We start from the raw sequence: 72,089 nt of genomic DNA on the forward strand, positions 1-72,089 counted from the left end.
TTGATCGATGTCAACGTGTGGGTAATATGTCTAAGAGGGATGAGATGCCTCTTAATGTGCTTCTCGAGGTTGAGGTCTTCGATGTTTGGGGAATTGACTTTATGGGCCCATTTATCTCATCCTGTAACAATCAGTATATCTTGTTGGCGGTTGATTATGTGTCGAAATGGGTTGAAGTTAAGGCGTTGCCAACGAACGATGCGACAGTGGTGCTTAATTTTCTTCATAAGCAGATATTCACAAGATTTGGAACTCCAAGACTCATAATCAGTGATGAGGGGTCGCATTTCTATAACCGCAAGTTAACTACTATGATGCAAAGGTATAATGTGAATCATCGCATTGCTACGACTTATCATCCTCAAACCAATGGTCAATCTGAGGTATCTAACAGGGAGATCAAGCATATTTTAGAGAAAGTTGTGTGTCCATCGAGGAAGGATTGGTCTTTGAAGCTTGATGAAGCTGTTTGGGCGTATCGAACAGCATACAAGACTCTGCTAGGGATGTCACCGTATCAGTTGGTTTATGGTAAGGGGTGTCATTTGCCGATGGAGCTGGAGCATCAAGCGTATTGGGCTTTGAAGAAATTGAATCTGGATTTGGATGCAGCTGGAAAGAAGAGGATGCTTCAATTGAATGAGCTCGATGAATTTCAACTTCAAGCTTATGAGAACAACAAAATGTATAAGGAGAAAGTCAAGAGGTGGCACGACCAGGGTCTAGTGCTCAAATCATTTGTGTCGAGGCAACAAGTTTTTTTTTTCAACTCTCATCTCCGTCTTTTTCCTGGAAAGTCGAAGTCAAGATGGTCAGGACCGTTTATTGTCAAAACTGTGTTTCCACATGGAGCGGTGAAAATTTTTGATAATGATCCGGGCCAAGCATTCAAGGTAAATGGTCAGAGGTTAAAGCATTACTATGGTGACACGGCAAACCGCGAGGTGGTTAGTGCCATTTTATTGTTCGTTTGAGCTCAAAGTTCTACGTCAAGCTAACGACGTAAAGCAAGCGCTTCTTGGGAGGCAACCCAAGTTTTTTGTACATTAGTAAGTAGAGGAAGCAAGAAGAAAAGAGAAAATCACAAAAAAATCAAAAAATAGAAAAAATTCAGGACTGACTTCGCGCTGTCCTAGCGCGCGCCCGCGCTATCCTAGTGTGCGCCCGTGCTGAAAACACAAAAACACGGCGCGACCGCGCCGGTTTGGCAGAAGTAGCGCGTGCCCGCGCTGTCCTAGCGCGCGACCGCGCCGAGGTCCCGACTCAGAAAAAAATAAAAGGCAGTTTTAAGGGGGGAAATCGGGATTTTTGCTACAAAATTAATTCCCAACCGAATTTTACTCCCCCACATCCCAAATTTCCCTCTCCAAATCAAACCCATTACTCCCATTACATAATCAAATCCTACTTCTATTCCATATATAATTCTCTTTTCACCACATATATATACATACACCTCATACACAAACTTCTTTACCACTTCACAAATTCTCAACACAAATTCTCTCTCAAACACAACTCTTATTTTCTCTACTCAATTACAATGGCACCCAAGAGACAAAGAACACAAGTAAGCAGCACCATCGATTCTTCAAGTGTGGGTGGTGTAAGGCCGAGGTTCTCTACTCCCGAGGCTGAAGCAGAGTATACGAGGCTTCTCTCGAAATCGATCATCAAGGAGCGAGGTTTTCTGCCATCAGGGAAGGATGGTAAGCCATTGGAGATGATTTTGGAGATGGGTTGGGTTCCCTTTTACGAGGCACCCGCTGTTGTGCCCATGAGTGTTGTTCGCGAGTTATATGCGAACGCGAAGGCTGAGAAGAATGGCTTCACGGTGGTTCGAGGGAGGACTGTGGAGTACAATACAGAGGCTATCAGGATGGTGATTGAGCAGCCCGCGAGGAAGGCCGGGCAAGACATGTGGAACGATAAGACTCCAGAGGACTTTGATTTGGATCTTATTGTTGCTACGCTGTGCCAGCCCGACACTCACTGGAAGATTAAGAGGGGTATGACCGAGTATTCTACATTCTCGGCTTCCAGCATGAACAAGTTTGCCCGTGCATGGAACGCGTTTATTTATGCTAACATTATGCCATCTTCGCATGTGCATGAGATTACTGTGGAGCGTACACGGCTATTATGGGGCATTCTTTCAGGCAATTATATGGATTTGGGGATGGTGATTTATCAGGGTATCTTGAAGTTCTTGAGGGGGAGTACCACGGGGTCTATCCCGTATGCGTCCGTTGTGACGAATCTGTGCGTGGTAGTTGGTGTTCATAGGCCCGCACATGAGCAGTTGTAGATCCTAAGTGCTCCTATTGATAGAACTACTTTGGCTATGATGGAAGAATAGGATGGAGGCAAGCCCGATCTGAAGGGGCTTGTTTATACTTTTGACCACCTATCTGGTGGGAGGCCAGCTGCTGGGGCCACTCAGGCGAGCTGGACTGCATGGAGATCTCAACAAGGAGATGAGGCAGGGCCATCACAGCAGGCACATGAGGAGGAGAAATGAGTTGATATGGGAGATGGCATGAGCATGACGCAGTACAGGTATCTAGCTAGGAGGATGGATGCGATGCATGACATCCACAACAGGTTTGCACGTGATCTCACCCAGGCATTGGGGACAGCTTTTCGAGCCACCGGTATTGACATCCAGTGGCCAGTTTTTTGTGAGGATTCCGTGTATCCACCTCCGGACACACCTGACACTCCATCCGTTGAGGGTGAGGAGCCTGATTCTGATTAGTTATGCCTGAATTCCTTACTATTACCTTCACCGATGGCAGTGAATATTTTAAGTTTGGGGGTAGTAGTTGAAGGAATATAGTTTGTGTGAGTCGCATATAGTTTGCATATTTATGATAGTTTAGTTCATATAGTGCATATTTTGCCATGTAGTTTTTTTTAATATTTTGTTGGTAGTTTTTATGTTAGTTTGTTCATATAGTTCATGCATTTGCATTATAACATGATCCATTAGATGATTTTTCCGATTAATTTGTGATATTGATGCTAGTATAGTGATGTCATATTTAGTAATGTTAAGTCTTATCGAATTAATTTTCATGCTAGAGACACTTGTATTTCACTAAGTCTTATAGGTTGCTTAAGTGCTGGATCATGATCATGGTTTGTTTGTTTGTCGAGGTTTAATCGCTTATTTATATTTAAAATTTAGGATATTCTCTTAATAATAAAATAACATGGATTTTTAGAAATTGGAGAAAAATTGGATTTCATTGCTAGTTGTTGTGGCTAGGTATCAAATGGCTAGTAGCCGGGTCATATTTGTATGAGTAGTCTAGAGTTGAACGAGATGGAGCGAAACACACTCGTTCAGAAAGAGAAAAGAAAAAAAAAGAAAAGAAAAGAAAAGAAAAAAAAAGAATAAATATTATGTATAATTGATCACGAGTGGGCTCTTTAGTACTCGAGTTATTAAGTTCTTAGGGGACTTTGTGCCTAGTGACCTAAGGCTTTTATAGTCTGGGATCCGCTAACCTAACGCTCGCTACAAAAGTACTATTGTATAAGTTTTTTGTGGACCTCACTCATTGCATGATCAAATAAATATATGTGTGTTGTTTTGTTTGAATAAAAGCATGAATCCATATAAAACTCCAATATAAGAATTGAAGTGTAATAAGTTATTTTGAGTCTAGCTTTTTATTTTATTTATAATCTTGCGATTTTCTTGTTGAGTAGTGAGTTATGATTATTGATCTAGTTGTGATAGTATATCTGTAAGCATTTGCACACACGCACGTCTTTAGTTTGTAAATTGATTTGTATGATTTGATTGATCTTTATGCGAGTAACTGTATTTGTTGAGATGTTGCTTGTTGATTGGTTTAGTTATTCTATTGGGATCGTTGTATTCATGCATTTTTATTTCTTGTTCTTTGAGTCTGTTTATGCTTGAGGACAAGCATCGATTCAAGTTTGGGGGTATGTTGAGTGGCATTTATGATACTTTATAATGCTCTATTAAGCTTTGAATTGATGCATTTGTACTCAAGTTGTTAAGTGTTTTAATGTGTTTTCAAGTGTTTTTGTATTTCAGGCATTATCTAGGTAATCAGGTAAATTAGCATTGTTTTGGTGCTAATTTGGTGTCAAGGTGGTGTTGGAATAAAAGCTCGTGGAAATCCAACTAGAAGCAGCAAAGAAAATCAAAAATCTGAAGTTTTTTCCAGGGGTACGGCGCGCCGCGCTGGTCAAGTGCGCGGCCGTGCCAGGATGTCAAAAAGGTAGCGCGCCCGTGCTGTAATAGCGTGCGCCCGCGCCGGTACGAATTTAAAGAATCCTGATTCTATTATAATTACAATTTGAGGACTTCTGCATTGCATAGGGTTGCTATATATATTCAAATAAAGGACGTTTTCAAGGGAGAGATGTACCAGAGCGCAATGAGAGCCATAAGAAGACCGTTTTAGTACGGATTCAATGAAGATGAAGAAGATCTTGTTTTTACTTGTGAATCTTTGTTCTAAGTTGTAACTTGGATGCTAGTTTTCTTATTTGTGAACATTACTCTTGTTTCATACTTGGTTTTATTTATTCGTTATAAAGACCACGTTTGTTATACCATGCTTTCATCGGAACCCACGTTGATGATAAGTCCGATTATGGGCTAATCGTTATCGTGGGGTTCTAATGAATTTATTTATGGATTTCCTTAGTTAATTTGTTTCGATGCCTTAGTGTATGGTGATTGTATGATAACCTAGTATTGGTTGTGCGTATTCGTCTTATGAGCGTCGCGAACTCCTATACTTGCGTGTAATTTAGCGCGTGTTTAGCGACTAACAACCTTCTGAATTCCAGATGAGGCAGTCCTCTCACTAGTCCTTTTTTACAAAAGAGTTCCGTGAGTTGATGTTCAAGGATGAGAGCTTATAATGCAATATCTAAACTTTTGTCAGATTAAGCTTTATAGTAGAAACCAATGACTTCACCTTTCCTAAGATTCTAGTCTAGCCACGAGCATATCCTTTCCTTACTCTAAGAAAAGCAAGCTTTTCAACCTTCCTGCTTCAGATGAGACATTAATCCTTCATTGAATTGACATTTTGTCCTTTGATGTAGAACTGTCTGATTAGAGGATTTGTATCTTTATTCTCCAGCAAGAAAGATGCTTCAATTATTATTAATGACTCTAATGATTAGTTGTTATTAGTGATACCAATTGTTGAGTCCGTGATGACATTCTTTTTTCTGTATAGCTTTGTCCCCTAATGAAAACCTTTATCGTCATCTCCAAAGATTATTGACGGAATAGGTTTTGTCAATCACATTTGATTGTAAGGCTCTTTCTTTGATTGTATGCCTTGAGTATCAAACTCCAAGAATGCATATGAGTCAATTAACCTGTTATGTCCTGCACTCACAAATGGATTAACAGTTCTTGGTACCCAACTTATTAGTTTGGACCCAGATGGATTAGAGATTTTAATATAAACATAGATAACAATAGCTGCAACCTCGTCATGCTAATTCTTATATTTGACTCACCACTTTCTCCACTATAATACCCTTGACAGATTTGTCTCTAGGCTAGGGAAAAATGGTTCCAACCTTACTTAAGGAGGACCAGTAGTCTATTGAAATCCTAAAAATGCTTTTCTATAATTAATGCAAGTACTAAGAGATGCATTCATGGCATAAAAATAAGCAAGCATTGAAATATGAGTGCATGGCATTCATTCAGAAACATTACACACGAGAATTAAGCAAGACAGTCATGATATGGAACAAACAGAATTAACAAGTAAATCACTAATTCTATCTAGTCCAATCCTGTTGATGTATTTCACCTAGCTATCTTAATCCAATTATAACTAACACATCTTTACAAACAATTCAGATTAAATGAATAAATAACATTGTAATAGGATACAAAGAGTAAGCATAAATAAGAGTCTTAAGTGTTGGAAAACATATATCTCACTAAAGCAATTATCATATTCAACAAATATTCAAACACATATTTAAGATCATCTAAAGTAACATGCACAAGTTAAACATCAATCCTAGCTTCCGGAAAAATATTCTAGTGAACTAGTTCAGCATTATCTATGTGTGAAGCTATCATGCTTGTGTGAGTGTTAAACATTTAAACATTAAGATCTTAACATGCATTGAATATTGAAAACAAAATATTGTAGTGGTTCAAGAAATTGAAACCTGAGATATGTGAGTTGGACCATCTTTAGAGATTGCTATGAAAGGAAGATATTCATGATCTTCCTTCTCGTCATCTGATCCATCCCAACTATTTCCCATGCACTATAAGTTTTGACTGGATGCTTCCCTAAGAAAACATTTCACCTTTGTCTCAGCTCTTCAACTGAATCCATACTCATCCTTGTTTGTCAAGATTCTTGTTCTGTTATAGCAAAACCCCTGATAGTTACTTGATACATATATCTTGTCACAACTGTAACTATCAAATCTTGTTTCTGTCCCCATCTCAGTCTTGTAACTACCTTTTGATATGAATCCTGAAGAATCTCTGTTTCAGAATAGATAGGTATGATCCTTCGATATAGCATAAGTACTCATTGTGAATCTGATGTGAGTAAACTTCCATGACAAGTAAAACACTGCCATGTTGTTCAGTCCCTCAAGTATCCTTAAAGTGTAAGTCACTTTCATCTGTTTGAACTTCCTTTGATTCAACAATCAGTAACTCTTAAATTATGTCCTGAGGTCCAACTTAAATTCATGTAACTGAGATGTTTGTATATCCCCACTATTCTCTCTGACCTCTACAATTCCTTTCTCAATGATCTCATTGATTCCCGAATAAATATAGCATTGGTACAAACCACTGTGTGACTGTATAATATGGAATTTGTCTTTAAAATCTTCAAGAAAATTTGTACCCATAGAAATTTCATTCTTTTCCCGCATCTGAAAATCCAGTGGCATCCTATGGAGTAAGCTTTTGAGAAATTTCCATAACTTTCTTCTGTAGGTCTTGAAATAAGCTTCATTGGAATAAGAAAACCATTATTTTCAATTTCCGTGTTCGGGAATTTTCCATCTGAATAGTACATGGTCTTCGTTTTCTTCAGAAGAGTAAAATCATCTTTAACACTCGGAGAAATCATGAGTCTACCAATCATTTGAGAACCTTTGGTTTGTAATATTTTAAACTTTACAAATTTTGAACTTCTTGAGAGTTAGAAATATTTCGGGAATAAGTCCAAATTATTTAAAATTCAAAAATCTCAAGTGTTGATAATTTTTGAAAATTAAAAAAATCTGCAAATATGAGAACTTGACTGTTTGGGCTGACACACCGGATCTAATCTGTATATCGATCAACAAGCTCTGATACCAATTGTTAGGTCCCGAAGTATCGTAGAAGGGGGTTGAATACGATACTCACTAAATTAAAAAACTTCTTTCGAATCTTTTGCGGATATATAATTTAGTACTCGGTTAGTGGTTTTGTGTTCTTGAGGTGAATAGTGTTTGGAACATTAAAACGAGGAACATAAGATATTCGGGGAAATATAAATTTATATATAAATCCGTGAGGGGTGTTGCTAACACTCCGGTAAATAAATTAACCAGTCACAATCTAAGAACAACAAAGTTCCTAGCTACTACAAATATCAACAAATTAAATCCTATACAATGATCTAGCTTTTATTTGTCTAAGGATTTAATTACCGGGTAACGTTTATAATGCTCCTAAAAATATACCAGAGTTAAATAGGGCATTATTACGTTACTCTGGTGAGAAGATTAACGGATATGAATTTTCTTGAGCTTCTCTGAATTTTTTTTGCTGCTGTTTTATCACCTCTCATTTTTGTTGGAGAAGAATATAAAAATTCAGAACATTCACTTTGATCTGTTGTTATAGTGTAGGCTTTATACTCAAAATGAATTACGTGGTCATTTGTTTACCACATAAATCAAGTGAATAAAATTAATGAATTTTGTTGCTGAGAGTTACTTGTGACCTTGGAAGCTTAGGGGATTATGCCTTAGTCATTTTCAGCATAACAAGTTACTTGTTACCTCATTTACCAAGGAGAGGAGTTTTCCCTTAGAAAATTTTTCTTACAAGAGTTACTTGCTACCATAACCTCCCTGTAGGAGTTACTTGCGACCTCCTTTACCAAGGAGAGGAGTTTTTCCTTAGAAAAATTTTCTTACTTGAGTTACTTGCTACCATAACCTCCCTGTAGGAGTTACTTGCGACCTCCTTTACCAAGGAGAGGAGTTTTGCCTTAGAAAAATCTCATTTCAAGAGTTACTTGCTACCATAACCTCCCTGTAGGAGTTACTTGCGACCTCCTTTACCAAGGAGAGGAGTTTTACCTTAGAAAAATCTCCTTGCAACAGTTACTTACGACCAAGGTAGCTAGGAGGAGTTACTTGCGACCCTTCTCCCTAGTAGAGTGTTTTTGCCATAGAAAAATTCATGATTTTCAATTTACTTGCAACCAAGGGGTGCATACATGCACTTAGAATTTTCTTTCTTCTCATGTTTCTTCCCTGAGACTCGTACCAAGTCAAGATCAGTTCCTGTACTGAAATATTGAACTGTATTTCCAAGATATTGCTTCTGACATCCAATACACTGATCAGGGTGACTCCTACTACAAGGTAGTGATCACTTTGACTTAGTTTCCGTAGATCGCTTTAACCCTTAAATTGTCCCATCTTCAAGTCTTCTCTCCGAGTCTTCGTATAAACCATATAATCTTCATCTTCAGATACGAATTCTCACTTAACAATCTTCCTAATGATAATACTCAGATTCCTTTCACAAATCACTGACGGCTAGTGAAACTGGTCTGATTCACAGACGACTAGCTTTGATTCAGGTCTTCATATTATATCCTTGATTTCATTATTAAGCTTACAACAACTTCATCGCTTCAGACACTGACTGTCAATAAAAAAATATACTTTCACTGAAATCCTTCTGATACTTATTCAACTCCTTCATTGCTACTAAAATCTTGAATGCTTCATTTACCGTTCTTCACCGATGCTTGAACATATAAATGAACTCCTTTCAGTGAGTATAACTTCAAGACTACATCTGACTTCTTTAACCTCTGACTATACCATGTCTTCAATTCTTCAGATTCCTATGCTTCATACACTGTGTATCTTCAATCAATGTCAATACACTGAAATCTTCTTGTGACACTTATACACTGAATCTTCAACATTTCCGAAATCCTGAAAGTCTTTAACCTTTATTCTTCATTGAGGCATGAACATATTAATGAACTTCTTTCAGTGACCTGTAAACATACTTCAAACTTTCTTCTAATCTTTTGATTCTTTGTATTTGCCTTATCTTCATTTCTTCTGATTTCTTGTGTAGACGTAGTATTATTTACCTGTCGTGTTCTAGTGTTTTTCTCATATTGAGTTATCACGTAACTGTTCATATAGCTACGCAGTCTCACCAACAAGGATTATTATTTGACAGTGAAGAAACCATTTGAGAAATCTTTTTTCATTTGTTATTGAAGTTGTTCCAAAGATATTTAAGAATTACCAGAAGAACCAACAGTTGTTCCTTGATCAATGAGTTGGACAAAGCAACACAAGAAGCCTGTACAGTAGCTCGTGGATGAGTTCTGAAGCCTGAAGAAGAATTTCCAGGAAATAGTGTCTTACCCTGCCCTCTTCCTCTTGAAGGGGGATAACCTATGAGTTTATAATAGGTCTCATTAGTGTGTCCATCCTTGTGGCAATAAACGCATCTCAAAAATTATTTCTTAATAGAGTCACCACCAGAGGCTGAGACATTAGAGTAAGTACCAGAAAAAACACTAGGTTTAATACTCGGACCAACCGTCTTGACATTTATAAGGAAAGAATTAGATAGAATATATCATTGTCTATGTTTCTCTTCCTTCTTAATGAGGGAAAATGCCTGAGCAATTGTAGGCAAAGGATTCATCATCAATATTTGGCCCCTGGCAGGAGAAAAACTATCATTTAAACCCATCAAAAATTGCAGCAATCTTTTTCTTTGCCCCCTGTCTTCTAAGAGCTTATGAGCATCATATTTGCAGTTACATTTACAAGTAATGGCAGGCTCAAGGGCAGAATATTCATCCCGCAGATTCTTCATCTTGTGATAATAAAACTCAACGGACTTATCACCTTGCTCAAGAGCATGTAAGTCTCGTAAGATGTGATATACCATGTGTCCATCAATGCTAGAAAACTGATCAAGAAGCTCCTTCCAGACCTCTTGTGCAGTATTAACGAAATCCATGCCGTTACTGATTTCTTCACACACGGTATTTAAAATCCAGCTTATAACCATATCGTTAACTCTCTCCCATTGAGCCCTTAGTGGTGAGTTATCCTCTGGTTTAGGATATGTACCATTTATCATTCATAGCTTAGTCTTTGCAGATAAAACTATAGTTAAAGACCTCTTTCATGGACCATAGTTTTCTGTTCCTGTAAGTTTCTTAGAGATTAAAACTAATCCTGGATGATCTATATTCTATAAGTATAGCGGATGCACATTAGATTGAACAACACTGATGTTATCATTTTCACCAGATTTTGGTGCCAAAACATCTTCATTATCATCAGATACTCCACCAGAATTCTCTCCAGTAAGTGCTTCATTATTGCGAACAACATTAGCATAACTAGTTTTCCTAATATTTTCAATACTAATTCAACGAGAACTTGAAGCAAAAGAAAAACTTTTAAGTTGAACTTAACACCGTAGATCAACCACACAATTAACACCAGAACAAAGAGAAACAATCAAACTATCAAGAGCTGAAGGTGAAATCACAAAATTCACAATAATTTACAACAATTCACAACGATTTTAGTGAAGAAAACAAAAAAAAAACCGTGATTACGAACTTTCAACTCCTAATCGATGGGAACGAACAAGAGATATTACTTGATTCGTGTTAAAATCACAATGACGAAGCAAGAAGATCACGAAAAAATGAAACTGGAAAAATAAATCATCAATTCATCTTCAATACATCGATGCGGAAACGAACAATCTTCATAGACCTAAGCTCTGATAACATATAGATTTGTGTAGAATAAATCAATTAAGAGATATGTATACAAACATGTATGTAATGTAAAGAAGACTCAGAAATATCATTGTTTATTTTCTTAGAGGCTTCAGTGAGTACAGAGAGAGCATATCTATAGGATGATGTTAAAGTTAGATCAGGAAATAACAGAATCATCAGTTACAAGTGTAAGATAATGTTTGGCTAAAAGCTATTTGGAGTTTATAACGCAGATATGACGTTGTTGACACGTTGGCTACTCTTGTTGTCTCTGTGATACTCGTAACAGTGGGTCAAACTGACGTGCACCGACAATATAATAAAATTCATCACGTAATATACAAAATTTTGGAACAAATCACGTAACAAAATTTTATGGAGCACTAGTATTATATAGCACTCCCTAGGTCCATGTTACATGTCCTTTCGATTTTTTGAGCTCGAAAAAAGTATTTCGGTATAATATATTTTTGATTATCTTGTTTTATATAAAAATATAAGCCTTATATTTTTATACAAAATTAAAAATATATTATATTAATTTCTTTTTTTCAAGTTCATCAGAATATGTGAAAAAAAGTTAAAAGATAATGTAAAGTAGGATGGAGGGAGTAATGTATAGTATGTGCAGATGTGAAAGTTGAATTACTTTAGCAAATATCGTTGTTAGTAGGGATGAGCAAAAAATTGAATTAAAATTGTAATCGAACTCTATATCATTGTAATTTATATTAAATTTAACTTTTTCTGCCAATTTAAATTTTAATTCATATCGAGTTCAATATTATTCTAATTTGTTATTTCGGGCTAAATTAAATTTAAGTAAACTAAGTATAATTATTAAAATTTAGTTGATTTATAATGTGAATTTGGCTAAGATAAAATAATAATAATAATAATATCAATCCTCATAAAAAAGTTATACTAATGTAATTGATAAACAAAATAATATATTTTATTTATCCAGGATAAAAAATACATTAAAAAATTGATTCGGACTAACACAAAAATCTAAAATAAAAATAGAATTCGACCAACAAAAACACAATCATATATACTAATTATTAAAATGAAATTAACTTATTGATCCAGACTTTTAAAAAAAATAAAATTAAACTAAAAATAATTAGTTTGATTTGGTCGGTGTATTGGGCATCGGGTTAAAATAAAATAATATAAACCACTAATTCGAGATATTATACTAAAGTTATCCTAATGTAAACTACTAATGTAAACTACTGACAGAGTCTACATATTATACTAAAGTTATCCTATTTTTTATTATAAATTTATAATTAATATATATTTACAAAAAAATTAAAAATTAGAATATGACGGAATAAATAATATTTTTAAATATTAATGTGAACGTGTGTATGCACATGATTTAAGTTAGTTACCCTATAAATCAAAATCAAATATTCGGAGTGTAAAATCAAAAATTGAGGACTTGGCAGTTTCATTTTCAGAACCGAACATAGGTTTGCTGGTTGCGCAGGGAGTGAGTATTTCAAAATATACTTCTTGAATAACGTAAAAAGTAGGTTGTCTCACATTCTGTTCATTTTGTTTGTGTCCATCTGCTTTAAACAAATGCCCCAGCATATATTGCATTTTTTTTATCCTCTAACCATTCCTGGAATTGGACAACAGAATATGCGAGTTTTATTAAACATTCGAATAAATTAAATTGAATAAGAATTCGATTGTTGAGCCTTTTTTCTTCAACAAATTGTCTTGCTGTGCAACAAAATAATTTTGTAATCTTAACTATTAAAATGTCCGCGAAATTATCAAAAATCCTATTTAAGTTTGTTTGTGATTTTGTTATTTTTTTAATTTTCATTTTGCAAAAGTATGATTTGCAATTAAAAGCAAATATATATACAATTTTTTTTACGTTTTCCGAAAAAATGATTGATTTTCTTTTTGTTGCATTTAAAATTGTATTGGGTTGTATAAAAGTTGTATATGGTTTCATCGAGTTGCAAAATCATATTTACAAAAATATTTAAAAAATCGTATTTTTGCAAATTAAAACTTTAAAAGAATAGCAATTTTTTTTAAAAACGGTATTTTTGAAAAATCTCTAAAATTCTAGTCAGGTGTATCCAAGTACTATATTTTTGTGAAATTTTATAGTGTTTTTTTATGAAAGTATGTTTTATATACATTTTAAATACGTGTAAAATATAAAATGCACAACATAATTTGGATGGAGGGAGTATGTTAATTAAAATGAGGAAAATGTTACGTCTGGAGCCCTTTATAATTTTCAAGGTGTAGAAGGATCAAATAATCCTCTCATTGATTTTTTTTATCTTTCAAGGTTTATTGACATGCATCCAAGAAGAGAGTCTTGTCTTTTCACCTTTTTTGTTATAAAAGTAAAAAATAAAAAATCTAGAAATAAGATTTTCTTTTTTTTTGATCGGAAATAAGATTTTCTTAAAATTAAATGAAATATATGAGTTGAGAGAATTATTCTAAAAAACGAAAATGGGCATTGTTCGTTATAGTAATCTTTCAATAATTAATCGGATAATCAGTGACTAATCAAATTGATTAATCTGATGTGTTTAATAAAATATTAAAATAATTAAATTTATTAAACTTAATTTATTAATTTAAGAAAAAAAATATAATAATGAATCGAATTATAAAATCGATCGATAAAGAATATTAAAATGATTAACCAAATAATTTGTGGGTAAAATCGGTTATTTTTAAAAAAGTGGTCCATGGCCGCGCACTAACAGAGCTGTCCTTCAGTTGGCCCAAGTTTTTGGATTAAAATTGAATGAACATCCTCATGCTTAAAAAAATCAAATGATATGCAGAAACCTGTCCCTGTAGGCTGTAGCCTTATAGGCTTGGCATGAGTTTCTGTTAATAGTAGTGCAATCAAAGGCCTAGAGCACGGCTTTTTTGGGTGTTTTGAATAAATAATCCATCCCACTATTGAAAACAGAAACTGATATCTCAGTTGATCGACTACATATTACCATTATTATTAGGGTCGGGTCTTGTCTTCAGCATTATCCTCCACTTTAGATTATCAATCATTTCGCAGATCTTGATGATGGTGGGACTGGGATCTACCCAAGAGTGCTCCAATACTTTGGATTCTCGCTACGTTTTTTTAAAACCAGATTTTGCATTAAATCATCCAAATATCTTATAAAATATTTAAAATTCATTTACGGACTAAGTTATAGCTAATTAGTGCATAACATTGATTTATAAATCATTTTTACAGACTAAGTTATAGCCATTTAGAACATTCACTCATTTTTTTTGGTGAAATGATACCATGCAAAATTTGATGACCGAAATGATATACAATATTCATTTGAATGATCACTGTAATATATAATACATGTACTCCCTCTCCTCTGTCCAATTCATTTTTATACACTTTTCTTTTTTAGATATCTCATTCAATTTTATACATTTCAAACTTACCAAAAATAATAAAAATTTAATAATATAAAAATCAACTACACCCACTACTTTCTCCCACTACCCTCACTTTATTCATTAAATATTGAATGATCCCACCACTTTACTTTATCATGTTTTTTGTCCTCCGTGTCTAAAACCATTTGTATACAAATAATTGGAACGGAGGGAGTAATAATTAAGAAGTATACACGCCTTACCGAAAGTGCAGAAAAATAATTAATTTTGTAATAATTATTGTATATCATCAGCACATACAGTATTGCGTTCTCGGGCAGCAACCGACTAACTATACATACTATTTTGCTGAGAGAATTCATAAAAGCATATTCACATTATATTCAGATTCGTTTCACATCATGTTCTTGATTTTGTTTCTATCTTCTTTTCCCATTTGCATGGTGCCCTAGAGAGTACTGCAAGCAGTGTTTGTGTGTGAGATGCCCTGATACATGAAACACATTAGCATAGTTTTCCAAGTCAAAATCTTGTAGTTTTTGTTTTTTATCAGGTATACATGTGATGTTGTTGACCCCAGGATCTGGAAATGAAACATGTGACTGTACTAACTTGTCTCCCGGTCGTGGACTAGATAACAAGTAATCTGAAATCTGAGTAACCAATTATCTCCATTCAGGTCACTTCTGATAAGAAATAATTGAGTAGAAAGGGACCTAATTTTCTGGACAAACAAGAGAACGTAGATAAATTGACATCATCTTGTATCAAGTCGACGGAACGGATTAGTGACTCTTGACGGATTCGCTCTGCCAAATGTATAGGGTATAAAACGAAATTTGCCCCACAAGGCGAATATACGCACTCCGTTAGGAAAAAAACTTGACAGAATTTATAAATTCAAAGAATTTACAAGTTCCTTCGTACCTAAGTCGTCACAAACGTGAAAATCGTTGAATTACTGCACCAAGACTCGATATATAAGTCACATACAAATGAGATGTATTCCAGGTTTATTTACCAATCTGCTGTTACATATCATAGTATCTCAGATGATCCACTTGCGAGCTTTTTGTTTTATTCTTCTCGCTCTGTCCTACTTTTCATGTTATAGACTCTTTCCTCAACCGTAAACATGGTTGCGAGTAAAAGAAACTCTGGAAATTTTGTACATGTGATTATGTGATCCACAGCTGACATGTGATTTTGTACATGTGATTATGTGATATTTCATCCTTCTATATACGTTCTTATATACACTGCTGCCAATGCTATGCTATCTTTTATTTTCAAATGCAGTAAGACAGCTTCATCCTGAACTATTTACAGGAAACCGGGGTGTTACTTTATCAGAACAAACACCAAAAATAATCAATTACCATGGGTCAGAGTTATGAAGAAAGTTTCTGGCATATGGAGGTTTACTCCAGCCGTCCTCCATTAAAATGAGGTTAAGGCGTATCACCAACATATCCACGGCAGATTTTTCCAGGGAACTTGTGGAAACCGATGACTTTGCTTCCATGGAATATTTCTGCCATAGGTCCACTAAATAAGCTTGCCTAATAGTGATCATAAAAGTCATGTATTAGTTTATGAAGCAAAACTAATTTACCTCTGTATCCTGATATAGCTTAAGGTAATGCAAAGATTCTTCATAGAAACCGGAATGGTAAAGGAGAACGCTGTAATCCCTTAACTCCTTAGGATCAGTATTTAGGAGGATAAGACGCTCACATGCTGACAGAGAAAGAAATTTTATTAAGAAGATAGAGAGCAACAACTAATTCAAGGGTTGGGCAGACACCAAGAAACTGATAACAAGGAAAACATGGTCCAACAATATCTAGAAATAAATACCAAATGGTATGTTGTGTTATTGTTTTTTGTTTATGATCTTGTTTCCAATTTTTTTTCTAATTTACTCTAATCTCCATTATATCTTTGTTAATATCGTGCTGTTCTTTTGCTGCCAAAGAGGAAGAAAATCAAAACAGGAAAAGGCATTGTCAAGAAATGGCCTGTTATGTAACCTTTACTGCAATATTTCTGTTAATAAAAAATTATGTGCTTGCTAACACCGAGATACATGACAAAGAACGGTGCTAATGAAAGAAATGCCTGCTTGATAAACTGCCAAACAGTACTTTCAATAACAATTAACAGTGATATTAACAACAAATATAGCCTGTTTTCACTTCATGACTTCAAGTGTACAGTTACACTTATTACTAATATGTAAACATAAAATCTAGATTGCAAAAAGTACAAGTGTGAACAATAGACGCACAATTTAATAATCGAACACCAAAGAAGCTGTGGAAGGTTCAGACTCTTCATTAATATATGATTCTTTGTGCTGGTGGTGACAATAAAAGGAACCAATTTTAAAAATCTTCCAAGCACATAAAAGTTGAAGCAGTCTTTTCACTAACAAAAAAGAGTCAAGTTTTGGCATAGAGATGAGCATTTAAATTTATATATACTTATATTACCATATACTGTAAAATCGAATAAGAGTGCAACTCGTTTACATAAGGCTAGTCTAGTGTTAGATAATAGATAGCATATACATCTATATATAGTCAAAGACTATAAAGAAATCAAACAACGTGTTTCGATTCTACATTAATTTTCTAGAGCAAACAAGAAATGGATCATTTGCAGAAAAATTATCTGAAACGAATATATTTAATCCTCCATTTCATGTTTACCGTTGAAAATAAAGTTAGAAATAATATGTATACTGTTTGGACTTTAACTTTTGAATAAGGAATACTTGTTTTTTGCTGATGCATACATCCATACTAAACCAGGAAATTAGTACTCATATTTAGTAGTTTAGAAATATATAACCTCATGTTTAGTGTATATCTTTGTAAAAATTTTGTTTCACTTTTAGTACAGAAATAATCAAGTAGCCTGAAAAATATTATGTGTATTATGTATTTATAAGTTCACATATATAATACATATACAGTCTAGTCTGAAGAGTTTTCGCAAAAATATACATTTAAATAACTGATCAAGGGGCCTGATGTATTAATGCCTTGTGGCAGAGGCCGTTGATGGTAAAATCAGCACTACAATCGACCAAACATATTCAATTATTTAACACATTGGAGTTACTAAACATATTTTACCACATCGAATGTAGCATATGGCTAGAAGCAAAAACAAAGACTGAAAAAATGATACAAGAAACATAAAGATGCTGAAGCTTTTGTTGCAAGACAACAAACACAGATATATTTTACATACCAGATAAAGCACGCCGCATGTCACCAAACCGTACACTGGTCCAAACTCCACGTTCTAACCTGTGTTGTGCAGCCTTGACAGATGCAAGCTCGGAGGCACTACAAGCGACATAATACAAAATTTAGATGGCTAAAGACAAAAAAAATTAGAGAGGAAATTGAAATTCGGTAAGCATCTCAAATAAAAAGGATGAAATTAAACCTTTCATTGACATTCCTTGACCTACGAGAGCAGTTTGCAGCCTCTGCTGCCCTCAAGAATAAACTCTTGTTTTGATCAAGCTGGAATGGCCAAAAAGCATCCTTCAATTCTTTCAGGATCTGCTCACAGTTTGTAGATGAGTCTAAACATATCATTTACAGAGCACAAAAGATGACAAAAAATATCTAGCTAAAAAGTAAATACAAATATAATTAAGGTGGGCAATATGCAAATCAAATAGCTGATATGTTATTGTTAAGTTCTGAAGAACTCTATTTGTCCCCCCCCCCCCCCAAGTTTCTTCCAAAACTATAAAGACAAATGAATATCAGTGAGGCCCTTAAGCGGTAAGTTAGGAAAAGACTATCATAGTCTGTTCAGCTTCCTACATATACATCTATTTGAATGTGTTTCGATGGCTTTTTCCCAAGTCAATATAAAGCGCCTACCTGCTAAGGAAGCATTTGAGAAAGACAATATGCTTCATATACTCTCTGCAGCTAATTACAAAATATCATACTCCCCCACCCCTCCCCATGCGTTTATGTCATACAAAAGATTAATAAAATTTAAAATAACTACAAAGAGATGATATATTACTTGCACGACCTCTATGAAATTCTAGTGCTATTGTTTAAAAATATCTTCGCGCTTAGTGTACATATCTATGTACAATATCTTAATATATAAGTCTATTAAAAACCCAAATTTAAGACTTCAGCTAACTAGAAGTTGGTTTCTTCAATATATAACCTACAATATAATTCTTTTCTTTTAGTAATATTCATGTACGGAATCACTTGGCTATGTACTAGATTTGTCCTTCTCCAATCTTTTAATGTATCTCCTATGAAATTTCCTGCTTCATTAATCTCTGTTGCAACTTTAAACAAAATATTATACTAAGTTGTTCCACAAAACAGTTATTTTCAAGCATGAAACTCAGAAAGAGTCCAGAAAACGTTTCTGTTTACAATGGCTCAGTTAGGGTTCTCAATCTATACAAATAATATAGAGTCCATAAAGAGCAATGGTGATCACCACAATATGTTTTGGCCTCCACAGAATCACAATGACAAAGCTGATTTCTCAATGAATACTAATCATCAGAATATGTCCAACTGTAGGTGCTAAGTCAGAAGTGGCTAGTGGGTTGCAACTTGCAAGTACTAAAAATAACAGCAAGAATATACAAATAGATAACCTAGGTACTCAATATAAAGTTATACTTTTCAACAAAAATCTGCAACTCCTCATCTTTCAACTACTACAGGATGTCAGGATTTAAGAAAGAGGTTAAACAAGCTAGAAATATTAAAAAAAAACTACGATTCATGATCCCAGTGCAGATTCGCATCTTTGTTGTTCTGTTTATCAAGTGTAAGATGAAAGCATTAGGACCTAGTATATGTAATAGAACAAATATAGATACTATTCGGAAAGTGCCAATACATGTAAACTGGGGGGGGGGGGGGGGAAGGAAGATACCTTCACCAATAAGGATTCTGTTGTCATTATATGTGCTTGATCAGACTCTTTACCATTCTGCTTAATAAAGCCTTTAGGAGAGCTGCTAGGATCATGAGGAAAGAAAATTTCTATATCAAAGCTTAGTAAACCCCACAACCGAAGCATTTTCAGGATCTCAGTGTAAACAAGAGAAAGCATAGCGGCAGAACCTAAACGATGTGTCAGAACCTGAGCACAAACAAAAAAAATATAAGTTCATTGCAGATAAAGTATGGTGCTGTTTGTAGTAATTGAGAATGGCAGTTTTACATACTGAGTGAAGATAAAGAGTGCGTTGTTCAAATGGATTTTTTGAGTTGTGTCTACGAAAAGCCTGAAACAGAAAGAAACAAAGTAAACATCAAAGAAAAGAGAGTTAGGTGAAGAAATACGAATTCAAAGGCACATTTTAAGTCAAGATTTAATGGTAGGATATGAAGGGCAGGGTGAAGAATACTTCCATATAACATCAAAAATTATGTTTCCATGTCAATTAGTGTGGTCAGAAGAACCATTTCAAGTACTAACACTGATAATTGCAATTTACAACTTCTGACACATTTCTTTTTAGAAATATCTTTGCGTTGAAATCTAATAAATTGACCAATCACACGAGAATTAATGCAAAAATGCAGATAGAAACATGTAATAAATTTACCTAGACAAGGCAAAAAAAAAAAAAGAATAGCAACATTTGCAAGGAAGTCTCCATATTGAAATTTGGTCCATGTTATAAACTTCTAACTAAGAATGCCATTTTTAGTATCCTCGCCCTAAATTTTGACCTCCATATATGACATTGACTATGAGTTCTGATAACGCTCAGTCCGCCATATGTCTTATTTTCGTCAGACGGCCGGGATGCGATGAAGCTGCAGGAGAAACAATGACAACCGGGGGGGGGGGGGGGGGAATGAATACGGGGTCTCGGAGAAGAAAGATAAAGCAGAAAGAGTGAGTGTATCTGTGTGTATATGAGTGTGTGTCAAATTGAACTTACCCCAACACTCTAGTCCTTAGTCTATTACTAGGCCAAGGATTAGGGTTTTGGGGTGTTACCTCGTAATCTTGACACCTCGGAGATGACGTACACGTGCGTGAGGCGCCGAATGGTGGACAAATGTAAGCATCCTCTTGGCGTGTGGAAAGCTGCGGATACAATGTGTTGATTGTGATAGGTAATCATATTCGTCAACGTTTGAGGTGCGTGGTAGAATATTTGCTCTGCCATGTCAGACTTTTACAGGAGCTCTGACTTCCGTCATAGTTTGACTTCCGTCATCTTTAGTGGCAGGAGCTCTTACATGGTAAAATCATTTTATACGTTGTGGTATTTCCCCTTCTTAAGTCCAGGATCTGCTCGCAGACTAGACGTTCCTGAGTAATTTAGAGGATTATTTTTGATTTTCTGCTTGGCTTCGAACGCAGCCTGATGCCAATTTTGGAGGTGGTAGTTTTTCCCCTTCTTAAGTCCAAGGTCTGTTCGCAGACTATGCATATTTATTGATTTTCTGCCCCCAAGAATTGACTTCGAACGCAGCCGGATGCCACTTTTAGAGGTTGTGGTCTTTCCCCATCTTAAGTCCACGATCTGTTCGCAGACCAGACGATCTTGAGTAACTTAGAAGAATTTTTTTGATTTTATGCCTCCCAGAATTGGGTTCGGATGCAGCCGGATGCCAATTATAGAGGTTGTTGTATTTCCGCCTCTTACGTCCCGGGCCTGTTCGTAGACTAGACATTCCTGAGTAACTTAGAATAAAGTTTTTGATTTTCCGCCCTCCAGAATTGGCTTCTGATGCCGCCGGATGCGAATTTTAGAGGTTGTCATATTTCCACTTCCTAAATCCAGGGTCGGTTCGCAGACTAGACGTTCCTGAGTAACTTAGAAGAAATTTTGTGATTCTGGTCATTTCAAGTCACATTATTTTTTCCGAACTCAAAATAAATTTTGAATTTTATGGCATCAAGATTCGCGGGTCTGCTTTATCCGGAATGTCATTTTTTCCAAACTCAAAATAAGTAGGGACTTGGAGTAAAATATTTCCTGATAATTATTTGAATGCTAATCAATATTTTTTGAAATCTCGCCTAAACTTTCATTTCCTTCTTCGGCTTCTTTATTCTCCAAACAGTAGAAAATACACCCAAGTGCTAAGAGACCCTGGACTTAAGAAGCGGAAGGACCGCAACCTCTAAAACTGGCATCCGGCTACATCCGAAGCCAATTCAAGGTGGGCAGAAAGTCAAAAAATTCCTTCTAACTAACTCCTGCGAACTAACCCTAGACTTAAGAAGCGGAGATACCACAACCTCTAAATATTGTCATCCAGCTACATTCGAAGCTAATTATGGGGGGAAGAAGTTAAAAAAAACCTCTAAAGTACCCAACAAGTGAACACTCCTCCATCCAAAAAAGCCTAATAAAAGAAAAGCACAATAAGGAAGGGGGGGGGCAAGTGATGGGCTAGAATACCGAAGCCCAAAATACTGAAGAATAGTACAAACCTGAGAAAGGTTACAAGTAAATGGTCCACATGAGCCGTACAACATGATAAGTCCGGATTATAAAACGAATCTGGATGCCACCGAGCGTCCGGATGCCACAGAGTGTCCAAAAGTCACAAAGCATCTGGACAACACAATAAATATTGGAGAAGAGATCGGTCCAGAACTTACTAATGCACATATAGTAAAGACAGGTGTCTAGGCGGCACAAAGCGTTGGAATTTCACAGAGCCTCCAGACGACACAGAGCTTACGACACAATAAATATTGGAGAAGGAATCAGTCTTAGACTTACTAAATCATGTATAGGAAAGACATGTGTCTGAGCTCCTGTAAAAGCCTGATATGGCAAAGCGAATATTCTTCCACGTGCCTCGAATGATGATGGAAATGATTATCTCTTACTATCAACACATTTCATCCACACCTTTTCACACGCCAAGATGATCCCTACACGTGTATGCCATCTGTGCTCCACATATCCGGCCGTCCTACTAAGAAACGGTCTAGATTACGAGGTAACACGCCCAAAACCTTATCCCTGTCCTATAAATAAACCGACTAAGGTGGTGGGGTAAGTTCAATTTTACACACACACACATATACACACAGATAAACTATTTTTCTACTCTATCCTTTCTTCTCCGAAACCCCATATTCATTCTCCACGCGTCCTGCTGTTCTGCCAAGGAATGGTTCAGATTACGAGGTAACACCCCAACACCTCAATCCTTGGTCTATAGATAGACCAAGGACTAAGGTGTTGGGGTAAGTTCAATTTTACACACACCCATATACACACAGATAAACTCTCTCTGCTTTATCCTTTCATCTCCGAAACCCCATATTCATTCTCACGCCGGAGGTGCCGCGGGTCCCCCACCCCCCGGGCCAGCAGAAATTGTTTTGCTGGAGCCCACTCCTGCAGCTTCAGCTTCACCGCATCCCGACCGTGTGACGAAGATCAGAGGAGAAGAACGACATATGGCGGACTGAGCGTTATTAAGTTCTAGTTTGAAAATCCATCTTCGCGTGAACTATGTTCATAACAAGACATTCATAAGTAATTTTAGTGAAGGTGCAATTTCTTTAGAATGTCATTCAAGTTCTATAGTACACGTACTAGTAATAAGTGACAAAATATATCACAATGTCTAGTGTGCCTGGTTTTGTACAGAAAAACAAAAAATGACAAGAGAAAGAGGTGAGGTGACAATTATCAGAGTGGTTGTTCAGGTAATTCTCACAGCAAGGTTGCTTAGAAACTTTTCTAGTTAAAAAACCTATGCAGCCGACCAAGAAACTGATTCTAATGTATAACTTGAGGACTACATGTAATGCAGGTACTGGAAGGTAATGGAGAACGCACACTGCCAGAATCATGCAGAAGTAAATTAAACAGTGGGGGGCTAGAACTATATTGCAGCAAGATTTTTGGACCAAAACATCATCACCTGGTTGCCTCATCTATTCGACTATTTCTAAGCAGATAACTGAAATGTTCATAACTATGTCTGTATATATAGGAAATCACTAGTAGTTTGAAAAACGTTATACTATTACTCTAATTACGGACATCATTGACAGACATCATTATATATAAAGAAGTACTTTGTGTGATCAGAGTTCGGGATGCTAAAGATGTAAAGCTAATTAAAAGGATATATGAATACACTTGGATTGAAAGTTTCTTGGTTCCACTACTCTTATGATGACATTATTATGTACACATACTGGAAGCAACTTGGCGTCATCTTTAGCTTCGCTATAAAGTCATATGATCTGCATGTTACTAATTTTTTTTATATTCGTAGGTAAATAAGCATCCATTTAATTGGAAACTATAGAGTAACCCATATCACAATTCACACATTGAACTCAATTTTCCTACTTTTTGTAGTTTCAAAACAACATGTCCCTCCCATTCAATCTGGATGGCCTTGGTCTTTGTAATTTACAAATGCAGTAGAGTATTTATTTTAAGAAAGAGAGAATGTTACATACTTCATGGATTATAGATAGTAACTATATGCTACATTCACCTAAATTTCCTAGTGTTCAGATTACTTAAAATTTTACATTGGTTAAAGTGAAGTTCCCAGTAAAGTCCGAGGAAGTTTTCCTTATTAAAGATTCCTTCATATTAAATTAACTAATCAATTTGGGATGAAAAAGACATTTGTTCAGATATTGATCTTCATATACAGTCATTTCCTATTAAGCATTGGCCATGGATAAAACTATAAGAAATGAAAAGAACAGGTACGAACGATATATGAATTTTACGCAGAGAATTATTCGAAGACCGACCTTGTTGATATACAAGTATGTATCCATACATTCAAGAAAATTCTCCGGTGAGGAATTAAATGAAGAGCTGAAGTGTGAGCAGTAACACATGGAAAGATCATCCATTCTCTCAAGAAAAGCTTCAACAGGAAGAGGAACAGATGAATGTGATATAAGGGAGTCATCCTCTGCCGCTATATATAGGGCTGTTCTCCCCAAATCTACCCTCTTATTTATGGTTATACTTGTTTTTCTTTCTACTTCTGTCAATTTTTTGATCTCTGAGCAGAAACCTTCCCTTGCAGCCTGCCTCAGTAAAATACATCAGAACTTAAAAGATTATTCAGTAGGACATATTAGAAACATATAGCACTATCAGCACATTACGATATATATATATATATATATACCTCAAAAATATGTACATGATGACATTAGATTTTAGATATCAGCACAATATATCGTTAATATAAAAAATAAGAAAAAAAATCATCCGCTATTTATCAGACACGCACATGGTCGAGTCGTTCGACTGTACAAGATTATAAACTATGCAATTAGGTTCTATAAGTTACATATTCTAAAAAACCACTAACATTCTGTATGTAATTTTATTTATTTAACAACTAAACATAAGCAATTAACATAGATTGATTAAATTCTAATGTGGCAATGTCGAAAGAAAAAGAAAACATCTATGATTATATTTATACTTCAGTTTGGCAGTTTGGCTAGCATATTATTACCTTCTCCATTACTACCGATTTCTTCCCCTACCACAACTTTCCGACACTGCCATTCCTCTTCTCTACCCTTCCCTAAGCTTAACCACCATATAAAAGTCTGTCACAAGTCTTAGTCATTAAGTTTATTTTTTAAGCTGATTTAAGGTGTCAGCTCTATGTTAAAAAAGCGGTAAGCCAAAGGAGGTACGGAAATGTAGTTGTTCAAAATTTCGATTCTTCAGTTGAACAATTAAACTCATAGACTTAACTTTTTTCTCTGTGATATTATTTCTTACGAAATTAACATATGAACTACACTAGTCCGCTACGAAATGAACAGACTGCTAAAGTTAAAGCTCACGAATTTTCGACATTATCTCAGTCTCAAGAACCTCTGTTCCTCATCTTATTTGCTAGTCTATTTAACTAACTTTTAACTGTCTTAATCAACAAACACAAAAACTAAAACAAATAATATAAACAATTAAATATAAAATGATGATAAATAAGGTTAATTTAATACTGACCCGAGCATGAATTGTATTGTTGCCAGAAGAATCAAGAGCGTCATGTAGAACAAATTTGTGTTGATTAGTTTCTTCACCAATTTGTGATCGACAAATTGTATTAACTGATGAACTGGTTTTACTATGTGAAAATGAAGAGCAAGTGTGTGTGAAATAAGGGCGTCTTTGGTTTTTATGTAATTTTGATGCATCAGGAAGTGTTCTCAGTATCCATGGGGATGGGCTGGATATTCTGCTGCACATCTCTCTCCTCCCCCCTCTCTCTCTCTCTGATATTTTAGTTAAAAAAATTCAATTTATGCGGCCTATAATTTATATTTAACAAATATTTTATTACAATATAAAATATGGCTGTAGAATAAATTTTGTATAATTTAAATTGTATACTATTGATTTTATAACAAATTTATTTTTTATATATGATTAATGATATTATTTTTTATCTTTTATTGTTTAATTTTGCTAAAAGGTGATTGATTCAAACAACTAATAATTTGAAAATTTGTATGTTTATTTATTTTTATGACATATTTTGGACAAGAAACTTTTTAGATTTTACTTTCCCGTTAATTTCAGTTAACGGATTGATTTTCTGTGATGTGCCCGTGACAAATTTAGTGAATTGATTTTCTTTCATGAACAATGATTTTCTGTCATGTGTCCATGAACACACATCGTTATGTGTCAAATATTGATCAATTTTTCAATCATAAATATTCATAAACCTCTTTCATTCATACAAATCATAAACTTAGTGTTCAATAAGCGCCCACACACTCCACAAACCCTTTAGTTAAATATAAATTAATTATAGTTATTACAACACAAAGAACAATAACAAGTGTTTTAACAAGTTATTTATTTATAAATCAATTCAACTCTTGCAGTATAAAAGCGGGAGTACAATGAACAACCGCTTTAAAATGTATAATCATCACCAAGAACTTTACTGGGGCTGAAACATTGATGCACATCACACCTAATGTGGCAGCTCCTGAACGGCAATGTTCAGGCCATTCTGTTTGACATGACGGAACTTATTATAACCTTGGTGTGATCTGAGCACGATCCCATGGCGCGGTGATGTGTTTGCGAGTGATCTCTTTGAGTGAACGACATCCACATAATGCCATAGTTAGCTCAAACTCGTCTCGTAGCATCTGCAGTGCTTTGCTGACACCAGCCTCGCCATCAGCCGCCAACGACCAAACTATTGGCCTTCCAACCTAAAATTACAGCATAATTTTATCTTTAGAAAATTTTTACATAATGTACTTTCTTGACTTAAAACGTTGTGCATTGTATTGATTAATAACGTCCAGCAATTGACTGCTCAACAAACTGTTTACAAGAAACTGAAATTGCAGCTTGTGTGCTAATGAAACTGAACTGAATTGGTTAGCAGATGTGACTTATTCTACATGCTGTTACAGATGAGAGTTAAGACATGTATTTACTTACAAATATGCCCGCTGCCCCTAGGGCCAATGCCTTGAAGACGTCCGTGCCACGTCGAACCCCGCCATCAAGAAATACTGGAATTTTTCCTTGTACAGCTTGGACTACCTATAAGTATCATGAATTAAAGGACCATAACACTGAAAAGATTATGAAAGAACTGGATAAAAAAAAGTAAGCATGATAATTGATCATGCAAGTGCCTTAAATACATGATAACAAAGAAAGACATCAAGATGCTCATGTAATATGGTCCCTCATATGGAAAAATCTAATCTAATGTTGTGTATGGTTCGGGTGAATGGAATAGAATGAAAATAGAATGGATGAAATTAAAGATGATAATCTCAAATTAGGCTGTTTAAATTATAATTAGGTGGTTATGAATAGAATGAACCAGCGAATGAAAATATTGAACATTTCATTTTTTACTTCATATCTCATTTCATTTACCCAACCAAACACAACATTAATGGTAATATGTTCCAACTTCCGAGTTTTTTTTTTTGAATTCATAAACAATTTTTAAACCCTCTCCAAGAGGAAAACACTCATAATAATCTAATCAAATCAAAGAGAGCAGACTGACCTCTTCTAAAGCCATAATACTTGCAGGTACGTAATCAAGTTGTCGTGCCCCATGATTTGAGACGATTATCCCAGCTGCTCCAGTTTGTACTGCTATCTTAGCTGCATTATTTGCGAGAAGTCAGAGAAAATTAAATGAAGGGCTCACAATGGATGGGCAATTAATTATTAGATAACAGTCACCATCCTCAGCAGTCATCACACCCTTCACCAGAATTGGCAAGTGAGTAATCGTTTTAAGCCATGCTATATCCTGTTTAAAAACTTTCAGACATTAGTAATATGAAGGACTAATTGCATACAGTACACAAATTTCTTATAAATAAAAATTGATATTACCTTCCAGCTAAGAGATCGGTCAATAAGACCAGCAACATACTTGGCAAGTCCAGAATCTGCATTCTGCGTAAATAAACACATTATATTTGGCATGAATGAACTAATTATGAGAGTAACTTTGTGCTGGCATTACCAGAAATTCATTACCATTATCTTGTCAAATTTGGCAATGTCCATACCCTCAAAGTTTTTGAGTGTTAGGTTTGGAGGCATATTGAATCTAATAGAGACAGTGCATGAGAAGTTAGAGAAAAGCAGAAGAATCAATGGACATTAGCTATCAATCAAATCCAATTTACAAAATAAATGGCACAGCACTTCTGCGAAGCCATTCAATTGTCTTTATTTGTCACAGTGCACCTGTTTTTAATATCTGCTTCCCTCCTCCCAAGCCTTGGAGTATCTGCGGTAAGGGCAATAGCCTCGTACCCAGCCTTTTCAGCTCTCTTGACTAGGTTTATTACCACGTTTCTGTCTTTGTAAACCTGAGCAAGAATATAAGTATGATCAGATAGGTCATGGATGATAAGAACAGATGCTTATTTTGAGCAACATGTGAATTCTGAATTAGGATGAAATAATTATGTCTTCGAACAACGGGGGGATATATTTTAAATTTCAGTAAGAACTTTAGATCCTGAATATTGAGGGGACACCAAGAGACACCTAAAAGTTACTGGTACTTGGAAAGGGTAGAGCCCTTCCGGGGGCAATGCACAGTGATATCATAATTATCTATGATTAATTTGATTTCGTTGGTTATTTAAAAACTGGGTGGTATAAACATTCTAGGTTCTGGTGATCTTATTATTGTATAACTAGACTTTACCCAAGGAAATGTATGGAATTGTTTTGAGTAGGTTGAGAAACAAAAATTAAATTATATATCAATCTTACATAGAGCTGGAAAAATCGTAGGCCCGGTCCAGTTGACGCCACCTCCTCAATGCTGGAATTACTCGCTGAGGATAGTGTCTGCAATGAAGAATCATAGATAAGTAGAAACCAAGTGTGAAATATAAGAGCATTTGAAGGGAGGATACTGGACTGTCTTATGAGCACAAAGGCGCACCTCATATATAATCTTATATATGATGGTGAGAAGTCTGAATTGTTAGCAAGATAGATAGACAAGCGCAAGTGACAGACTAACCATAATTGTGCTAGCAGAAGACGCTGCTCTTGCAATTGCTAACTCTCCTGCACGAATAGGCAACTTTCTTATTATAGCCGAACCAAATAAAATATTAGATTATAAGTTGTTCTCTTATTTAAAAAGCCTAAGAAAATTTTGTCAGCTAAAACTGCATCCAGCTAAAGAATGCTAAAGGAATATATCACAACTGTATAATATCAATGTCTGCAATCTCCGATGAACCGGCAAACATAATACAGGCCTTAGCCGCTAGAAGTTATAAGAAGAGACTCAGTTCAGTTACACTACTTATTTCACATTCTAAATCTAAAGTATGTATATAAACTTCATATTTTACGTTTTAGTCACGTACAAGGATATATAGGCATCATATCGCTCTATGTTTGCACAAAGACAATGTACATAACTAAACTATCCCCTTTGAGAAAAGGTCAATACCAACAAACAGGTGTATATACCTTCAGGATGAGCCATTTTTTGCATACCAGTGGGAGCAATCATAATAGGCATTGAAACATTAAAACCCAAGATAGTCATGCTTATGTCTATATTGGTTACATCAATGAGGATACGGGGTCGGAACCTGTTTTAGAAAATAAAAAATTGCAAGATAATTACTAAAAGGTTATGATATGTAGGAATTAGGCGCAGCTGCATGACTAATTTCAAAGTAAAAATTCAACCCCTGAGAGAAAACAAGATTTCAATCCTCCAGTAGTAGCATTTGAATTACCGTCAGCATAACAGCATCAAATAAAATAATTGGAATTGAAAACAATATACAAAGAGGAAAAGATCAAGCTACAAAAATGCATACAGTATCCGGGAGAATGCACTGCGGTTCTCTTTGAGAGTCCATTCATCCTCAGCACCTGATGCATAATACTCGTAAATCATCTTGGGCAATTTCTTCTTTGCAATTGCCTCAAACTCCATGACATTGGTTACTTGACTAACTTCCATCTTAATGAGCTAAATTTTCTGCAAATATAAGAGTAAAATAGAATTAAAATCACAAGTAGTGACACTATATTTCGTCAATATAAAACACACAAACTACAATCCATCCCTGATAGCCGCAACAACAATGCATTTGTGATCTCATAATAACCCTACTTAAGTCCTAACGCCCTCAAGATCAAGATAGTTGATAGTACATGTAGCTCTCAAACCCGGACTCCTAACTCAATCCAGTCCCGCGCGCTGTTAGTCCTAATTGGCCCAGTCCCGCAAGCCCAATCTTGGGAGATCCCAGCACGTAAGGCACTCGCCTAAGCACATGAGGGACAACTATCACCCATCAATCATGAGAATAATCAGGACACGTGTCAGAAGATTCTCGGGACATTCCTCCTCAGCCCGCCCTGACACGTGTAAAATATCCACTCCAGCCAGGTGTCCTCCGCTCGCAGAATCAACGACTACGATTTAAAGGTACCAACCCCTAAACCCTACCCTTGGACTATAAATAGCCCAAGGAGAAAATGTTTTGGGGTTAATCACTCTCTCACACTCATATGCACACACGACCATCTCTCATTCCTATCTATCTTCATCTTCTCTAAAAGCGAGTTCTTACTCTCACACCGGAGGCACCGCGAGACCCAAACCCCCTTGCAGTGTTGTTTTGTAGGAGCCCCACGACAGCTGCACCACCACAGCGGAGAAGGATCCAGACGCGGCGTCGAATGAGCACCCCCCACCGGAGTTATCAATAGCCAAATTGCATAAACGTAAATTCAAGTTAAACTCGTTTTACAGTTTGCATGTCACGATTCGAGAATTTTTAAATTTTATTTATTTAAATTTGGCATGGTTTTGTGATTAATTGATGAATATGAGTTCGAGAATATGTTTATTAGTAATCGTAGAGTTGCATGTCGAAATTAGTGAAGTTTTCAGATTCTTACTTTCGAAAAAAATCAAGGTTTTGATTGGATTTATGTAAATAACCGATATATAAAAGTTTGTTACTTGATTTCGATTAAGAATCTGTGATGAATGTGAAGTAGTTATGTTAGGTCACACACACACTGTAGAGGGAGTGAATACAGTGTATAGTACACTCAAATCGAACAGAAAACAAACTTTATTGAAACAATAAACTCTGTTACAATATGGAACTGTTACCTCTCAGTGATGAACAAATATCACGAGAGCTGCTAGGGTTATAAAGAATAATAACTTCGATAATAATAACACTTATAGTATAAACCCTATGCCTGTGTTTATATACTACACAGTTACAAGATAATCGCTAATTGATATGGAATATAATTCTGCTTCCTAAAATATATCAATCAGATATCTTCTATTCCAAGTATTCCATTCTTCACGGAATTCCTTCTTCATGCATATCTCTTCTTATGTTTTATCTCTATCTTCTTTCCTTTAATCAGCTACTGTCCTTATCTGATTGTCCTTCAGCACTTAAGTTCTGATATCTATCTTCTGATGATTATCTCCTGATAATATAAGTACTGATATCCTTAAGTCCTGACTTCCAGTATAAGTACTGATCAACAGTTAAGTACTGATCTATCCTGTTCACACAAGATCTGAAAGCTAAACATAAGACATATTAGCCATGACATTATCAAATATATCTAACAATCTCCCCCAACTTGTAAATTAACAAAATATACAAGTTAAACAGATATTTGATGATGTCAAAAACATTAAGTACAAATGCATGAGAAATAGACTAGATAACTACAACTTACAGTCCTTAAAGTTTTACCAATTTCAACTTCTGATAACAACTTCAATCTGCATAAATATCAGAATTTAAGCAGTTGTAGATCTTCGACTTGGCTTCATCATCTTCTGATCTCTCTGATGTCAGGAGTTGTTCTGAGATAGTTCTTCAACAAACATTTCTCAGCATATCTTAGTTCATCAATCATTCTCCTTTTAACACCTTTAAGCTCTGCAGTATCTTCACCAGTTTGAAAGATTGCAGCTCTGAGATCATTAATCTTTGCTTTCCTTAACTCCTGGTCTAGTCTTATGACATAAGCTTTGTCAGATTCAAGATTGAATTCAAGTCCCTTAATACCAAGATACGTTCTGATCTGTGCAGTATTAGGCTTCATATCAACAATATCCCCATTGTGATCTCTGTACTTTGGAACATATCTGCTGTCAGACTTAACAGAATAAAGCCTTTTCTGTCTCTGATTTGCAGCAGTCTCTGTTATTCTGTCATCCACTTGAAGTAAGAAAAATACATGCTCCAATTCTTTAAAATACTTCAAAGGAATGGCATTTTGTCTTATATGATAAACCCTACCATCTGTCATGAAATACAACATGATGTATTCTTTCAAGTAGGTATGGTAAACCATCTGTACAGATTCTAGTTGATTCAATCTCTCAGGAGTTGCTCCAATACCTGGTTCACTCAAGAAAGTTGGATCATCGGTAGTGTTGTGTACTCCTCTTTCATCAGCACTTCCCAATCCAGTTTTATCTCTAGCTTCCTTTCCAGTAACTACTCTTGCTTCAAAACCACTTGGAGTAGTCTTCAAAGATTGAGTCTGTTTTGCTTTAGTGAATCCTGGTAGGAGTGTTTTAGATCTATTTTCTGATATCAAGTTAACTTGAGCACTGTCAGAGGTTACTTGCTTCTTCTGAATATCAGAACTTACAATTTCTTGACTCTGAACAACTTGAGCCATGTCAGAGGTTGTTTTAAGAACTTTTCTTGAAGTCAGAGCAAGATCATCTTTTCCATCAGTAATTTCTTCTTCCTCAGGAGGTACATAAGGCTTGATAGGTTCACCAACCTTTTTTTTACCCTTGGATCTTGGATCTATCTGTGGTTGTGATCTAGCCAAAGTTTCTTCAGTATGTATCCTTTCTTTGATCACAATGCCTTTAGGTTTTGGAAGTAACTTTTTACCAGAAGCTTCAGATTTAGATGTGACTTTCTCTGATTTAAGTCTGGCTTCTTCTTCCTTTAAACTTTCCAAGTCCATCCCTGGATTTTCTTGAAGAAATAACTGTCTTGACATTTCCTCATCAAGATCTAGAAGTTCATCAGAACTTATCCTTTTACCAGCAGCAGAACTTATTCTTTTCCCAGTATCAGAACTTGTTCAGTGACTAGCTTGTCTTGATGTAAACCTTCTACCTTGACTATGACCACTACCCATTCCAGAGTTTCCTTGGTCATCTTTTCCATCATCCTTTCCTTGCAGTGTCTTGTTGGTTTTGCATTTGGACTTAATTACCTTCTCCCCCTTTTTGGCATCAGCAGGTAATAAAAGAGAGATAAGTAGTTCCACTGAGGTCTGGATTTCAGTAAGTTGCGATTGCTGAGAAGCTTGATTTGTCAGAATTTGATCAATCTGAGCTTGTTGCTTCTCTTGAGTTTTCTCAATATAAGCAACCCTGTCAATGGTAGGTTGGAAGAACTTTTTCTTATCAATTTTCCAAACTTGTTCCTGTTTGATAAAGTTCTCCTGAATCTTGTGTAGCTCTGCATGAGTGTTGGAATGAAGACCTTGTAGATGTTTAGTACTCAATGCAGTGACTCTAAGCTGGGTTTTAAAATCATCAGAATGTAACATGTCATCAGCTTTAGTCAAGTGCTCAGCAAGATGTAAAGCATTTGGAACACATGAAACTGAGTTCCATTCCTTAGTCCACTCCTGACCTGCAGGAGTTTCACTCCAAGGTACTGGTGCATCCCTGATAACAAACTCCTTTACCAGTTCAGACTTAGGAAGAGTCAGTGGAGGAGTATGTCCTGAAGGACCTGCTTCATCAGCATCTACAGTTGTAGCAGCCTCACCAGTATCTCCAACATTTGCAGCATCAGAACTTAGAGAATCAGTATCTTCTGATAAGACAACAGTGTGAGTAGCAATGGAGGCTTCAGCATCCTCTAATTGCTGATCTGATACTAAGTTCTGATCAACAGCCATATCCTGATGCTCACCTAAAATCTGATCATCAGCATCTTGATGCAGAGAAGGTGTTAGTGATAACTCAGGAGTTTGAACAGCATCAGTAACAGGTGTTATGGAAGGATTATTTGTTGTTGGAGCTTCTAAGAAAAGTATTTCAGGCACAACCAGATTCTGAATATCAATTTCAGCACTTGTGCCTGGATCAACAAGAGACACAGAAGGTGAAATAGCCTTGTCAGATACAGGTTCCTGAGATGGAGTTGATGGAGAAGAAGTGACTGGAGCAAATTCCTTGTCTTGTGAGATCAGAGATTCCTGATCCCCTTCCTTAGCTGCTTCCTCCTCATCATCTGAAACTGGCCTTTGTGTCCTCTGTTTCTTGTACTTCCTTGTTGATTTGGATTCCTTGGGAGTTTCAGGAACCGTCATACGTCTAAGCCTCTTGAGAAGCCTAGAACCCCCAATTGCAGAATCCTTCTGAGAAGTTGCCTTCTCAGCTTCATTTACCACAGGTTCTGAAGAGGGAATCTGATCCTTAGAATCTGATTCATCTCTCAAAGTAATGCTTCTCCTCTTTTGAGGTGTTTGAGGAACGGTCTTTGTTCTCTTTGGCTTAGAGGATGTAGGCTTCACAGTAGGTGCTGAAGAAGAAGGTTGAGCAGTCTGTGAAGTGGAGAGATAGGATTTGAGATAAGTTCTGAGGGTAGGTTGAGTAGAATGAGAGGTAGGTACTGAGGTTGATGGATTTTGGTTATGGTGAGTTGGTTGAACATTTGAGTAAACAGATTTGTAAGTAGCAGGATCAACATTTACCAGAATCTGTTTCACAGACTGAGGAATCTGTAATTGCCTCACCATTGATTTCTTTGTGTCAGCATTTATCATGTCGTTAAAGTACCTTTTTGCAACCTTAAAAGGTGGGGTTTGAGTGCTGACTAACTGGGGTTCAGCAGTACAATACATATAAATAAGTTGACAGAATCTAGCAAAATAAACAACATCTCGATCCTCTGTCATCCTATCCCCAATAAAACCAATTATTCCAGTTGCAAAATCAAAATGAGTTTGATGGATAATAGCATACCCGATGTGCTGACTCAGAATTGGGATGGCATCAAAATTTGAACACTTGTTGCCAAAAGCCTTGGTGATGCAATCGAAGAAGAAACTCCATTCTATTCTGATATTAGCCCGTTTCAACTGTCCAAGTTTCGTCAGACTCTTTTCATATCCCAAATCAGTCATTAACTCCCGAAGTTCTGATTCCTCTGGTATAGAGAAGGTACAATCTTCTGGAAGATGTAATGCTCTTCGTACTGTACCAGGAGTGACTACATAGGATGAATCACCCACTTGGAAGATAATACTGGGAGTTCCTCGTTTACCACCATCATCAAAAACTCCAGTCCTCTAGAACCGCAGAACTTGTTGACTTGAAAATAATTCAGGCTGAGTTAAGGCGTACCCAACCTCACTATGTGCAAGAAGATCTTGCACAAAGTGCAATTCAGATGGAGCTTCAGCATGATCAAGAATTGCAGCATAGTTGTTTGGAACAAACTTTGCTCCATCAATGATTAAATCCTTTGGTGTCATGTGAAAAAATATTGAGATTCAAGTATGCCTGTTAGGTGTTTGAGATAATGTCTGTATGAAAAACCAACGTGAGAAAGAATGAGAAATAGAGTAAAAGTAAGAAGAGAGATAAAGTATAAAGAAAATAAAAGATTAAAGAAATCTTCTCTCTGTTGTTCTTATACTCTGAAAAAAAATGTTACCGTTGGACACCTGTCAGACATGCAGTAATAACGGATAGTTACTGGGCTCGAGAAAACAGGAATGATTACTTACCCAGTTGCCTTGTTTCAAGGAAAAACCGTTCCATTTATCAAGAGACACAGTTTTAATTCAAAATTTAAACCGTTAGCACTGATTGAATTATTTTTCACTGCAATATTAATATTCTGAAAATGAATCATGTTAAAAATGACCGAGATAATTTCGATGAATAAGTGCTGACAGAGAATCAGAACTTAAATGAAGACAAAATTTAAATGGTCATCAGAATATCAAGCAGGAATTAACAACACAAGATAAAATAACTCAGAGACAAAATCTTGAAGTAAAAACATTTTTCATTAATATATCAAGTCAATACATATATGAAATAGAAATTACATCAATACAAGATTTTCCCTAAGCTTCTAATCCTAACGTCAACAGCTTTAGTCCTAGCTAAGAAGCCTGACAAAGCTGAGGATGAAGAAGAACAGGAAGAAGACGAGATTAAGTCATCTTCCTCTTCCTATCTTCGACGAACAAGATGGCGAGTCGTATGATTCGCTCTTGCTGACGGATAGCTTCCCGCCTTTCCTCCTCCAATCGCTCCAGATGGCGATGGTAGTCTATATAGAAGAATAGGAGGTGAGTTAGCACCTCATATGGGACAGAATCCCAGATCTCCTCAGGAATGGCTGTTACATGCCACTCCTGCTGCCAGTCGGCACAACTGAGCTCCATTGTGAAGGTTTGTGTGTTCAAAAACATGTTGTATCGAACCATTGTGTTTTTGACAGAAGAAGGAGGATAAGTGTGTGAGAAGAATGTGATGGAAAGACTGATGTGAAGTGGTTGTTTATATAGGCAAAAGAATGCCAAGAGACGCAAAGATATTTAATGCTGACAGGTAGAATTAATTCTACCTCGTCTCCCTAGACTTTGAAAAAGAATAACAGTCATTGGAAAGAGGAATCATGGTCTAGACCGCACAAGACACAAGAAACAGTGGACTGTTCAAGTACAAAACCATTAATCCTAATCATAGTGACTATTAATCTTCCACTTCAACATATGCGAGTACAAACTGAGACTGTTATTAAATTTCATTCAAAGATAAGCCAAGTAAAGGATTAGACTGAGAAATCAGAACTTAGACCTATACCAGAACTTAAGAGTCATCAGAACATAATTTCTTAACTCGAAAAAGGAATGCTCATCTTAGTAAATCCTCATACAAGTTCTTAGTTATGAACGTCAGAACTGAATCATCAGAATGTGTAACTAGAACTTGTCCTCAGAATTTGTGCAAAAATGACACAATGACTGTTTATCTACAATAACATAGACCACCACAGAAATTTTCATCATTCAGATGGAGTGATTAATGTGTGCATTAAGCTAAATAACAGACAAAGAGTAAAGTCTGATTCACTTCAGTACATCTTAGAAATAAGGCATAACTAAAATTTTGCTAAAGAGCTGTCATTATCCTGAAACCTACTGATGAATGAGTTCATGCTTGAGGCCACCTCAGCTGTTTTGTGCTAATTTTATGCATCTTTTGAAATTCTATTTTACAGTGGCTTCTCAGTGTAAGTGAGTCACGACTGTTTATCAGAATTTATGCTATTATCAGAGTATTTCTCCAGTAATCATAGAGTGTGAAAAGTCACCAAGAAAATATTTTGCTTTTCTAATGCATATTTACTTAATACCAGCAATGCACTTGGGTCGTCCCTTTCACATTTTTACTCTAGATCTCAAAGGAGTACCTGATTTTATTCTTTAATCTTTTTGCTTTTTCTTTTGATAAGAGAGGTATATCAGCACTTAGTGCACTCAGCAGTTTTACTAGTATCAGAACTTAACAGATGAGTAGCATTATTCTAATTTGTGACTTAGTAATAAGATATACAAAGTAAACTTAACTAAGCTCAATTATCAGAATTTGCTAGTGTCATAAGATTTCCACTGAAATAATTACTTCTTCCATGGAATCATTTGTTTATTGAAGACTACTAGGTCAGTATCTAGCACAGTTATCCTCATAGGATTGAATAGGTACTAGAACAAACATATCACTTATCAGAGTTTAGAAACATATATCAGACAACAGTCAGTACTTAAAGACATTTATCAATTAAGCACAGAATACATAATGAGATTAATTCTGTAAATACTGAGCATAAAGTCTGATAACACAGAACAAGTCTAAGCAGATTTAAAGAAAGAACCTGAAACCATTCCAAGTTCATTTACCAATCTTGTAAAAGTAGCTTCACATAATGGTTTTGTGAAGATATCTGCCAACTGTTGATCTGTGGGAACAAAATGCAATTCCACTGTACCTTCATCCACATGTTCCCTGATGAAGTGGTACCTGATGCTGATGTGCTTTGTCATTGAGTGTTGAACTGGATTACCTGTCATAGCAATAACACTTTGATTATCACAGTAAATAGGGATTTTGAAATATGTTAACCCATAATCCAGTAACTGATTCTTCATCCAAAGAATCTGTGCACAACAGCTTCCTGCAGCAATATACTCTGCTTCTGCAGTTGATGTGGAAATTGACTTTTGTTTCTTGCTGTACCAAGAAACCAATCTGCCTCCAAGAAATTGGCAGCTTCCATTTATGCTTTTCCTGTCAATTTTGCAACCTGCAAAATCTGCATCTGAGTAACCTATTAGTTTAAAATCTGATTCTCTAGGATACCATAATCCCAGAGCAGCTGTTCCTTTAAGATACTTAAAGATTCTTTTTACAGCTGTTAAGTGAGGTTCTCTTGGATCTGCTTGAAATCTTGCACAAAGACAGGTAGCATACATGATATCAGGTCTACTAGCAGTTAGATAGAGTAGAGAGCCAATCATACCTCTGTAGTCAGTTATATCTACTGATTTACCGGTATCCTTATCCAGTTTTGTTGCAGTGGCCATTTGAGTGGATGCACTTGAACAATCTTGCATTCCAAATTTCTTTAGCAAGTTTCTGGTGTACTTGGTTTGACAAATAAAAGTGCCTTCCTCATTCTGCTTGACTTGAAGGCCCAGAAAATAGCTAAGTTCCCTACTCATCTGATATCTTGACTGCATTAGTTTGGCAAACTTCTTGCAAAGTTTGTCATTTGTAGATCCAAAAATGATATCATCAACATAAATCTGGACCAGAAGTAAGTCCTTTCCATGGTTGAGGTAGAACAGTGTTTTGTCTATTGTTCCTCTGTTGAATCCACTTTCAGAAGAAACTGAGCTAAAGTCTCATACCATGCTCTAGGAGCTTGCTTAAGTCCATAAAGTGCTTTATCAAGCCTGTAGACATAATCTGAATGTTTGGTATCTACAAAACCTGGAGGTTGTTCAACATATACCTCTTCCTCCAATTCTCCATTGAGAAAAGCACTTTTCACATCCATTTGAAAGACAGTAAACTTTTTGTGAGCAGCATAAGCCAAAAATATCCTTATGGCTTCTAACCTAGCAACTGGTGCAAATGTTTCATCATAATCAATTCCCTCCTGTTGAGAATATCCTTTTGCAACCAGCCTTGCCTTATTCCTTGTAATTATGCCATCACTGTCAGTTTTGTTTCTGAATACCCACTTTGTACCAACAACAGATCTATTCTTTGGTCTTGGCACTAGGGTCCAGACTTTGTTTCTTTCAAATTCATTCAACTCTTCCTGCATTGCTTGCACCCAATCAGCATCTTGAAGAGCTTCTTCTTCTTTCTTTGGCTCAGTCTGAGAGAGAAAAGAATTGTATAGACACTCATTTAAAGTACCTGTTCTAGTTCTGACACCTGCATCAGGATTTCCAATTATCAAATCAGGTGTATGTGATTTTGTCCACTTCCTTGCAGATGGAATGTTTTCTCTAGAACTGGATGCTCCCCCATGATCCATGCTATCTTCATTTTCATTTTCTGATGCTCCCCCTGAAACTATGCTCTCTGAGTTGGATTCTTCAGTATTTAGATTTTCAGCACTATCAGAACTTGGCTTATCAGAACTTGACGAATCAGAACTTGAAGAGCCAGATGCATGTTCTGATGTTTCTTGAGATGTGGTAGGATCTTGAGTATGCTCCCCTGCATAGGTGCATCTTCCTTTAACGTAGTCACCACAGTTTCAATAATATCAGAGTTTAATCCGTCAGAGTTTGTAGTATCAGGACTTAGACTGTCAGGTTTTTCAGTATCAGAATATGAGTCTTCATTTTCAAATCTCAGCTGATCATGGTCAACGAAATCTTTAAGACCAGTGATCTTCTTGTCATCAAAAGAGACATTGATAGATTCCATGACCACTTTTGTTCTCAAATTATAGACTCTGAAGGCTTTTGTGGAAAGTGGATATCCAACAAAGATTCCTTCATCAGCTTTTAGATCAAACTTTGATAGCTGTTCAAGATGAGTCTTGAGAACAAAACACTTGCATCCAAATATATGAAAATATTTCAGATTTGGCTTCTTTTTCTTCACCATCTCATATGGTGTTTTTCCATGCTTGTTAATGAGTGTTGCATTTTGAGTAAAACAAGCAGTCTGCACAGCTTCAGCCCAGAAATAGGTTGGAAGCTTTGCTTCTTCAAGCATTGTACGTGCAGCTTCAATGAGAGTTCTATTCTTCCTTTCAACAACTCCATTTTGCTGTGGAGTTCCAGGAGCAGAAAATTCCTGCTTTATTCCATGGCTTTTGCAGAACTCTTCCATTATCAAATTCTTGAACTCAGTGCCATTATCACTCCTTAAAATTTTCACAGAATCTTTGACCATTTTATCCAGCTGTTTGACATGATCAATCAAGATAGATGCAGTTTCACTTTTTGTGTGCAAGAAATACACCCATGTGTATCTGGTGAACTCATCCACTATGACCAACACATACTTCTTCTTTGCAATAGACATGACATTTACTGGACCAAATAGATCAACATGTATAAGATGATAAGGCTCAAGAATTGATGATTCAGTCTTGCTCTTGAATGATGATTTTCTTTGTTTGGCTTTCTGACATGAATCACAAAGACCATCAGGAGCAAATACTGTGTTTGGCAATCCTCTCACAAGATCTTTCTTGACCAGTTCATTTATATTGTTGAAATTTAAATAAGAGAGTTTCTTATGCCAATTCCAGCTTTCTTCAATTGATGCTCTACTTAACAGACAGATTGCAGAGCCATCAGTACTTGTTAAAAGCTTAGCTTCATAAATGTTACCACGTCTATATCCTTTCAGAACAACTTTGCCTTTAGATTTACTCACAATTTCACAGTGTTCTTCAAAGAAATCAACATGATAACCTCTGTCACAGATTTGACTTATACTCAGAAGGTTGTGTTTAAGTCCTGAGACCAGAGCTACTTCTTTAATGATGACATTCCCAAGATTGATATTGCCATATCCCAATGTTTTTCCAATGTTGCCATCTCCATAAGAAACACTTGGGCCAGCTTTCTCCACAAAGTCTGATAGCAGGGCCTTATTTCCAGTCATATGACCTGAACATCCATTGTCCAGAACTAGAATATTTTTTCTGTTGTCCTGCAATCATAAAGACCACTAATTATTAGTTTTAAGGACCCAGACTTGCTTGGATCCTTTGGTCTTATTAAGTTTGTTAACATTTGCAGCGGATTTAGCATCAGAGTTTATGTTAACATTTTTCTTATCAGAATTTACATTATCAGACTTTGAATCAGAATTTATACTAGAAGGAACAATGGAAACTTTCTTCAAAAAAGGTTTTATTTGATAATAATCATAGTACAGACTATGATATTCCTTACAAGTATAAATGGAATGCCATAAACTACCACAATGAAAACAAGGATTTTGTGGTTTGTATCTAACTGACTGACTCTTAACTCCTGATTTCGAAGGTAAGGAGTTAATATTCTTATTTTTCCTGCAAAAAGAAGCCAGATGGTTAGAACTTCCACAGTTATGACATGTTTTCCTAGGTGCATCAGGAACAGGTTTATAATCATTGCTTTTATTCACACCTTCCTTTCCATTCCTATTTTTCCTAGGTGATTTTACCTTGTTTGCATTCTTGACATCTTTCAGCTTATGCCTAAGCTGCTTCTTTGTCATTAAGCCTATGTTTACTTCAGCTGTCTTTTCCTGTTTTAGTTTGTCAGAAGTTAATTCCTCTTTAACTTCTGATTTCTCATTATCAGACTTTACAGTTACAAACTTAACAGGTTTTAACTTTGGCTTTTGCTTAACAACAGGCTTAATTTCTTCAGTTCCTTTATCATTCGTATTTTCTCCATAACCTAAGCCCTCTTTCCAATTTTCACTACTTAGCAAATTTTGAGTTGTTCTGCCAGAGTTAGTCCAAGTCCTGATTATCTCTCTTTCCTTTTCTAACTCAGTTTTTAGAGATTCATTCATTTTTAGCACTTCATCCCTAACATAAAAAGCATCATCTCTATCCTTCTGAGTTTGATGGAATATGACTAACTCTTTTTCTAAGAAATCATTTCTTTTCTTATATGCAAGATTTTCAGAAGTTAATCTTTCATATGTTAAAGTTTGATCTCTATAGCTAACAAACATGGTTTTAAGATATCTTCTCAACTCATTAATATCATCAGTATGAAAAGCATAAGTAGTCTGAGGTACCTTTGTTTCAGCAGCTTCAGAACTGCTCTCAGCACTTTCTTTATCAGCATTTGCCATTAATGCATAGTTCTCCTCACTTTCAGAGTCTGAGGTGTCTGTCCAGCTTTTCTGCTTTGTGACAAGAGCCTTGCCTTTGTCACCCTTTACCTTCTTGCAGTCAGGAGATATGTGGCCTTTCTCACCACAGTTATAGCATTTAACATTGGTGTAATCTCCTCTGTCAGACTTTCCTCCTCTTCCTTCAGATCTTCTGAAATTCTTCTTATCAGAACTTATGCTTTTCCTGGGAAACTTCTTTCCCTTCCTGAACTTCCTGTATGCAATCTTTGTGATTCCTTTCACCATAAGAGCACACAGTTTCATCATCTCCTCATCAGCATCAGTCTCAGGCAAGCTTTCAGAATCTGAGTCATCATCACTCTCAGAACTTGATGACTCAGTATCAGACTTTATGAAAAGAGCTTTACCCTTGTCTTTCTTTGAGGAAGCTGCTTTGGGGAATTCTTCTTCAGCCTTAAGAGCAACTGTCCTTGACTTTCCTCCTTTCCTCTTGCTTCTTTGTTCCATCTCCAGCTCGTGTGTCTTGAGCATTCCATAGATTTCGTCAAGAGTTGTTTCATCAAGATTGTAGTTGTCTCTTATTGTCGTTGCCTTCAAATCCCAGCATTCAGGAAGAGCTAACAGGAACTTAAGGTTTAAATCTTCAAGATCATACTCTTTATCAACCAATGACAAATCATTCAAAAGTTTGACAAATCTATCATATAAATCATTCAATGACTCATTAGTCTTTGAGTCAAAGTGTTCATACTCTTGAGTGAGTATTGTCTTCCTGTTCTTCTTAATTGTGTCAGTTCCCTGACATCTTATTTCCAGAGCATCCCATATCTCCTTAGCAGTCTTGCAGTTGATTACCCTGTTTGACATTACATTATCAATGGCACTATGCAGTAAGTGTCGTACCTTAGCATCCTTAGCAATTGATGCTATGTCCTCAGCAGTATAATCACTCTTCTCCTTTGGTACGGTCGTTGTTGCTTCACCTGCAACTGCAACAGCGAGTTTGGTTGGTTTGTGAGGACCTTCCTTGATTCTATCCAGGTATTCTGGATCTGTTGCTTCCAGGAACATGGTCATCCTTACCTTCCATATGGGATATTTAGATGGTCTCAGTATGGGGACTCTGATGGTCTCATACCGACTCTGAATTTGTGTCTTTGGTGGTTCCTCAGTTGTGGTAGGCTTAGTTGGAGTTTCTGTGTCCGACATTATTGTGTTTGGATCTTTAACTGTATGTAAGTTAACAGATAGGCTCTGATACCAATTGTTAGGTCACATACACACTGTAGAGGGAGTGAATACAGTGTATAGTACACTCAAATCGAACAGAAAACAAACTTTATTGAAACAATAAACTCTGTTACAATATGGAACCGTTACCTCTCAGTGATGAACAAATATCACGAGAGCTGCTAGGGTTATAAAGAATAATAACTTCGATAATAATAACACTTATAGTGTAAACCCTATGCCTGTGTTTATATACTACACAGTTACAAGATAATCGCTAATTGATATGGAATATAATTCTGCTTCCTAAAATATATCAATCAGATATCTTCTATTCCAAGTATTCCATTCTTCACGGAATTCCTTCTTCATGCATATCTCTTCTTATGTTTTATCTCTATCTTCTTTCCTTTAATCAGCTACTGTCCTTATCTGATTGTCCTTCAGCACTTAAGTTCTGATATCTATCTTCTGATGATTATCTCCTGATAATATAAGTACTGATATCCTTAAGTCCTGACTTCCAGTATAAGTACTGATCAACAGTTAAGTACTGATCTATCCTGTTCACACAAGATCTGAAAGCTAAACATAAGACATATTAGCCATGACATTATCAAATATATCTAACAAGTTAATTTTTCCAGATTTTAGGAATGTGGCTTGTAAGTTTTTGTTTTGATCATTGTGATGTGTGGGTCATTTGAATGAAAAATTTTGTACATGAGTAAATGAATGTGTATTTGATTTAGAGAGTTAGCTTTTGATTGTGAAGATCGTTTGGTTTTGACAAATCGGGTAGCTAGTAATTACTAATACTTCATGTCAAAATTTTGGTAGAAAGGTAATGTTAATAAGGTGTCTAATAGTTAAAAGATGTAGAAGTCTATAATGGATAATAAGAGTTGTTTAAATAATTGTGCAATAAGTATAAGGATACAAATATGATATTAGTTGTGTTTGCGTGACTCATAATAAGTGAGTGATGGTACATGTTATGTGTTAATCGAGACATACTTGTGTGTTTACTTGACTATATTGTAAAGTAAAGTGGAAAAATGTTTGAGTGTGAATAAGCAATGATTGTGATTATGTTAATACGATACCGTGTGATTTAAAAAGTAAATGTATATGCATATAAGTATATTATTTAACAAGAAATGGTAGAAAGCCTAGATGTTCGGGAAACGTCATTTTGTTATTAAACCTTTTAATAGGGTTTATTTTAATGTGTAGATTTGAAAAGCGAGGACGCTCAAGTAGAAAAAGAAAGGCAATTCTAGGTGACAATAACCCTATTCTGATCAAGAAGGAAAACTTTTGAGGCAAGTAACTTTGTCCTCTCTTGCAAAGTGAATTATGATTTGAAGTTTTAAAGGAAATGATAAAGATGATATGATACTGTATCCCTGAAACTTGAATACCCTTATTGTTAGCCTGTTCTTTATATACTTGCCATGATTATTTCAATACCATGTTCATTTCGTTATTACCTATGTTACCCTTATACCTTTGTTTTGATAATACCTACGCTTTGCTAAAATCCTCATATTGATTTAATTATGCTTTGCTAGTACCTATACATACTCTTGAATTGTATTTCTTGCAACCACATTTCTTTGTTATTCACTTGCCTTAGGTTTGAATCCCTGAAATTGGAATTAAGAATGATTTTCGACTTGAAAATGTTCAAATAATTTCAAAGGATGACAATTCTCTTAAAATGAAGTGTGAATTAAAATTATAAACAAATTTTTAACATTAAGGTTTTCATTAAAATCCTAAAGATTGGATGCATAAGTGGTCGTGTAACAATAATCCAGCCAAGTGTATGGAGCCGCGAGATAGCCCAAAGCGTTACGTAACCGGAGATAGACCGATATTTAAGAAGGTCGATATAGTGCCTTAAATACCTTTATGACCCGATGGAGGTCAATATGGGCTGATCACTCATATCGTGTTTATTAGTTATACACTGCAATCCTATTTTACTAAAATTATCAGAAAATATGATTTCGCAAACTATCTATTATAGATGAGTATAATTAGAGAATGATTTCAAAGAAAATGAAAAGATTTGAATCAAGAATACTTGAACCCAATTAACCTTTCTTTCAATTATCTCATGGAGCCTAAACATTTAAAACCGTGAACCAAAACTTGTGGGTAAGAACCCTTTATAGTTCTGAGTATTTACTGATCGTTAGGGTTACTTGCTGAGTTTTATACTTATATTATCTTGTTATTATTCTAACCTTGTTAGTTAAGCTTGAGGATGGCGAGGCTTAGACGTATTTTCAGGAAGAGTGTTTATAACAATCCCTTTTGTACCATTAGGTTTTCTATTCCAGATCAGGAAGAAGAAGTCAGTGAGATCAGCATAACATGTGGGGTTGTATAAATTATTGGTCTTGATACTCTTGGGTTATTTGAAAATTTCAAGTCAGAATTGTTTTAATATTCATAAAAGTTTGTAATAATATCATATTTATGTTTTGGTTGGTAGTTGTACTTGTTTTCTTATATTATCGTTTATAGGTCATGTAGTGTCTCAGGGTTGTTATTATTTTATTACAGAATTAATTATAACTAAACTATATTGGTGTCCTGACTCCTCGATCTTGACCCCGGACCTGAGATCATATAGGGGTTTTTTCTTTTGAGAGAAAAGAGGTTTTTTTGTAAATACGAATTTGAGAGTAGAAAAACATAAATATAAACTTTTGAAATGGGTTTTAAACTTGCTTATAAATCCAAAATTATAGTTTTTAGATTATTGTCTCCATGTACCAGCATATGTTCCTTTTCAGTTTCACAAACTTGTTCTATGTATAATAATCTAAATTCAAAATTATTTCACTAGTTGGGGTTTAAAATCTTGGTACAAAGTTTGAGAAGCTTTAAACAAAGATAAAAATAAAATATGAATCATAGATATATGTAAGTATGTAAGGGATTCAAAACCTTATTTGTCCTCTACTTTAAGAGAAATGCATTAATACGAGATGACTAGAGAAAATTTGACTATGTTTATTAAGTTTGATCGATTCAGAGAATTATTAATATGCATCCAACAATGGTTGGTTGTAATATATACATTTAGATATCAAATAAGAAATTGTAGGGTTTGTAATGTGTTTGTGTGAATTATGTAAAAGACAGCTTTAAAATGAATAATTATAGTATATAGAAGTTCTCATATACAAGTGAGAATCTTGATTAAATTAATTGATGATTTACTAGAGTTCTAATTCAGCTGATTTGTTAGTTTTAAAATTGGTTAATCTTGTTGACATACTAAATTGTGAATTTTTCTATTGTCGTTTTTAATTTAATCCTTGATTAGTATATTCTATGAGATCAAAATTATTAAATACTATAAATGTGGCATGAATATCCTTTTTCGGACAAAAAATTATTTAAATAATTTGTAAGGTAATACAAATTTTTAAAGAGGATTTTTTTTATTCTAATTTTTTTTCTGCATGATGAATAAAACGAGAACTAATGATAATCTTGAAAAAGGTAATTTTGACTAAATGCATAAATATTCAAAATTATTTATAATCATGAATATGTCACTACAATATTTTTGCAATCATACAACTGTTTTTTTTCGTTGTCTGACAGGTAGAGTTTCCGTTGTCTATCCAACACTCGTGTGACCGAAGGTTGGACAACGATTGTTAATACAGTTGTAATAATGGAGATTCAACAACAATGTTTAACACTGGTTACAATCTGGATGACACAACGGTTGTTTTAGAAAAAACTATTGTTGGAACCTTTTTAACATGACATTTTTCTTAGTAATAAACAACGGTTTATTTACGTCTAGAGAAAGTTCTAAATTTTCTTTCCAATTTTAAATATCTTTTTTAGACAACAGTTATTTTATCCATCTGTTGTTTATATAAGAAAAGAACAACACTTATTTTCAAAGGCAATAATATAAGTATCTTTTAGACAACAGTTTTAGGGTGATGTTATAATGCAAAAGAGATGATGGCTAACTTTTCGGGAACCATTGAAAAAACCTTTGTAACATAACAGTTTTTCTAAGTAATAGACAACGGGGAGTCAATGACAAGAAAAAGTTCAAAAGCAATTCATTTATTATTCAAGCAATGGTTTGTTTGAAGCAACAGTTGTGTAAAAACTTTTAAACCAATTCTTTTTATATTGTGTTCTAATTCATGTCTTCATAGTTCAAACAACATTTAATAACTAACTGGTATTATTGAATCGTTGTTTAGACAATGGCTTATATTTTGACATAATTATGTTCTTGAGGTAACCGTTTTCCGAAAATGATACAATGGTTACTTTTGTTTTAAAAAAACCATTATCTTATTAGGTATAAGCATTTTGCATATCAATTTCTTATTTAATAAAAACCAGCTGCATAAAAAATCATAAAATCTAGGCACCTGCAAAATCAAAAACAATTCCATACCATAAAATAAATACCAAACACAACACCAACACAAAATCTAAGCCCCTGCCAAAATAAAACCAATTCACTACCATACCATAACCCATATCATACCATAATCCATCCGTTCGACAATCCAAAACAACTAGATCTACATACCAAACTACCAGCAATCCATCGAACACTAAATCATTATCGCAAGTCTACTTATCACCAACTACATACATAAAACATCCACTTTACGATAAGTTCAAACGAGTCTACTTGTCAACATACGATAAGTTCAAACGAGTCTACTTGTCACCAACTACATACATAAAACATCCAGTTTACGATAAGTTCAAAAGAAAAGAAAGGCGAGGACCTAGCTTGCACAATGTTTCATAAAATATTTTGCAAACTCAACCCTGATCTCATTGATGTCATCCTCAGTGTAAACCAGGCTTGATCTACGCAACCACTGAAAAATCATCCAAAATTTTGTATAAGTAACATGTTCTTCCCTTATAAGAGTAAATAAAAAGTGGATGAAAAGGCCCAAAGATAGTCAATTGTCACCTTATTAGCAAAGTCCAGCTCCTTATCATGAATGATTTCCATCATGTATCACATCACAAATATGCCACAATCCTTGTTCCCGGTCTGCACTGGAACTCCCTAAAATATCAAACAAAAATTCATTTAAAATATCCAGTCTCCTTTAATAACATAATTAATATATGATTAGAAAAATAAATAAATACCGCCATGTTCTCCCATAATACTTTCTTTTTCAGAACCTTTTTCAAATCCTCCTTGTACATTTTAATGGCACTGCAACCAAAACGATATATATCAAAACATAAAATAACCACTGCAAAATATGGTCGAACAAGATTTATAAGTCAAGACTTAATAATCAAATTTTATAACGTGAACTCTTACTTGTCGACAACATCCACACATTCTCCATTTGCAATTCGGCGTTTAAGAGGGTCCATATGGTAGACTACCTCTGCGTCTAGATTGACAACTGTCAAGGTCCAGTGGTTCCTACGAAAAATTAACAGAGGTGCTTGTTAAATAGTAAAGCCTAAATTTGATGCTTTTTTGTCACCCAACAACTTAAATATCATCAAAAAAATTACATTTCTATTGAATTAAAATCAACCTAAAAATTATTTAAACTTACTAATTGTGAAAAATAATCCAAAATGTGATACTAGTAGAGTGTAATTTACTGTAATAAACATGATCAGGTATAACATCAAAAATTGAAGGCTCATACTGATAAAATTTAAATTCCGGTAATTAAATCAACTTTAAAACTGAACCAATACAATTATCATCAAATTTGAACTTCAAATATTACGAGGTTGAACTATACAATTGCCCCTGTCTTAGAAACAAACCTAATATCTAGTAACAAAATCAATTAAATACTGTAAGGCATTTGATTACTTTTATATTAACTTCAAAACGGTCAAGGCATTTGATTACGTTTATACTGAACCAATGCAATTAATATAAATTTCAACAACAAATATTATCGAGTTTAACTATACAGTTGAACCCATTCCTTAAAAATAAAAGCTAAATTCTTGAAAAAAATTAATAAATAACTGGCAAGGCTTAACAGCTTAATAGCCTGGGATAGTAAAAATACTTACACATCATTGTACGGCAGGAGAAAATGTTGCCCTTTCCTAGAATCTTTAAATCTTGTACACAATTCACGCGACCTCTGCACTGCACTGCCACATCCAATGGCACCGATTATGCCTGGATCTACAAAGCTAATCATGTTGACCATCTTATGCTTCTTCACATATTCATACAAGAAGCTACAAATTAAATTAAGCAGTCCTTAGTAAAGATTGTCATATTTATTCCAAGGCTATATACTCCGAAAAAAACTTTGAATAAAAAGCTTACTGAATAAAAAGGCAAATGACAGAGCCGGCCATTTCACCTCCAGAGCACACTGCATGTGTATCAGATAAGAACATGATTTGCTTCTTTGTAAAGCCAAATGCTTCTTTGCTTATCTCAAAAGAAATTGTTCGGCCACCACTCAAGGCTTCCTTTGCCCATGTCCACAAATGTTTCATTGCAGAAGGATAATTCGGACCAATCTGAACAACAAGCTCTGGTTCAACATCTTCAATTACTTTATACGTCTTCTTCATTTTCTTAGCATGGGCTTTCTTGGTGTTCTAAAATAATTGCAAATAAAAATAATTAAAAAAACAGACTAAACAAACACATAGTACATATATTAACCATACTAAAAAAGCATTCTGACCTTGGCGGCCAAAACATGAGGAGTACTGCTATTATTTCCTGCAATTATCATGTTTCTCGACCATACAATAAAAGTTCCCATGGCTTCTTGAACAGTCAAAATTTCATCCCCGATAGGGAAGGGAATCTTAGCATCTCCTTGAATGACTTTAGTGATAGACACCCTTGCGTTCTTTCCTCCAAGACTTACTCCATGGATAGTCTTCTCATGTCCTTCGGGAACGCGTACTCATCAATTGTTGCACAAGTAACAATGTTGCTCAACGATCCAACAACCAATCGGCATACAGAACTACCCGAAGAATCCACTTTCATTATCTCAACAGCCCTTCCATTATCATCCTCACCCGCCACCTTTTTATTATCCTCAAGCTCCACCGCTAAATCCACAAACAAATTATCTATCAATGTCACATTTTTATGAACACCTACATCCACATCCACATCCACATCAACCTCACCCTTAGAGTGACAGCTTGCCTGCTGGGAATTTGGTTTCGGACTACCATCATGTTGTACACCATTTTTCGATGAATGTGCATTGTATTTTTCAAATTCAGCAGCCCAAAATGCATCTCTCTCTTTAATAATTTTTGGAGTCTCCTCTGCCATGTACTTTTAAATTGCCTCACGTACCCTTTCTTCCACTATCCTCGCTTTCTTTTCCCTCGGAAGATCAAAATAAACCGACTGCTTCACATGAATTCCCTGACCACGTACTCTGCCTCCGTGCTCAGGCTTACCGAGTGCCATTGTTAACACATCATTAGTACCTTCAACTTTAATTTTTCCTTCCTTAACCTCCTCCTTCATCTTTTTCTACAAAAAATTCAGTAACATTTTTTACCATAAGCACATACCTCCTTTAAGCACATTCATCCTTTAATTAAAATATTACACAACTAACACCAATTTGTTTTTACTAGTTATAAGCACATTCATCCTTTAATATATTTAATTTAATAGATTCAATTGCAAGCACAAGAGACAACTTAGTTTACTTGGTAGTACAGGGGACCTAGTAAGTACATTCATTAACAAACTAATCCAAGGATAAAAAATATTAAAATAAAATATTAACCAACACATAATACAAAATCTAGACATTTAATATTATGAACCAATTTTCAATATAAACATGTGTATACCGTGGCGATTTAGATGAAGAACAGACTACTTGTCGCGTATGTAAGACCTCTAGATGGAAATTGAACAAAAAAGGAGATGAACTTGAAGGGGTCCCTGCTAAAGTTCTATGGTATTTCCCGCTCATACCAAGATTACGAAATTTATTCAATACACCTCACATTGCAAAGGACATGACGTGGCATGACACTGAGCAACAAAAGGATAGTAAAATGAGGCATCCAGCTGATTCAAAAACATGGAAGGATGTCGACCAAAAATGGCCTAATTTTGCATCAGAGACTAGGAACCTTCGATTAGCTTTATCTTCCGATGGTTTCAATCCTTTTCATGGAAACCGTACTGATTACTCAAGCTGGCCTGTTTTGCTATCAATTTATAACCTTCCTCCATGGCTTTGTATGAAGAGAAGGTATATTATGCTCTGCTTGTTAATATCTGGACCGACTGAGCCTGGAAATGATATCGACGTGTTCCTTCAACCACTAATAGAAGATCTGTAAGAGTTGTGGCGTGGGAAACAAATGTACGACGCTTATAAGAAAGAGTCTTTCATGCTTAGGGGCATTTTATTATGGACAATAAGTGATTATCCTGCCTTAGGGAACTTGTCAGGAAATGTTATTAAAGGGTATAATGCGTGTACTATTTGTATTGATGAAACAAAAGCTACTAGGTTGGTTAATTACCGTAAGACGGTGATTATGAGGCATCGAAGATGGTTGCCCCGTAATCATCCTTATAGAAGGCAGAAATCAGCTTTTGATAACACTGTGGAGAAGGGGGTCGCCCCTGTTCCATTAACTGGAGAAGAGGTTTTTCAAAGAGTACAACATTTAAGGGCCCATGTATTTGGAAAGAAACAACGGCAACCACGATGAAAGAAAGGTGAACCTCGACCTGTTTGGAAAAAGGTTTCAGTATTCTTCCAACTTGAGTATTGGGAATTTTTGCCAGTTAGGCATGTTCTCGATGTGATGCACATCGAGAAAAATATATGCGAAGCCCTGCTTGGAACTTTACTAAATATTCCGGGGAAGATAAAAGATAGGGAATCTGTCCGTCTTGATATGGCTGAAATGGGAATAAGAACGGAGCTGAGACCAAAGACTCCTGGAAAAAAAGAAAAGGTACCGTTGGCATCATGGAACTTAACGCATGCAGATTAAAAAAAAAGTTTGCTCATCATTTCTTAAAATGAAGTTGGCAGATGGATTTTGTTCAAATATTAAGAATCTTGTAAACATGGAAAATCTTCGGCTTGTTGGAATGAAATCTCATGATTATCACACGATATTGCATCATTTGCTTCCAATCTCAATTCGATCAGTATTACAAAAACAAGTCAGGTGCACAATTATTAGGTTTTTCCTTTTCTTCAAGGCAATTTGCAGTAAAGTGATCGATGTAGACAAGTTCGAAAAAATGGAGAGTGAGTTAGTGGAAACATTGTGCCAGCTTGAAAAGCACTTTCCCTCTTCGTTCTTTGATGTGATGATCCATCTCTCAGTTCATCTCGTGAGAGAGGTTAAACTTCGTGGGCCAATATTCCTTCGTTGGATGTATCCCTTCGAGAGTTATCTAAAAGCGTTTAAAGGATATGTACAGAACCTGGCTCATCCCGAAGGGTGTATTGCTGAGGCATACGTTGCCGAAGAGGCGGTGGAGTGTTTGGTGAATTTTGAAAAATCTACCGTAGGAGTGTCACAAAATGCAAAGCATGAGCAGAATGCAAGACCTCTATCTGGTGCGACATTGATAAAGCCGAGCGATGAGGACTTGCATCTAGCACATTTGTGTTTTCTCCAAAATACAACTGACATTAGACCATATTTTGAGTAAGTTAGTGATATTTAAGTGTGTGTTATTTCATTATTTTCTGCACTTTGATTAATATACTAAAGAAAGTGATTTTTCTCGCAGCGAGCATATGGCATCTTTGATGACAAGATACCAACAACATGAAAATGATGAAGTCTGGCTTAAAAACAAGCAAAATGCAGAATTTCACAAATGGTTCAGGAAAAGGTATAATTGTTATTTGAATAAAAACATCATAAATAGGCCTAGTTTATATTTTTCTGGTAAATGTATTTGTTATTTGTTTATTCAAGCAAATATGATTTTTTTTATAGAAAATAATATTTTTTTTTTAAAATTTGATTATGATGGTTAAAAAATGAAACAGAGGAATTTAAAAATATCCAGGAACACATTTAGTCTCAGAATTAATTTTAATATGAAAATATAATTAATATTTATCAATTTGTTTTAAATAGATTGAATCAGAATTGTTGGATGACCATAACAACATACCTGAGGAGATAAGGTGGATTGCTGAAGGGCCCAACAAGAATGTCCCTACATTTAGCGGATATAGAATCAATGGTGTTACATTTAGCACCAAGGAGCGTGATGACACTCAACAAGTTCAGTGTAGTGGTGTCTGTATCGTTGCAGATACAATGCTTGTACATGGTAAGAAGAAGAATATTGAACATACTTCACAGACCTACTATGGAGTTATAACAAGTATATGGGAGTTGGACTATAACAAATTTAGAGTCCCAATATTTCATTGTAATTGGGTAGATATGAACCAGGGGGTTAAGGTAGATGACTTGGGATATACAATTATTAATTTGAACAAATTAGGTTTTGTAAATGATCCGTTCGTGCTAGGGAAACATGTTAAGCATGTTTGTTACATTGATGATCCTCTTGAAAAACATTGGTATGTCGTGTTGAAATTAAAAAAAAAGAACTGTTATGAACAATGTGACGATGAAAATGATGGATCAGTAGAAATAGAACTTGAGAATGAGCTGCACTTGCCAATGTTTCCCAATGTTGACGAACTTGATGAGAAAAAAGCTAGTTATATGCGGGACGAAGATGAATGGATTCAACTCCCATGATGGTAAAAATTACCTTCTTTTAAGTTAAATTGTCTAGAAAATTACCCCAACATGAGTTACCTATCTTCCTTTTATAATTTATTTATTCGTAAATCTTTTTTTATTTCTCGAATTATTATTTGTCAAAATTTGATAATTTTAATTAATCAGTGTCAATTACGATTACTGTTTAAATATATATGAAGTTAGCAGTTTTTTTTTATTTTTATAAATGATTTATCATACTGGAATTTGTCATTTTCTAATTTATCGCTCCCTTTTTTCTTGATTGTTTGGACTGTCTGGCATTTATATGTTGGATTTAGTGTCATCTAATTATTGGACAGTAGTGTTGATGGGCCATAAACCCTGTTAATCTTAAATTTGTAACCATGTTCAGTTTTTTTTATTTTTCTTTCAGTGACCAATGTGATTATTGAGCCGGATTTTATTGTTGCCCGTTTTTGCCTATTTCCGTGGAAAAGCCTATTTTATTGCATTATTAATTTTATGGACATGCTTAATTAAAAAAGTTGGTCGCTTTTCAAGGTTTTGGTTGGAATTCTGGATCGAATAATATGTTCAATATATGATACCCTGCTTCTTCTCTGTCAACAACTTGTTACATTTGGTCGCTTACTTCTGGAAGCTTTATATGGCATCATGAGAGCTCAATTAGGTTTTATATTTTTCGATTAAATATCTTGTCAAATTGTAATAGAATTTGGTTTATGAATTATCCAATTGAAATTAGTTGTTTACTTGAGGAAATATTCTGATTTGCCAACTTGATTGAGGGTTTTTTGCTAGTCTATATTGGTTGGATGATATTTTGTTAGGTAGTTATTGGTTGGATGCTTTTGGATTAATTTTATGGGGATTTAATATTTATACAACTCATTTTTTTTATTTTAACATTACTCAGAGACAACAGTTTATAGATAATCTATTAAATCATCTTCTTCCTAGAGTTTAGACAACATGCATGAAGAACCAAACCATTGTGTGTTTGAGTTTCCAACAAGTTTTTTACATCTCAAGCCGTTGTCTATTAGTTGAGAGATGAAAAAAGTAAACTAGTGAGTTGTTAAAATTTTGCGGGAGATTAAATTAAAATAGGAGGGAGAATGAAAAAAAATAATTCAAAACAACCTCTAAAAGTATCTTTTAAAGTGTGGTGTTTAGACAACGCGTTATAAATCCGTTATGTAAATCTTATAAATATAATACTTTAAAACACCATTATCTGTGGCCCTTCCTTTTAACAATGGTATAAACGCACAGTTGTTTGATGTTTAATGAGACAAGGGTAAGAATAAGCACTTGTCCAAATTACACAACATAAGCAGCAAAACCAGTGTCTTAATCTGATAAATGGTTGTTATTTAACAACAGTTCTAGCGTGTTGTCTTAGTATTCTAAGACAACAGTTTAGTTTGCACATTGTTGTCTGATTTCATGGGAGGGCATAAGAAAGACAACAGTTTTTGAACTGATAGATAACTATTGTCTGTCCTTAAGCTCACACAACTGTTTTTTTTGCAAAATCATTTCACCGTTGTTGTATTTTTTAGGACAACAGTATTTTTTTAACCGTTGTCTGATTGCATTTTTCTTGTAGTGTGTGAATCGAATGTCATATATCGAAAACACAATAATAAAACAAATTAGAGAGTGAGCATTCATTAATATTTTAAGATACTCAAAGAAAGACATGAATTTTGATAAGAAAACAAGGATATGGGTCATATATGAGCAAATCCCAACTAAGAAGAAATATAATATAAAAGGTAAATCATTACATTTTTTGATAAAAATAAAATAAATAAATTACTTTTATTGAATGGTTTTAATAATACAGTGCATAGAGTAATATTGTTAATACCTAATTTATTCTAGAGAAATTATTTAATAAAGATCATAACAAATGTTCATACAAAATTTTAGATTTTAACACGGGTTTAAATTATTTATATTGTTTAATTTTTATATGTCACTTGTACATGTGAAATAGCAGAAATGATCACACTAATTTTTAATGTATATTTTATTGAAATTTATAACTTTTCCATCTGTCTTATGTGTTTGTCATTTTAATATCTACTAGCTTAAATCGCATGGGTTCCTTTTAATATTTAAATTTTTTATTTATTATGCTATATTATAATTTTAAAATATGTATATTAATATATAATAATAATAATAAATTTATAAAAAAAATTAATAGGATAGCATATGGTTGTATAAGTATATTATACTCCGTTTGTACCTCCCATTTGTTTACACTTTCCTTTTTGGGATGTCCCTTCCAATTATTTACATTTCAAAATTTTCCAAAATCAGTAAAGTTTTTATAAATTTTAAAATAACAACATCCACTACTTATCTCCACTATACCGACTTTATACATATCAGCTTATAAGTTGTAAATTCAACTTATAAGTTGGGTCGACAAACACTCGTCAATAAACTGTTGCGGACTTATAAGCCAATAAGTTGACTTTTAAGATTTGCCAAACAGACCCATAATATTAATCGGTCCCACTACTTTACTCACTTTTTTAACTTTCCTCCATTACTTTATCATTTTTTTTAAACTCCGTGCCCAACCCAAATGTAAACATTTGGGAGGGACGAAGGGAGTATCTAGTAATTTAACAATTTAGTAGTTGTGACTGTAGTTTAGTAGGATAAGTAGACGTAGTAATTTAATAATTTAGTAGTATAACGGATATATAACACTATTTATATATTTTTTAATAACTAAATAGGGAATAACCGTTGAACCAAATTATAACTCATTCCGGTTATTATAGCATAGTATAGATTTTCAAAAAAGAGCAGTACCAAAAATTCATAATCTTTTATTAAAATTTATGTCGTAATAGATATTATAGGCATTAGGATTTTACACGACATATAATGTCACACTGATATTTGTCCTTATTACAATAGGAATGTACATTACAACACCAGAGCCACTTCCCTCCTGATAATCGTGGCAAACAGTAGCCAAACTTTATGTTACCGTACCCCCCTTCTAAATTTGAATTATTGTCTTCATGTACTAGCATAGATTCCTTTTCGGTTGCACCTTTATAGTAAAAATAAACAACAAACAATGAAGCACATTATCAGAAATTAATATATTTTGAATTTTGAAAGTGTATTTCTCAACTATTTTTGAGTTTTTTTATATAAAATTCCCCATATACACACTTGTTTGGTTAGTGTGGGTGTGTGGGCATGTATTATAAATTCATTAGAATTAATAACTGTTGTGTATCAAATTGGTTTATATAATAATTATAAATTTAACAAACTCAACAAGATGTATGCCGGATATATACTAAATTCTCAATCAAAATAAGCGTGAACAATATACTTAAATAAGCACTTTGACATAAAATTTGTTTTGATAAAAATTTTACCATAAGCAATTTCTTTTAACTTAGTTACCATACACAGTTAAATGAATGAATATATAATTTTGTGTATATATTGCGAACGAAATACTATTAGCGGAGAAAAATATGTATTTGAAAATTACATGGCATAATAACTTTAATTATTTTAAACTTGAAAATTAAAGTATAGATGAATTAAAAGGTTTTTAAGTATTATAATCAAATAAAATAGCGAATTTCATCTTTTGTAAAAAATTGTACAAAAATATTTGCATGAACATATATAAATCTATTTATAACGTAAAAACTAAAATTAATGTAGAGGTATGTACTTACAATAATGAAAAGATAACTTAGCTACAAGAACAATGAAAAAGAGAACTAGCCCAAATTTTGTTGAATTAGCCATTTAAACAATTTTGAAACTAGCAGCAATAATTATTAAATGATTGGTTGAATGAGAATGTGTGAATTACATTGTTTATATAGGATTATTAGAAAACCTTTTAGAGAAATAAATATAACTTTAAATGTATTACTATGTAAATCTTGCAAAGATCTAGAGAGAAGCTTATATTTTCAGACAAATATTGATTTCGTCATTTATTTTCTGCTCATCTAGAGTCTAAAGAATATCTTTAAAAAAAATACTGGTAATAAGGTAATGCCACTAAAAATATAATATTCCAATTAGAGTAGTTATTTACGAAAATGTCTACGTCTATTTGCAAGTTAAGTAATTAAATGACTAAAATTTACATAGAAGGTAATTATATTTACTATTGTAGAATAATTTATTTTTCTTTATTTGATATGTATATAAACAGAGTCTTACCCTATTATGAACTAAATTAAAATACAAAGCACAAAACTCTCTAAAATAACAAGTTACATAATGAAAATCATGAAATACAGAAATAAATTATATATTAACAATTTAGTGGCTTTCACTAAATTACACATAAATAATCACTGTTATTCCCAGTAGACTAACAATGAGATTTACAGAAGGGGGGTTGAATGTAAATCTCAAAACTTTTTCAAGTTTTGAGCAGTTTCTAAGACTAAGTGTTTTGATGAACAAATGTGTGTGAATTGCTTTAAGCTAATACAGACAGATATATATTCAAGCACAAATGTAAAGAACACAAAGAACTTAAAAACTTTTCTGGTGGATTTGTTGTTCCACCAGAGATGTGTTATTTCGGAAAATCTGTGAATCAAAGAATTGATCACAGCTGCGTCCTAGTACAAACTAGATGATTTTCTCTCTGGATTTTTCTAAACAGCTATGGAAAATTCACCATCTAATTACTAGCTGCTACTTGGTTTATATATCACCAAGTTTACAAGTGAAGACAAAACTGTAAAATACAATTAAAAGATTCTTCACATGTTTCTTCTTCATTTCTCTATCCAATGCAATTTAGGTTTAGCTGTGAATCTTTGAATACTTCCTTGTTTGCACCAGAATGGAAATGCTATTTTTTCTTGATTCCTCCAAGAGGCTACCACATTCCAGTTTGTCTCTGTCAACCCATGTGCCTCTGTCAGCTTATAAATTGTCACTATCAACTGCTATTGAACTTAGCATCCGTTGAAGCTTTCATCCGTTGATGGCTTTATCCGTTGAAGCTTTATCCGTTGATGCATTAGCAGTTGAAGCTTTATCCGTTGATGCACTCATCCGTTGATGGATGTTATCCGTTGAAGCTTTAGAGACATCCGTAGAAGCTTTGTTTCTCATCCGTTGAAGGCCTTTAATATCAGTTGATACTACTTCACTTATACAAAATTACAAGGCATGAAATATTTACAATTAGCCCTCCTATTTGCATATTTACTAGTAGTCAACATGACTCATAATTTCCCACAACAACTAAGAATTACAACTTAAATACAGAGAATGAAATGTGCTACAATACTAAACTTATTTCTAAGTAAAGCTACTCCTTCAACGGATAGCCATAATGGTCTTATCCATTGAGGCTACAAACACCAGATTTCTACTTAATTGTTTTGCTGAACTTATCATCAAACTAATACACATATTCCTAACAATCTCCCCCTATTTATGTCTACTAGAACTGTAAGCATAAATTTGGGTTTAACTTGATGATAACAAAACACTTAATAAACATATGAACTGAAATAAAGTAGAAATTCAAAAGTGCTGTAAAAGTGTATATACTGAGATAGAATTGAAGAATTACATTATTTCCAAGGGTGCTCCTTTAGCCTGAGCATATTAATTCCTTTTCCTTTGATTCCTTATTTTCTTCCCTAGCCTCCTGTCCATTCTCCTCTATTTGGAGTTGGAGTTGTCTGTAGAATTCAGCTTCATCTTCTTCATTGATGTCCAACTTAGATTGCATATCCTTGAGAGTTTCATTACTGGCAATCTTGAGCTGATCTTCAAGTCTGAAAAATCTTCTGACTCCTTTATTGTCTCTGAACTCCATCAACCAATGAGGTGATTTATGAACTGTAACTCCATGCTCTGGGATGAGTAATGTTCTAGGCAAGGCATTGGACTCCTACCAAGTTTTCCTTATGCTGGCAATCTTGTTGAGAATCTCAGTTTTGGCAGTTCTGGTAAAGCCAGAATCCCTTTTGATAGCTGAGTAGACTCTAATCAAGGTAGAATAGCCTTCATCCAGAATTCTGTAAAGAGGCCAAGTCCTTTCCCTACTTCCTTTATATTTGAACACTAGTCTTTCTGGAAGCTGTCTGTAGGCATCTATTCCCCTTACTTCCTCCAGCTCATCCAGATAGAGTTCAATGTCTGTAAATTCCTTTATGTCACAAATGTGAACATAATCATCCTTTGAGGCTTGTGGCTTAGGCTTGAGTTTCTGAGTGAATTTGATTGAGGTTAGGGGAGGTGTTGATTTGATTTTTCTTTTCTGTTTCTTTGATGGGGGAGAAGTGGTTAAGAAGGTGGGCAATTTGATAGTGTCCCAATCAACTGGTTCCTCCTTAGGAGTGATTGTTTCACCATGGATGTTTATGAAGGGGTCAGGCATAATGGGTTCAGGAATAGAAGGTAGTGGTTTGGATTTTGATTGGGTTTCTTCAGTTTCATCTACAATCTTCCTTTTTGCATTGGCCTTTTTTCTGTTCCCTTTCTGCCATTTCTTTCTTTCCTCACTTCTTTCTTCCATATCATCACTAAACATGTCCCCCATACCTACATCTTCACCCTTGTCTTCAATTTCTTTCTTTTCTTCAGCTTGACTTGACTTTAGCTATTTTTCAAGCTTTGCTTGTGCTCTTTTGTCAGCCTTTAGCTTTTCAGCTTCTTCCTTCAACCTTCTGGTTTCTTCCCTCTTGGCTATTGAGAATTTGGGATGTCCTTGTATCACACATATACTCTTTCCCTCTCTGAAGATAATAGCCATGTTCATTCTTTCAACCACATCCTTGGTCTCCTTGTGCTTTATGATATTACCACCTAAAACCTTGTCTTCATCAGGCTTTGGAAGAGGAAAATCCACTCATTTCAACTGAGCAAGGCTTAAAGGGTTCTTTGTAGAGTCCTTGTTGGATCTTTTGTTGGGCTTGAGAACCATAGGTTTCAGATTCTTGGAAGAAGTCTCTCCAACCTTATTCCTCCTTACTGGCTTGAGCTCCATAATGATTGGCTCCACCTTTGTGCTATGCTTCACAGATTGTGATTTTGAAGTTGTAGAACCAAAAATTTGTTGCATCCTTTCATCAATTCTCCTCCTTTGCTCTTTGACTTTTATCTCAGCTGCTGCTATCTGGATTAGATCAATTCCATCAAGCTTTCCTTTGATTTGAAGTGTTGGAGAAGTGGTGATGGCAGGAACTAGCACTTTAGATATTTGAACTTGTGTTGATGGCTCTCCTTCCCCTTTATTTTCCCCCTTTTTGTTATCATCAAGAATAGGGGTCAAGCCTTGTGCTTTTGCCAGCTGCAATAGTAGACTTGTCTGAGATTGTTGATTTTGAAGAATGGTGACCACAGATTTTTCAATGACTTGAACTCTGTCTTCCAACTTGGCCAGCCTCTTGTTAGCATCAGATTCTCTCCTCAGTCTCAGCAACAAATATTGCATTGTACCATAAGGCATGATTGAATCCAACTTCTCAGAACTGTAGGCTTTCAAGTCAGCAATATCCTTTTTGAGTTCATCCACACTCAAATTCTATCTAATGTGCTGCAACTGCAGGAGATGCAGAGAGTCTAGATGAGCTTGAAGAATAGCCTTGGTACCAGCATCTGAAGTTTCCTGAAGGGCCTTTTGAATAGCCATAACCTGCTTGACCAAAGCTACACCAAACTGTCCTGGTGTAGATTTCTTTGTCCATGCCCATTCAGGTAAATTTGGAACAGAACTTGGGCCTTCATCTCCCCCTAAGTTCATGCTTCCATCCAAAGAAATAGAGTCATCATCATTAGAATTTACTTCAAATTCTTCAGATGGCTCACCAGCTTGAGAAGGCATCATATTAACAGCAGCTTTATCTCTTTGAAGAGATTCTGAAGTGTGCACTATGTTCAAAGTCTGCTCTGCCTCCACATTGCCCTGAGCAGCCAACAGTTGATAGGCTGAAACAGGATGAGTAAAAGTGTCAGCATCCAAGGAAATGTTATCAATTTCAGCTTTGTAATGTTGCTGAAATTGTCTTCCCTTCTCAGCATCATCCACAATCATTGACTCACTAGCAATGGCTGGATCCACCTTTATAGATTCTGTACCTGCTTTTCTCTCATTTTCTCTATATTCTTGCATCAGGGGCTCCCCCCGGCTCACACACACCCTCACACCCTCACCCTCACCCTCACCTACTAAGGTGGCACTCCTCTCACTCAATTTTGCCATGCTGGAAGAAATAGCATGCATATTTTGACTCTCAACCTCTCCTTTTGCCTGGGAGCAACCCAACCTCTCACTCAAATTATCACTCCCTTCCCTCAATCCTAGAAGTGATTGTACAGTAACCATATCTTCTACACTTGGAATTGATTCAGTTATATGTGTAGAGACCATCAACGGATAGGGAGTATCCATTGAAGTGAAAACTGATGATATCAATGGATAACTGCTGTTAAGCTTATCCGTCGAAGAACAACCACTTGTCAACGGATGAGCGATATCCGTTGAAGAAGGAAAAGATGTAGATATTGAAAGTGACATAATTGTTGAATCTGTGTGGATTGATTTTAAGTGAGGTGACATAGATTCTTCAACTAGGTCTGAAAGAATTGGCTGATGATCCAACAAATCATCTAAAAGATGATGATCACCAGGATTTGAGTGGGGCTCCTCCCTGAGTTTTAAAGAGGGAGAATCAGGAATTGATGTGAATATCATATCCACACCCAGAGATGGTGATGGAGAATTTGGTGATTGATGTGTGTCTATTATGAGAGAATGGGGTTGTGACTCCACATTTGCTGGAGCCACATCAAACTGAATTTGAGAAGGCAAAGATACAGGTGGATGTATCTGTGCAGTGTGTGCCCCCTGTGTTGAAACTAGGGTTTTAGCCTTCTTTCTTCTTGAAAAGGCTTTGATAGGTGAATGTGTGGCTTCAGTGTCCCTCCCTCTTTTGTTCTGTGTCCCTGGTTGGGGACTATTTTCAATAGCTGCATCCTTTTGGGAGGATGCAACTAGTGATATGTTTGAATCCTTTTGAACCACCACAGTCTTTTGAGAAGCTGTGGCTTGGCTGGCTAGGGTACCACTCTCCTCTCCCACCTTATCCTGGGGGGTTTCTTGATGTTCACCCCTCCCCTCACCACTCACACCCTGTTCACTCCCTTCAGGGTTTATGGTAGTTATTACAACTGTTGTCTTTTGAGAAACAACATAGGTGGTTTTCTTTGACTTGTGTTTTGGAATTTTAGTTTTGGTGGCTTTGGTAGGAATCTGTTGGGACAAAGACACAGATTCCATTGCCACACTAGAAGGAAAAGAAACAATGGGGTTGGAAGAAGTAGGATTTGCAGAAGTATTTACCTCACTTACCTGAGGTGCATTCATTATTGGTAAATATACCAATGACACCTGGCTGTTGAGGTTAATTCTCAAAAGGTCTACAAGGACCCTTTTCTCTTGTGCCCAACATTTGAGTTTATTGCTCTCATTAGTTATGACCAAACCTTCAGCAACATGGTTAGCCAATAACATAAAGAATCTAGCATAGTAGATGTTATGAGGTCTATTAGCTTTGTTACCTAACCTGGAACTTAATTCTAGCATGACATAGTTGCTAAAATTAAAGTACCTATCAGAAACTAGCATATAGAGCATATTAACAAGAGATACAGTTATGGCATCAAAATTGCTAATCTTCCCAGAGAAAACCTTGATAAAGGCATCTCCAAGAAAACTCCACTCTTTCCTAAGGCCCTTTCTTCTAATGCTCCCTAAACTAGCAGAATCAAAAGAATAGCCTATGGAATCTAACATAGCAGATACATCATTATCAGTGTGTGGTGTCATGTCATTATTCTCAGGTAGCTTAAAGCAAGACTGTATATCATCACAGTTAATACAGTAATCCTTACCTTTGAGAGAGAAAGCAATGGTCATATCTGTGGAATTGAACTCTGCAGTTGTCCAAATCTCCTCAATTACCTCACAATAGATAGTTGGGGCTTCCAGTATTGCATAGCTTAGTTTGCAGTTTTTAATGAAGTCCATCATCTTGTGATAATCAGAGTGGGCTTCATTCTTTTCCACCAAGGCTACGAAATTGTTCTTTTCAAAAACAAATCCAGACTGAGACATAATCTTGACTGCTGGTGCCATAGTTGTGAGTAGAGGTTGCAGAGAAAGATTGAGAGTTTTGGGAGAGAAGGAGAATAAAAATTGCAAGAAAGCGTAAAGAGAAAATAAGAATTCAAGGGGCTTTTATACTTTCTCGAATTAAAACGTAAATAAAATGATTAAATAATACTTTTAAGTAAATTACAGCCGTTTGAGAATAAAGAAAACTGTAGAAATTCTGAAAACTGCCTTTAATACAAATACATACAATTGTGTATATATGTATCAACGGTTAAGTAAAAGAATCAACGGCTGTGACTCACTTAAAGTAACTGATGTGACACTTCAACGGATGAGGTAAATAGTTATCCGTTGAAGATTAACACAGTTTTATCCGTTGAAGGATAAAATTACCAGAAATGTATTTGTCTTTCAACGGATAATGAACATCCGTTGATAGAACAATTTTGGCTTTCAACGGATAGGGAATATCTATTGATAGAATAATATTTACTTAAAGCCAACTTTGTTCTTGCAACAAATTCATTTCAGGCTCCAATACAGATTATAATGAGGACATGAATTTATGAATAATTAAGCATATCTAGCTCACTTACTAATCTTGTGAATGTTGATTCATCAAGTGGCTTGGTAAATATGTCTACAATCTGCTTTTCACTTGGAACAAAATGAAGTTCCACTGTATCTTTCATCACATATTCCCTTATGAAGTGGTACTTGATGTCAATGTGCTTGGTTCTTGAGTGCTGCACTGGATTTTCAGTAATGGCAATGGCACTTGTGTTATCACAGAATATAGGAATTTTGTCAACAGTTAGTCCATAGTCAAATAGTTGATTTCTCATCCACACTATCTGTTCACAGCAACTACCAGCAGCAATGTACTCAGCTTCAGCTGTTGATGTAGAAACAAAATTTTGCTTCTTGCTGAACCATGACACAAGCTTATTCCCTAGAAACTGACAGGTGCCAGTTGTACTTTTCTGTTAGGCCTCCTACGCACATTACTTACGCTAGACGTAAGAAACAATAATAATTGTCTAGATCTGGAAGGGGGAATTGTTATTGAACAATTATATTGAGAGTGATTTTTGGGAACTAATTACTTGGTGGAAGCTAGTTAATTAGTTGGCCTTTAGTTACGAATCAATTACAGATTAGGATATGAGTGATTTATGGAGTAATTTACTTTCCAATTCATTACAGATTTGGAAGGAGGATTTTCTGGAGTTAATTAAGGTTCAGATTTGAGGACTGGGAATGGGTTGTTGTTTGAGTATAAATAGAGAAGTATTTTACATGGGTAAAGAGGAAGAAATAGTGTTTGAAGGGTATTAGTGTGGAGAGTGAGTGATCTCTCGAATATCACTTAGTTCCATGTGCCTTTTTTATCAATAAAAGAATCTGTTCATAGTTATAATTTCTTGACAACATATATATATATGTATAATATAATTAAAGAGCAGGCCGGGACTGGTCCTAACAGTGGTATCAGAGCATCTCCGTTCTTGGGAAAATGGCAGGTGCAAAATAAGTTGAAAATCGAGTTGAAGACTTAGAAAAGTAATTTGAAGCATTGCAAGCAGAATTTCAGAAGCTGGATATTGAAAAAATTCAAAATGACATTCCTTTTCTCAAAGAAAGTATGATTACCATACTTACAAAAATGGATAGCTATAGTCATGAGGCTACTGGACGATCTACCCTTGTCCTTGAGAATTCGCAGCAACAGCAAAATAAATCAGGAGCGGTATTGAATTCTTTACCTCGACGACTGGAATTGCCTGTGTTTGAAGGAGAGAATCCCGAAGGTTGGCTGTTTCGTGCAGAACGATACTTTGAGCTTAATAACATGTCCTCCACGGAGAAACTCCGATCTGCAGTGGTCTATTTGGAAGGTGATGCTTTATCATGGTACTATTATGAGGAAGGTCGGCGTCCTTTTCGCAGCTGGGAGGAATTCAAATTACAACTGTTGGAGCGATTCCAACTTACACAAGTGGGTGCTCTTCATGACCAACTATTCTCTCTGCAACAAACAACAACCGTACGGGAATACCGTCGCCAATTTGAGGTACTTTCTGCCCCTTTAAAAGAATTATCAGAGTCGGTGTTGGAAAGCGTTTTTAGAAAAGGGCTTCAACCAGACATAAGGGCTGAATTGAGACTAATGGAGCCTCTGGGGTTGTCCAAGATGATGCGTACTGCCCAACAAATTGAGGATAAAAATACAGCCATACGACATTTCCAAGGTGGATCAATTATTTCTCAGGGACAGACTGTCCAGAAACATTCTAGTCCAGCAGGGACTAATTTTTCTCGGAATGTTGTTCGACTACCTTCCACCGGGCCTCCCTCTAGCACATTCGTCCAGCTTTCTGCTAAAGCAGCAACTACTTCAAAGTTTAGACGATTAACTGAAGCTGAAATGCAAGACAAGAGAGAAAAGGGTCTTTGTTTTCGCTGTGATGAAAAGTTTGGTCTCGGACATCGCTGCAAGAATAGGGAATTACAGGTTCTGTGGGTAAATAAAGATGAACTTGTTGATCACGGGTCCCAAGAGCAAGAAGAAGAAGCTATGATGACAGACTTATCTATGGAGATTGACCCATCCTCTATGGAGCTTTCTCTTTCCTCGTTGGTAGGACTTTCTGCTCCATACACTATGAAAGTTCGTGGCAGGATCAGTGAGCGAGAAGTTATCATTCTTATTGATTCTGGAGCATCACATAATTTTATTTCATCATCCCTGGTGGCTGAATTAGAGCTACCTTTATCACCCACTAAAGACTTTGGAGTCTCATTAGGTACAGGAGAGGAAATCAAATCTGCTGGAATATGTCGACAAGTATGTTTAAATCTTCTCGAGTTTGATGTTATTGCTGATTTTTTTCCGCTTCAGCTAGGAAATTCTGAGGTGATATTAGGGTACCAATGGCTGGCTTCCTTGGGTGAATCGCACATGAATTGGGCTGCTTCAACTATGAAATTTTCCATTGGTGGTGTGCGGGTTCAATTGCGTGGTGATCCTGCCTTATGCAAAGCTCAAGTTTCACTGCGTGCTATGATGCGGACTGTGCAACATGGTGGGCAAGGAATTCTCTTAGAATTGGGACAGATTACTCATAAAGATGCAAGAGACGAGGTCTTTATTTCAGCAACCCCGATGCCTACTGTAGTTTCTGTTCTAATAAAGGAGTTCAATGATATTTTTGAGATGCCCTTGGGCCTACCTCCAAGCAGGAAAAAGGATCATGCTATTGTTCTTAAAGAAGGCACGTCGCCCATCTCAGTCCGACCTTATCAATATCCACAGATTCAAAAAAAGAGATAGAACGCTTAGTGACTGAAATTCTTGCTGCTGGTATTATTCAGCCAAGTGTAAGTCCTTTTTCCAGTCCAGTGTTGCTGGTTCGAAAGAAAGATGGCAGTTGGCGCTTCTGCATAGATTATCGGGCCCTAAATCAAGCTACTGTGCCAGACAAATTTCCAATACCTGTCATTGAGGAATTATTGGATGAGCTACATGGGGCTTCCATTTTTAGCAAGATAGATCTTAAATCGGGGTATCACCAAATACGTGTTCGAACCGAGGATATCCCGAAAACTGCATTTCGTACTCATGAAGGACATTATGAGTTTCTCGTAATGCCGTTTGGTGTTACAAATGGGCCCTCCACTTTTCAGTCCTTAATGAATGAGGTTTTTCGTGAATATCTCCGAAAATTTGTTTTGGTTTTCTTCGATGATATCCTTGTTTACAGCCCAACAGTAGAAACCCACTTGTATCATTTACAGTGTGTTTTTTCAGCCTTGCGTGCTCATAAACTTTATGCTAATTCGAAGAAGTGTGTTTTTGCACAAACAAGAATTGAGTATATAGGGCATATAATTGACGGGATAGGTGTATCAGCAGACCCTTCCAAAATTCAGGCCATGGTTGACTGGCCACAACCCAAAACACTTTGAGCCTTGCATGGTTTTCTCGGTTTGACAGGTTATTATCGCCGTTTTGTGAAAGATTATAGTAAAATTGCCTGGCCTTTGACTCAACAGCTTAAAAAAGATGCATTTGGATGGAATGAAGAGGCCATATCAGCTTTTCAACAGCTTAAGGAGGCCATGATCAACTTACCGGTGCTTGCATTACCTGATTTCTCTAAGAAATTTGTGATCGAAAGTGATGCATCAGGTTTTGGGTTAGGGGCTGTTCTTATGCAAGAAGACCGTCCTATTGCCGTCTACAGCCACAAACTTAGCTCAGGTGCGCGTGCCAAGTCAGTTTATGAATGTGAGTTGATGGCAATTGTTTTCGCCATTAAGAAGTGGTGCCCGTACCTTATCGGTCGACATTTCACAGTGCGTACTGATCAGCACAGTTTGAAATTTCTACTCGACCAACGAGTGGTTGAGGATGAGCATCAAAAATGGCTGTTGAAGCTAATGAGTTATGATTTTGAAATTCAATACAAGCCTGGGAAAACTAATAATGCTGCAGATGCCCTTTCAAGAATGCCGGATGAGGTTTCCTTGGCAGCCCTTTCAGCTGCAATTATTCTGGATTTTTCTGAGCTACAAGAGCAAGTTGATGATGACCCATTTCTCTCTAATATCAAGCAATGTGTACAAAAAGATCCAAATTATTATCCTGCTTATTCGTTAGTTGGAGGTCATCTACGGCACAATGGTAGGCTGGTTTTACCATCTGAATCTCCTTACATCTCTTTATTACTACAGGAATATCATTGTGGGGTGGTTGGAGGACATGCTGGGATTCGCCACACTTATCAGCGTCTGTCTGCAGAATTTTAATGGAAGGCAATTAAACGTCTCGTCCAGAATTTTGTGGTTGCCTGTGACATTTGCCAACGTAGCAAGCATGAAGCTATGTCTCCTGCTGGCCTTCTACAGCCATTACCGATTCCAAATCAGGTATGGGAAGATATTACTATGGATTTTATCGAGGGATTACCTAAATCTCAAGGATATGATTCTATACTAGTGGTAGTGGATCGATTAACGAAATAGTCCCACTTTATTCCACTAAAGCATCCCTTTTCAGCCCCCTCAGTAGCCGCTATATTTGTTCGTGAAATAGTCCGCTTACATGGTATACCACGTAGCATTATTTCAGATAGAGATAAAATTTTCATGAGCCTCTTTTGGCGGGAGTTGTTTACTTTGCAAGGATCTGAGCTATGTCGTAGTTCTGCTTACCATCCACAAACGGATGGTCAATCAGAAATTGTCAATAAAGGTTTGGAAACATATTTGCGTTGCTTTTCTATGGATAAACCCTCTCGTTGGTGGACTTGGTTAACATGGGCTGAATATAGCTACAATACTTCTTTTCACACATCTGTTGGTATGTCACCGTTTAAGGCCTTTTATGGTCGTGATCCTCCTCCATTGGTACTGTATGAGTTAGGCTCTGCTGCAAATATGGAAGTCGACAAACAATTGCCTGAGCGTGATGCCATATTAGCATAATTGAAGGCTCATTTGCTTCGTGCTCAGCAAAAAATGAAGCAAACTGCAGATTCTAAATGCCGTGAGGTTACGTTTGCACTTGGTGACTTTGTTTATGTCAAGTTGCAACCTTACCGGTAACAGTCCCTTGCTCGCAAACCTAATGAAAAGTTGGCACCCAGATTTTATGGTCCTTTTGAGATACTTCAGCAAATTGGTCAGGTTGCGTACCGACTCAAGTTACCTTCGACATCCAAGATTCACGATGTTTTTCATGTCTCTAAGCTAAAGAAAGCAGTCGGCAAACACACAGATTTTTCAACTATTCCTAGTAACCTTTCTCCTAATATGGAGTTACTGGTAGAACCATTAGAAGTGCGTTGTGTTCGTTCATCCGATCATACTGGAAAGGCAGGTACAGAAGTTCTTATTCGATGGAAGGGTTTGCCAGCTTTTGAAGATTCCTGGGAACAATTTGTGGTCATCTTGAAACAATTTCCTCAATTCAACCTTGAGGACAAGGTTCGAGTTTGGGTGGCGGGTAATGTTAGGCCTCCTACGCACATTACTTACGCTAGACGTAAGAAACAATAATAATTGTCTAGATCTGGAAGGGGGGAATTGTTATTGAACAATTATATTGAGAGTAATTTTTGGGAACTAATTACTTGGTTGAAGCTAGTTAATTAGTTGGCCTTTAGTTACGAATCAATTACAAATTAGGATAGGAGTGATTTATGGAGTAATTTACTTTCCAATTCATTACAGATTTGGAAGGAGGATTTTCTGGAGTTAATTAAGGTTCAGATTTGAGGACTGGGAATGGGTTGTTGTTTGAGTATAAATAGAGAAATATTTTACATGGTTAAAGAGGAAGAAATAGTGTTTGAAGGGTATTAGTGTGGAAAGTGAGTGATCTCTCGAATATCACTTAGTTCTGTGTGCCTTTTTTATCAATAAAAGAATCTGTTCATAGTTATAATTTCTTGACAACATATATATATAATATAATTAAAGAGCAGGCCGGGACTGGTCCTAACATTTTCCTGTCTATTTTGCAACCTGCATAATCTGCATCTGAGTAGCCAATTAGATCAAAACCAGACTCTCTAGGGTACCAAATTCCTAGATTTGGAGTCCTTTTGAGATATCTGAAAATCCTTTTAATAGCCACTAAGTGAGACTCTTTAGGGTCAGCTTGAAATCTAGCACAGAGACATGTAGAAAACATTATATCAGGTCTACTAGCAGTTAAATATAAAAGTGAGCCAGCCAGGCCTCTATAACTTGAAATATCCACAGACTTTTCAGCCTTGTTTAATTCAAGCTTGGTGGCAGTGGCCATGGGAGTTTTTGCAGATGAACAATCTGTGGCGCCCTCCAAACCCGGGTCAGAAGTTTGGGGTCCACAACACATGCACAATATAAACCTGTATAGGAAATATTATTTGCAATGACCCTGTTTCACATAACCACGGATCGCAACAGGTTAAAGTATGAAAATAAGCCACAATCTTAACCTTTATTACAACGCTCCAAATCCCAACTAATTTAACTTACACTTGATAATAAAATCATTCTTACAATCTGACTATCTCTATACCGCATGAAGCTTCTGCTAGCTCGATTCAACTCAACTGGAACCTTAGCCCGCACTTTGGACTGAGGAACTTCACTATCTTCCATATCCTTTTCAACTGTAACATATATAAAAAAAATTCGCAAGAGTGAGCTAACTAGCTCAGCAAGTCATAATAACGGTAATTGAGGTTAAACAATAATCAAGTGAAATGATTCAGATGAATCAAGTTTCTTTTTAACTAATCATTAGAATTGGATATTCATTTTAAGTTTTAAAAACCAAGGTTAGGCTGCTGATCAGTCACGCACTAACCCCGAGCAAGCACACAGCACTGCTCTAATTACTGGATCCAAGGCACACATTGGCCTAACTTGACCATTGTATGATCTGACCACGAATCTGGTCCAAATATATAAAAACTATCCAATCCTAAAGCAGTTCAATAT

The 72,089-nt window shown here is 35.6% G+C and overlaps 3 protein-coding genes and 1 long non-coding RNA gene across 5 annotated transcripts; 1 reads left to right on the plus strand and 3 right to left on the minus strand.

Moving 5' to 3' along the window:
* Positions 1-14,768: 14,768 nt before the first annotated feature.
* On the minus strand, positions 14,769-25,786 carry LOC141660933 (uncharacterized). Its single transcript, XM_074467913.1, has 9 exons — positions 25,501-25,786; positions 24,270-24,554; positions 19,726-19,785; positions 19,431-19,640; positions 17,943-18,061; positions 17,742-17,839; positions 16,096-16,220; positions 15,860-16,014; positions 14,769-14,967 (listed from the first exon to the last, which is right to left on the minus strand). The coding sequence occupies exons 1-9, from the start codon at positions 25,741-25,743 to the stop codon at positions 14,880-14,882; spliced, it is 1,383 nt and encodes a 460-aa protein (XP_074324014.1). The 5' UTR covers positions 25,744-25,786; the 3' UTR covers positions 14,769-14,879.
* On the minus strand, positions 19,848-23,478 carry LOC141660944 (uncharacterized). 2 transcript variants are annotated; one of them, XR_012549891.1, is made up of 4 exons: positions 22,255-23,478; positions 21,960-22,083; positions 20,511-21,871; positions 19,848-20,323 (listed from the first exon to the last, which is right to left on the minus strand). It is a non-coding gene; the product is annotated as an uncharacterized LOC141660944 (long non-coding RNA). The 2 variants fall into 2 exon arrangements; XR_012549890.1 differs by lacking the exon at positions 19,848-20,323 and having other exon boundaries at positions 20,380-21,871.
* Positions 25,787-26,212: 426 nt separating the features above from the next.
* Positions 26,213-30,749, minus strand: LOC141660938 (glycolate oxidase-like). Its single transcript, XM_074467919.1, has 11 exons — positions 29,859-30,749; positions 29,500-29,624; positions 29,039-29,085; positions 28,783-28,860; positions 28,246-28,370; positions 28,033-28,105; positions 27,886-27,948; positions 27,730-27,799; positions 27,548-27,648; positions 26,962-27,066; positions 26,213-26,726 (listed from the first exon to the last, which is right to left on the minus strand). Exons 1-11 carry the CDS (start codon positions 30,002-30,004, stop codon positions 26,541-26,543), a joined length of 1,119 nt encoding a protein of 372 aa, XP_074324020.1. The 5' UTR covers positions 30,005-30,749; the 3' UTR covers positions 26,213-26,540.
* A 39,366-nt stretch (positions 30,750-70,115) lies between these two features.
* On the plus strand, positions 70,116-70,655 carry LOC141710938 (uncharacterized). The gene is made up of 2 exons (XM_074513446.1): positions 70,116-70,148; positions 70,206-70,655. Exons 1-2 carry the CDS (start codon positions 70,116-70,118, stop codon positions 70,653-70,655), a joined length of 483 nt encoding a protein of 160 aa, XP_074369547.1.
* Positions 70,656-72,089: the final 1,434 nt, after the last annotated feature.

This window comes from Apium graveolens, chromosome 1 (genome assembly GCF_009905375.1).
Source record: "Apium graveolens cultivar Ventura chromosome 1, ASM990537v1, whole genome shotgun sequence".
NCBI classification, from domain to species: domain Eukaryota; kingdom Viridiplantae; phylum Streptophyta; class Magnoliopsida; order Apiales; family Apiaceae; genus Apium; species Apium graveolens.

Bases quoted from the DNA above. Each gene is read 5' to 3' on its own strand.
- LOC141660933 (XM_074467913.1), bottom strand. From the start codon at position 25,743: ATGTGCAGCAGAATATCCAGCCCATCCCCATGGATACTGAGAACACTT. The intron at 19,786-24,269 runs GTCGGTCTTCGA...TTTCTGTTTCAG, and splicing joins CATACTTGTATATCAACAAG to GCTTTTCGTAGACACAACTC. The intron at 14,968-15,859 runs GTAATTGATTAT...TTCATGTATCAG, and splicing joins CTTCATAACTCTGACCCATG to GGCATCTCACACACAAACAC.
- LOC141660938 (XM_074467919.1), bottom strand. From the start codon at position 30,004: ATGGAAGTTAGTCAAGTAACCAATGTCATGGAGTTTGAGGCAATTGCA. The intron at 29,625-29,858 runs GTATGCATTTTT...TTTCTAAAACAG, and splicing joins AGTGCATTCTCCCGGATACT to GTTCCGACCCCGTATCCTCA. The intron at 28,861-29,038 runs GTTAGTCTGTCA...TCTTCATTGCAG, and splicing joins CTTCTGCTAGCACAATTATG to ACACTATCCTCAGCGAGTAA.
- LOC141710938 (XM_074513446.1), top strand. From the start codon at position 70,116: ATGAAGCAAACTGCAGATTCTAAATGCCGTGAG. The intron at 70,149-70,205 runs GTTACGTTTGCA...TACCGGTAACAG, and splicing joins CAGATTCTAAATGCCGTGAG to TCCCTTGCTCGCAAACCTAA.